We start from the raw sequence: 72,089 nt of genomic DNA on the forward strand, positions 1-72,089 counted from the left end.
AGCTGCCGTATTTTATTCTTTTTTAAAATATCAATATCAATGCACAGTCAAGCGATTCTCCTGTAATCAATCGCTTTGCGTATGGTTATTTAGTTCTATTATTTTAGTCACAATTCGTGAAAATGTAGTCCAGCAATATCATTGGCTGAGCAGCTTCTACAATAGATATTGAAAATTTGTGGACAGCTAGGTGCATGCGCGTACTGTATGTCTCATTGGAAACTTGTTGAAACGCATATGCGTGTCATCACATTTAGGCGCATGCGTGTATGTGAACAAGAGACGACCCCCGAGAAAATTAGAACATTTAGAAAACACTGACATTTTTATAAAAGGTTGCACAATGAAACAATGAAGCTATTTAAATAATATTCAACTTTGTTGTATTTTTTATTTTTCATCAGAAAATAAACTTTGTCATCAGGTGGATAACGGCAAATGGAGGGATTTCGATGGATAATTGTTACGATTGTGCTCGCCACGAACTGGGGCTGGACCGCGGGGCTGAGGTGGGGTTATGAAATCAGCGACCTTAGACCGCGCAGATTGGTCCAGAGTGCGAAGTTCGTAGTCAAACAGGCCGGGTTCAGGACGGGAGAGAACAGCGTAGTCGTAGGATGAGCCAGAGCCGGGAGAGGAGATATCCGGGTAGTCGTAGTCCAAGCAGGGAGTCGGCAACAGGAAATCAAGCAGTTCCTTCTGCTTCAGCGTAATCGCTTCATGTCGGGAACAGGGTTTGCGCGAGTGGCGTCCACGGCCCATGGAGCAGGTCTAGGAGAGGGAAAACTGACCAGAGTGGGCACACCGTCAGGCAACACTGGTAAACCAGGGCTTCAGCGCAGGAGTCCAAGTTGGCGTCTGCGAAGGAGAAAGAGCAGCAGTCCATGGGGTGAAGACAGCAACCTCTGCAAGAGGTGCATGCAGCAGGATGCAGGGACCAGTGCTGGCAAACCAATGCTTCAGCACAGGAGTCCGGGACAGGTCTCTGCGTGTAGTGTAGCAGCAGACCTCTGGAACACAGGAAGTCAGGCCTCTGCGTGGAGATAAATTGCAAACAAGAGCCGGGCGCTTACCTTAAGTGTTGTGTCAGGGTGGGGGGTGCAGTACGATGCTTAAATACAAACCAATGGAGGTGGTCTCTCACAATGGAGTCTGTTAGGGATCCCTGTGCTCAACCCCAGAAAGGAGTTTCCAAAACCCTTGTTGGATATAAAGAGAGAGAGAATAGGGGGAGCAAAAGGGTTAGAGCATAATAACCAGCAATAACAATCTTATGATAATACAGGTCACTATCTCTGGAGTGTCAATAAACAGATGATGATAAATCAATACTCACACGGCCCTGTGTGAGCAAAGTTGCGTAAGGGTGTCTTGTTTTTAGGGGTCTGGTCTATCCACGTGGTGAGTGGGATTAAGGGTATGGAAAAGTGAAGCAATAACCATAAACACTTACACGGCCATGTGTAAGCACAGTTGTTGAAAGGTATCTGTGGTATACACCTAGATTGCCCGTCCAAGATAATCCCAGGGGTGCTGTGCACGCTGCTGCTGGCAGGCAGGGGGTTAAATGCGGGTCTCCCTCACGGTCCTCCCGTTCTGGGGTTCTTTCCCTCCCCGTTTCAGCAAGGGGAGTGGGTGAGGCAAAATTACAGTGTGGGATCAGCAATGATCTTAAAAAAGTAAACGTTTATTAAACATTAAATTAGATCCACAACAAATGCACTCACATAAAATAACACTGTCCCGGCGTGCTCCTGTGGCTGTGGTTCGCAGTTGTTCCCGGCCGCACTTTCCTCCGCGTCCGGAGTCGGAATGGACGGCAGTTCCTGGCGCGGCTGTGTCTGCAACTGCTTCCACCAGCTACGGAAGCCCCAATAGTTCAAAAGTCTTCACCGAAATAGAGCTACGCGTTTCGCCGTGTAAAACGGCTTCCTCAGGCTCAAAATGTGTGTTGACGAGGGTCATTATGGTTTATATAGACCCATGTTCATAGATACTGTTAATAGTTTAATGATTATTAAATTTATATTTATCATTTGTCAATATAGTTTCCTTTCAATGCTACTAATGCCCAATTGATAAACCGAGGGGCTACTATTTCTAAAGCACAAATATTCATTAATTAATAAGTTAAATCAATACCATTGTGTCAATGTTTGATCTCTAATTATTCATTTAAAACTCCTGGTTAAGAGGCTGTAATAGAAGGTTTACAGAAGCAGTTCCCTCTGCAGTGTTTCCTTCATGATCTAAAGTGCAAAATATATTCTCATCTATTAGCATATCATTTTCCAAAATTTAATACATTACAATTCATCAAAAATACATTATGGTCATAACATAAAAGCTTAATACATTACAAAAACACATTTTAATCACTGATATAGTTAAAACCTAGTTTCCCTAAATCTACTTCATATAAAATACAATGTAACACTCAATCTAAAAATGGATAAATTCTTACTTCTGAGCATAGAACCAGATTAAATTAAAAATTAAGATCTTTTTGCAATTGACAGTTTTCCTTATATCTAGAAAAAAGATAAAAAAGATAAAAAGGATAAAAAGGAGTCAGAAACAATAATAATAAAAACATAGTTAAATACTAATCCCAAAATCACTTATATGTTAGGGGCAGGTTTTTTCAATCAAAGGAGAAAGCCCAAGGGGGATATATACAGAAATGAGGTACTACTCTGTTTTACACAAACGCTGCAATATCTAAATCAACATTCAGGCCTTTGGGAGCTAGGGTTTTTAGTTGGTATATCCAAAACGTCTCCCTTTGTCGGAGACGCCGGAGTCTGTCCCCCCCCCTCCAGTTCTCTAAAACCAGTTCTATTCCCCTGTAAGTTAGTCCGGAGGGATCACCTCCATGTACTTGGCCAAAATGCAAGGGGACGCTGTGGGTTGTTGCTCCTCTTCTAATATAGAGAACTGGAGGGGGGGGACAGACTCCGGCGTCTCCGACAAAGGGAGACGTTTTGAATATACCAACTAAAAGCCCTAGCTCCCAAAGGCCGTCCTGTTGGGAGTACGGATCCGCTGACTGCCGATCTGCATGGGTTCTAAAGCGACAGGAACAGGCTGAAAAGCTTGAGGAGGCCTTGGATAAGGAGGGTCAGAAGGCACGAACCTGGGACGTTGGCGTTCGTGACGTCGCTCCTGGAGGCGTATCCACACGTATGCACTGTACGATCAAATATTCCAATGCTTGGGGTCGGGACTGGACTGCAAGTTCATCCTTTACAGATTCGGACAAACCTTGCCAAAATACAGCAGTAAGTGCTTCTTCGTTCCAACGAGTCTCTGCTGCGACGGTCCGGAATTCCAGTGCATATTTGGCTACGGACCTACTGTACGACCCTGAGACAAATGGACTAGAGAAGAGGCAGCAGTATTTTGCGAGCAGGAATATCAAATATCTGCTGGAATTCTTGGCGGAAGAGCTGGTAATCCGAGGTGCACTCCAGACGCAGTTCCCAGATGGGAGAAGCCCAGGCCAAGGCATCCCCTGTTAAGAGAGAGTAAACATAGGCTACCTTGGTGTGTCCGTTAGGAAAGAGGCTTGGAGATATTTCAAACTGAATTTCACACTGGTTCAAAAACCCTCGACAGGCCAGAGGGTAACCTGCATATGCTTTAGGCGTAGGGATTCTGAGTTCCGAAGGCCGGGCGCTTCCAGGTGCGGTTGCAGCTGGTGGCGGAGTGGGCTGTAGTGAGAGAGTGGATAGCTGTTCTATCAAAGCGGAAATATGCGTTCCCAAAGCTTGGATGCATTGCGCAAGGGATTTAAGTAGATCCCCCATCTCAGCCAGGTTTGCATTTGGGCTCTGCATAATGTCACGCTGTGCAGCCCGCAGACCAGACCAGTCCCCTGTACTGAGGTGGGATGTAGAGTGTACGCACCGACAGCAGAGGGGGCGTGTCCGGGATGTGGCGTAGTAGGGTAGCCAGGCCTGGATATAGATAAAGAATGGTCAAGTACTTGCCGAGTCTGAGGATATAGAAAGTTCCGTAGCCAAAATCCGTAGCAGAGTCCGAGGGTCTTAGAGGTTAGAGTGGTCTGTAGAAAAGCCGAGTTCAGGAGCCAGAGGGGGTGTTCAGACGAGCCGGGTCAGTAGCTGTAGGGAATAAACACAAAGAGATCACGACACAGGTTTCAGGCAACACAGGTAGCAAGGAGCTATGCAGAGCAAGGAAGTGAAAGCAAAGCAGGATATTTAAAGTGGCAGTGACCAATCCGGGCAAGGGGCCTGGCGGGGGTGTGTCGAGGTGCTGCTTGTGAGTTGCTGAGAGACCATGAAGTAGTAGCGCACAGCTGCGAGAGCTGGAGATGTGGTGAAGACTCCCACGCCAAGCGGGGGGCAGAGTCAGGCATAATGCGCGCGCTATAAATCCTGGAAGGAAGCGCACGCTCTGTGACACCAGCACCAGAATCCAAGATGGCGGCCACGGCGGAGTTCAAGGTATGTGCTGGGCGGCGGCATGGGTAGCGATGGGGGGCGGGGGCAGCAGAAACTGCAGTACTGGTAGTGGGTAAGGAGGGGTCACGCCACAAGGGACGTGGCCCCCGATTCCTTACATTAAGAACTTCTGGCCTCGTTGTACCAGCAGCCACCGTGAGCTATCATGCCCACGGTAAGGCCAGAAATGTCAAGCGGACACCAACAGTCACTACCGCGTAAGTAAAGTATTTTCAATATGTTTTCTTTACCGTACAGTACTGTAATAGCACTTTTACTGGTTAAATGGCTTAGGGCCTCATGCAGTAAGCGTTGATAAGGGAATTATCACCATTTTATAGCCAAAATTGGGTTTGAGATTCAGTAAGCGCCGATAAGTGCTTGATTTCGCCAGGTTTCGGAGCCGATTATTTTGTTATGGCCAGTCGGCTGCCGATAAGCCTGTTTTCGCCACTGATCGCCACTTTTTTAAATCGGCTGGATTCAACAAAAAAAATCAGCTTATCGGGGCTGATCGGCACTACGAAATTGAGATGTTATGGCCGATTTCTCCCGCCAACTAAAGTTGGCAGTTTGGACGGGAGAACGATCGCTAAGGCTGCCGGAACGGCACTTAGAAAAAAAAAATCTTCTGTACATCAATGGAGTCAATGGAGCGGGGACGTATAACAGTATAGTACTGTTTACGTTTCATTGCTCACAATACAAAGGGGATTTGCATTACAGTGTGGGGGGCATTCCCTGCATTGTGTCACAGCTGACGTGGATTATTTGCATAACATTATACTTTTACATGTTGTCAGCATTTGCGGGTCACATGACTCATCATGTGATGATGTGGCAAGGGAAAATACTATACTCAACTCTTAAAGGAGAACCTCACATCATATCACACATTTTACTGAACTGAGCGACAATTATTTACATGATGTTACACATGTCACACATGTCACACATACACCGTATATTCATGTTCCTTTACATTACACAATGCTTGTAATGTGTGACGCATCTTTAAACGTTCATGTACACTGGCGACACACTTTATTCGAGCTTGGCTAGTCCCACGAATTCGGGTATACCCGGGTGTATTGAGGTTTGTGACTGTTTTCTGCCCAAGTGCATTGAGTTATTTTCCAAGCAGGGATTGAAGCATTTTATTCCCGCTGGCTGCAATACTGCACAGTATATATATATAAACTGCATTACAATTCATGAATTTATGCCATCTGGTAGACACTCGAAGCATTGCAGCCTATTAAATCCTAATCATTATCATTTAACAGATCAGCCGCCCATCAGCCAGGCATGAACCCAGGCTGGGAAGGCAAATGCAACGGGGCTTGTCAGAGGTTAGGAGCGGCACATTCCAGGTATCTGCCAGGTACATACTGGGTATTTGCTCGAATAAAGTGTGTCGGTGCAGTACATCTTTATTCTCATGTTTACATCTAGGTTTGGTCCTCCCTATTTTCATGACGTCACTTATTGGACGCGCAATCACAATGCATGTTTACATTAGAACCATTGCATTACAAGCACTTCAACCGAACTTATACACACATGTACAGTCATTCATCATTGGGACACCTTGTAAACTCAATCTAGAGCAACTATCCTCATTACAGAAATGCATGCAGATGCACACGACTATTCATTGTTGGCAACATGTGACAATAACATGGCTAATTACACATGTTACACAAAACTTTTCCCACGTCAATCTCAGCCTTTTTGTCTCATTACATGACTGACTCTTGCGTTCACAAGTGTTACATGCATTGCACATGCAACTATTTATTTGCAAGCAATGTTTGTACAAAGCTTCACCTCACATCATTGGCAAATATCATCATTCCCTGCACAATACACACAACAACTGCACACAGCTTGCCACACAAGTACTTTATTATGTTCATGTAACACCTTGCATTTTACTATGTCACCTGACATCATCACATACCTATTTAAAGGACGCCCATTACCTGCTCATTCACAGCTACTCATTTCAAAATGTTGAGATTGTTTAGGAGACGGAGGAACATTCTTTTCTATGACATGCTTGATGATCAAGAGAATGACTTAGGGCAAGGGAGGGACACACCGAGGGACAGTGACAGGGACAGTGACGCGGATACGACAGGGACAGGGAGAGGGACAGGAGATCAGAGGAGAAGACAGAGGAGACAAGTTGTGCCTCGTCCGCGTCTGTACAGGGAGAGAACCCTGTTAGATGGGATGAGTGAGGAGGAGATAGTAAGTCGCTATCGTTTGAGTTCAGCAGCAATCTTATCTCTTTATCAGGAGATAAGGGGAGATTTAGATTTTTTCACAGCCAGAGGTCGTGCAGTCCCTGGGCTTGTTAAAATGCTGTGCTCATTACATTATCTTGCTTCCGCGTCATACCAGACAACTGTGGGCATAGTGGGCGGGGTCTCGCAATCTACATTCTCGCGGGCCTTGACTCAGTTTCTCTATGCACTCAATAGACGCGCTAGGAATTATATTCATTTTCCTACAGAGGCGACAGAGTGGCTGGAAGTCAGGACTGGCTTTTATAATATAGCAGGGATACCATGTGTGCTGGGTGCAATCGATTGCACACATGTTGCTTTGATTGCACCTAGTCAGAGTGAGCATGTGTACCGCAATCGTAAGCACTACCATTCACTCAATGTACAGGTGGTATGTGATGCCACGATGAGGATAATGCATGTGGTACCCAAATTCCCTGGTTCCAGTCACGATTCCTCTATCCTGAGGAACTCTTCAGTCTTCCATGCGTTCGAAGAGGGACATTTTGAACATGGTTGGCTGCTGGGTGAGTACACATTTACATGTTATAACACAAAACACATTTTTATTTAGGAATGTTGGCATTGTACCATTTGATCACTAATGGCAGCTTATGTGTGCTCCATTCATTATAGGTGACTCAGGATACGGAATTAGGCCGTGGCTCTTGACTCCGGTGCTAAACCCTCAAACTGAAGCAGAGGAGAGGTACAATGCAGCCCATATATCTACAAGATCTGTTATAGAGAGGACATTTGGTCTACTCAAGACCAGATTTAGGTGCCTGGACAGAACTGGTGGGGCTCTTCTATACAAGCCTCAAAAAGTGTCTGATATTATCCTTGCCTGTTGCATTTTGCACAATGTTGCACTCAGGCACAATGTACAATCAGACCTAGCTGAGCCTTTGGTAGACGAGCATCCCACCCATGTAGCTGCTGAAAATGAACAAACAGCCAGTGGTGGCCAGACACGCCTGAATCTCATCAATTCATTTTTTTCTTGTAAGTAAAAACAGATATGTTCCAAGTTCTACTTTTATACTTACATTATGTTATCTTAACAATAATGTTTTTTTATATAACCTTCTGTTAGGACACAGATGAATATGGGTTGCACACCTTTCTTCTCTCTGCTGTGTGCACAAAGGGATGTGGCACCGGTATGTTATTGTTGCACAGGTTATATAATCCCTCTTCAATTGTACTTTAGTTGTGTGTATGTGAATACAACTGGGGTAACAAAGCACTAATATTTTAGCATTCTGTTGTTCCTTATGCTAACACAATACACATATTATGCCCACACTCATTCATGCTTCTAGTATGCTTACATACAATGTTATTGGTGCAGTGTAACATGTACATCCATATGATGTGTACACCAGGCACATTTACATTTTGAATGTCATTAAATATACATGGTGTTGCACATTTAACACCAAATACACACTTTGCTGTGTTGTTTACGGTACTGAAGATGGCATGTCAATGTTTGCAATTTATATGTTGTTCCTTTGCATTATAGGTATATCTCCAGTATGACTGATCATGGTATGTATATTTGCTGACATCTCTCATAAGATGTGCCTACCTCAATCTTCCTATAATTATTTCAAGTAAAAACACAACATATTGGTTTAAAGAGAAATGTAACATACATGTACTTTCTGTATCATGTATATGCATTTACCTACTCTTGAGCTTTCATGTGCATTGTATTAGGAAATGATTACTCCCATTTTATCACATTTTATGTATGTTTCCTTATAAATTCCATTCATGTAATATAGAGGTGTTTGGAGAAAAGGGGATAACTGTACTTATTTGTTTACTTACGGGAGCTCATTCATCACGGATGAAATTGAGTGATCATAACATTCCATGCATGAATGCCTGTAATCACAACAATGCGTACTACATCTTATATTTAGCAATGTAGGTGTTTTTTCATGCTAGGAATTAATAGTCAACATTAATTTAAATTTGTGACATGTGTATGTATAAGTCCCACGTGTGTGGATGTGTCCTACATGTACCAAGTGTAAAACTGTGAACAGAAAACACTATTTTGTTGCAAATGTTACTGTCATTTAGCATTTCTAATTTACCTATATGACAATGTTGGTAATATTTTTGCTATATAATTCACGTCACTTCATCATTATCATGATGATAATGATCAAGTATTCTCACAATTGTAACGTCAATCACGTGCACATTAGCATAGACACACTTTTTACGACAACTGTTTGTGTCTGTATCAATTTGTGTAGGATCCATGTATAACACCGACAAATGATAACAGCAGGTTTATTATGTTAGCTTATATCATCACATTGACTATACGATGTATTTTTAGAACGTTTAATAAACACAGTAAACTATAGTTAGTTAGGTTAATGAAATATACACAGAAATGTACTTCATTACATGATGTTCATGTCATATTCAGAACATCATGCATTGTAGGGGACCACAACATCTGGCCAATAACATTAATTGCTACAGTCCCAAACCATTTGATCAACATACCCATGCAACAAGAGATTTTTAACAATAAAGGGCTAGTTGGTTGTAAGTGTCCTTTACATTGGGAGAAGGAGTGGCTCAGTGAGTAAAGACACACACTGGCACAGAGAGTTTGAAGCAGGGGAGTCTGGTTCAATTCCCGGTGTCGGCTCCTTGTGATCTTGCCCAAATCACTTTATCTCCCTGTGCCTCAGGCGGACAAAAATAAATTGTAATTTCCACGGGCCAGGGACCTGAGGCTGAAAAATGTGTCTGTAAAGCGCTGTGTACAACTACCAGCGCTATACATGAACATGCTCATATTATAATGATTATTATTATTCTTATTATTATTGTTACATAGTTTCGACAGTCATACGTTCCATTACACAATAGAATACACAAATGTGTTAGCAGAGTGGGAATGGTTGTTATATATAAAACACACCATGCCATAAAATGATAGTAGTCATTAAAGAACACTCAATAAAAATTCATGAGGCACTATTTTGCAACATCATTATGTTAATTAAGTGCTTATGCAATATAGGCATAAGTGTATCACATTTTTAATTGTTTGTTAATAAGCGCTACCAGCAATATAAAATTAGTTCCATATGTAGTATAGTAGTCGGTGGCTCCTCCTCACAATCATCTCATATAAAGGTAGACTCTTCAGAAATCATACATTGATCTGATTGTATCTTCCCCGACATCTCTGAAATACAGCAAACACATGATGGTCAAACATGGCACCTTACTATATATGTATCCGTGACAACGCGTTACACAGCTCTATATGATTTTGTACATACACACGTCACTCACTTATATGTTAGAAGTACAAGTGTACATCAGTATGTAATGTTTCTTAACATTTGTAGCAGGCATAACTATGTATATGATGTGAACGTTGCCTGTATACTGGAAAATGTGCGCGCACATCTTAGTGTGCGCACGCACTTCACGCTTGGCTGCACTAACTGTTTGCGCATGCGCAAAACAAAGCGTACGTTGTGCGTTCAATACATGTTGAAAATATCATTAAACATAAAATCTTTATTTCAAATACAATGAATACGAAACTACATTCGTTCTAAACGAGTACATCTGTATTCTTTTTAAACAGACGTGTTTGGACAGAAAGGACGGGCAATAACACAATGCGCAAATGCAATACGTGTGACGTCATGTTAAACCAGCGTGAAACGCACGCTAACACTCCTCCCACTCAATTCACATTCGGCTAACGCCCAGTGTACGCCCCCACTGTATGACACACTGCAGTTACCGTTACTATAACAAAACATGACAGCCAATAGGCTTTGAGGCGCGCACGTCGCTTGGGGGCGGGACTTACATCCGTAATCCTTTTTAAGGACGCCTTGGGCCATGACAAGGGTCCCACGTCATACGTGGTGGACCCGCTTTGAAATGTTGTAGATGTAGCATGATAACAAAACAGGTATGTGTTACAGTTATGGTAAAATGTTGCTAATATGTTTAAAGTCATAGGAAAGTACGTATATTTATTCCGTCAGCAATGAGTACTACTCTTTCAGGTTCTACTATATTGTATTCGTTAACAATTTGTTTGTGATCGCTACATGTTATGCAGTCTGCTATGTTACGGTGTATCCATGCATTGAAAGGGAAAATGGTGGTTAGAAAAAAAAAAAAAAATTAAACGCAGAGTCAACTCATAACGGTTGTTATATTTACCATTCTTCTAGAATTAACTCTTCGTCTGGCTGCAACTGGTCGCTCCAGAAATGCAAGGCTTTTTCATCCACGCTTGACCCACCCGCTGAATCCAGTATGACACACATCTCCTCCATGAAGCGCTCATAGGAATCGCCACTGCTTTCTTCAAACAATTGGTCGGGAGGTATGTTCATTTCTTCGGGTACCCATTCCAATGCATTTTCAGCTGAAAGGCTTGGTACAGAATCATAGTAGTTATGTTCTTGTACAATGTGGGTTTCAGGAATGGAGGGTGCAGATATTGCAGCAGGTATCGATTCACACGGAACAGTAGTAGCGGATCCATTGCTATTGGCATTAGGAATAAATATGCCTTTAACCACAATATATGTGCCTTCTTTCACGCTGAAATGTTTTTCTTTGGCAATCTTCCAGAAACCATAGTTGTGTTCTATCTTATCCTGCACACGTTCAAAAAAGTCATTTGTTGATAAAGTGAATCTTATTGATGAATTAAAATTGCGCGCATGCCGACGGTTTTGGTAATAAGGATATTTTGCTCGAATGAAATCATAGATTTGGCGTGTGCTTGCTTGATATCCGCAAGTTGATAAAATAGCTTCTGATATCATGTATTTATAACCTAAATTCGGATTCATAATTGTCACCAATTCATCAGCCATTGCAGAGTAGCACAAAAGATGTGTGCAGGTATCTGTTCTTTGCTCAACAAAATGAAACTGCTCAGTGGCTAACAAATTGCTGTGTTTCCTTTTCAAGGTCAACAAAAGTATAAACTGTAACTCCTTATTTCAAACGCCAATTGGATTTCTAGTTATAATTGCTTGAACATTTGTGGTTTGTTATAGCCGCATGTGGGACAAACATGTATCCTTTTTTTATCTCGTTTTTGAAAACATTAGTACACTTTTCATTCAGTAACATTGAGTTTTCTTGCAAAATAACAAAGAGCACTGTGTGAAAATAGTGCTTAGACAGCCATATCAGTAAATACACACACCTGCAAAATGAAATGTTTTTTTCCCACATACATTTCTGTGTGTATTTGAAAGTCTGGTTAAGTCCCTGTCTGCATGAGTTTAAATACGTGTGTATCTATATATATATAAATATATCTATCTCATAAATATATATATATATATCAAGTGTATATTGTACTATATGTATACTGTGTGTATGTGTATGTGTATGTGTATGTGTGTATATGTATATATATATATATATATATATATATATATATATATATATATATATTATATATAAAAAAAACAAAAAAATTTTTTTAATTTTTTTTATATATATATATATATATATTATATATATATATATATAAAAAACACATTATTTCTTTATTTTTTTAAATATTGCTGGAGTACACACAACATATTGATGGCAGTAAGTAGGCCTTGTATGAAACCTATTTAAATGGTGATAAACATGAGTGAATTAAGTAATAAACATTTGTTTGCGCCCAATAATGTTAGAGGCTCACACTTAGGGGCCTATGCAGAGAGGAACGGCAAAATAAATTGCCATTGTTGTAAAAGTTCAACATTGTGGCGTATTTATTGAGCCTGATTCAGAAAGGACAAATCGTCAATCAAGTCTCAAAGTGTATGATTGGCGAGTGTTAATCGCGCCATTTCAGACTGAGCTACTTACATCTGGCTATATTTTCAGTCACTGCGGGTGAAAGTCGCGCTCGTGAGTCTCGCAAGACTTCAATTCAAGTGGGCGGGAAATTTCTAAAGTAAACACCACATTCCTGGCACAGCGTCTTAGTGACGGCTTCTGCATAGTTACATACCAGAGAAACAGCACGCGTCTCTCTGTTAAAGTGGTAGAAGCACTGTGAAGCTGCAGATACTGAAAAAAAAAACCTTCTCTTTACACTTTTACAATTTTTATTAGCTACAGTCATAGACATTCAGTGACAGACAGTGTACATACTGATAGACAGACACACAGGAATATACACTGATACTCAGACAGACACACAATACTGTATATACACACATTTACAGACACTGATACACAAAGGCACAGTTGAGACATAGGCATACTGATATATACTGATCTGTACATGCATACTCACACAGATACACATAGCCACACACATGCTTATATATTGTTATATACTGTATACTGCTTATACTGTAATGCTCAGAGTTTTTGCTGACATGGCAATGTTATGTGTATAGAGGCATATTCACCCTATTGCTTTGTCAATGCCCTGTGTGCATCAGAGATTTGGGAGCCACATATAGTGACAGCAGTTGGCATGGATCTGGACAGGTTTGTGACAGCGTGATGCCCTCCCCCCAAGCCCAGCAGCTGATCGCAATGTGAAGCCCTGCACTCGGCAGCACTACTGACCCTCCCTCCCCCCAAACACAGCAGCTGATCGCGATCTGAAGCCCCGCACTCGGCAGCAGTACACATACACACACATGCATACATGCATACACACACATGCACACATGCATACATGCATACACACACATGCACACATACACACACATGCATACACACACACATGCATGCATACACATACACAATGCAAACACACACACAAGGCACACAATGCAGACACAAGGCACACACAAGGCACACACACACACACACACACACACACACACACACACACACACACACACACACACACACACACACACACACACACACACACACACACACACACACACGAGACAGGGACCGGAGCAGAAGGGGGGCAGGGACCAGGGCAGAAGGGAGACAGCGATCGGGGCATCACACACACACACACACACCACCTTCTGTCTGGCAATGACGGCTCTGTAGGGAACCGGCTGCAGACCCATTGGATGGGAGCGGTCACGTGACCGCTCCTCCGCTTCCCCTTACTAACTGACAGCACTTTCCAGTGAACTGGACGGCTACTGCCGTTTTTTTCTGGCGCGCACAATTGGCGACTTCAGCGCTGAGAATTCAAGCACACATGCCGAATACCACACTTTGCCCTTTCCTGCATATGCCGAACCTAGAAACATGGCGAAATGTAAAAAAAACACGCTTCTCGCCAACACATTGGCGGGATGCTGCCGCCTAGCAAATCTCCTGGCGAAAATTTCAAATTTCGCCACTCAAGGAAGCCTCTGTGCATACGGGAAGCAAATTCTGCCGAATACATGCCGAATGGCATGTATTCGGACGACTCTGCATAGGCCCCTTAGTATAGTTCTCAAACATTAGGCCTGTATTATTGAAATACTGTGTTTTCACAAGGAAGCATGAAGTGTATGTTTTTTGTAAATACATCTATACCAGTTTAGATAGTACTATATATATATATACACACACACACACAGTGTGTGTCTGTGTGTGTGTGTGCATATATCAATACATACTACATATATATTAGTATCAATTCAGAGATGTTCTTGAAACAAGAACACATAAATGATTAAAGGACAACATTACAATGGCCACCAAAGGTAAGTAATATTTTACACAAAAACCTGCTGTACACGTACAAGAAAGATGTTTGCAGTTAAATAGGTACTTTTATAATTGCATGAAAATAATATGCACATGCAATGATTAAATCAATTAACACACCCAAATGCAATGTTTTGCTGCAAAGTCAATGGCAGCTTCTCTAAACTTAGCAACTGGCTCCTGGTGGACCATTACTGAACAGACGATTAAAACATCAATATTTATAACACTATTCATTAATTAGGAGTGTTAACATTTCCAATACTTCATGTGTACAAGAACATACTTGAAAGTTTGGAAACAACACAGTCTTCAGCATACATACAATAGTAATTAGATAATCTGAAGTCAACAAAACAAGGCCAAAGACATATTTTGTGAATTATAAAATTTATTTATTTTTTTCCTTTTGCGAGCGAGTAACAGGCCTGCTTGTTGTCTCTTGAATTTTCCTTTTTTTTTTGCCACCAACTTTAGCCACAACAGAGCCACTTTGAGTGGCCTCTGGCACTTCACGGGCAGGGCTTGTGGCCAGTGACTCACCTACAGGGCTTTTGGGCAGTGATTCACCTACAGGGCTTTTGGGCAGTGACTCACCTACAGGGCTTTTGGGTAGTGACTGTTCACCTACAGGGCTTGTGGCCAGTGACTCACCTACAGGGCTTTTGGGCAGTGACTGTTCGCCTACGGGGCTTGTGGCCAGTGACTCACCTACAGGGCTTTTGGGTAGTGAGTGTTCACGGACAGGGCTTGTGCCCACTGACACATGTGAGCAAGTTGGTAGACACTGCACAAGTGATGGTTGGTCTGTTTCATGTGTGTCTTTTGTTGGTTTTGACCAAAAACTGGTCAGTAGTAACTGCTTGTATTTTGTTTTTGTGGGCTCCTTTGTAGGTGTCAGCTGCTGATTTTGTACAGATGGCAGTGGTAGTATGTCGTCAGGAACCTGCACAGCAATCTCTGCTACTTGACCGGTAACATTTGGACGTGGTGAATGAATATCAGATGAATGTGGTGAAAACTGACCTGCATGAACAGATCCTGCCTGGGAGGTGTTGAATTGTGGTACATTAGTCATTCTCCAGTAATTTGCTTGGGTTTGCTGAACAACTAATGCTTCGAATGAGGTGTTGATTTTTTGTAACTGTTTAGGCACTTCAATGAAGACTCTGTGGAGATGTGCCAATTGTGATACTGTTTCTTCCTGCAGTGCAATCATCCTTTCCAGCACTGTCATGAGGTCAGAATGGCGACGATTTTCTGCTTCCACAATTTTTCCCTCAGAAGATACAATTGCATCGTATGTCGTATTTGCTGGACGATTTGCCGGTAAAACAGTTTCAATTGGAACGTCTTCATGGTCACTTGCTTCTATTTGTGTGTCTATGGCGGTGGCGTCATCATCATCATCATCATCATCATAATCCTCTTCATCATGTTCTACAAATAAATGTACACATTATTAAATGGCATGTTAATCTCTGCTGTGTTACTATGTAATTGTACTGTGTCATAAGTAACAACTAACATGTTTCCATACGTTTTATAAGCTCACATTAAAAACTACCTTGACTTAAGAATAATGTTTGGACTCAGTATGAAATATGAGTGAATGAAAACTTGCTGTAAACTCACAACTCCTACATGATAGTTAACATCACTAACACAATACAAGTTGCCTTACACTTCATTTTCACATACACTAAGTAATCCTATTTAAAGAAGATGTGCAAACCAAATAATGAACATGACAACATAACATATAGAAGAGCACATATTATATGGCCACCAACTGATACACTCACCTTCTAGGTGTGTTGAGCTGGCTGACCCAGGTGAAGACACTTGTTCAGTCTCAGGTGACACATGTCCTTCAGGGGCAACTATATATAACAATAACATAAGTTTTACATTTACATGTGTAAATATTGAACAAACAGTTATTGTATGTTCTGTATTTATGAGTACCTAACAGCATCATTTCCTTAACCCAAAATGTGTGTGTGAAAGTGAACATAAATAGTTGTAATAACAATGTACATGCCTGTGTACTTAGAACTTTTGAGTTCCCTAACATAAAACATACTATGTTCCTGCAGTAATGCGTGAGGATAAATAGATTAAATTTGTACATAAAAATCATATGTTGTGTAGTGATATCAGTATCATAATGTACATAACTATCATGAGATGACCATTCACAATGGTTATCATGAAGGTGGTCATATTGCAAAAAGTGTTGTTTTTGGTAGAGGATATGTGTGGTACATTAATATAAGATGTGGCACACATGAATGTGGCTGTGACTAAACAAGACAACACATGCAGTGTGTCATAATGTGTCGTTGATAGTAGTAGTTCAACTATAGATATGAGTGAACTAATGTGTGACGTACGGTTTGATAAGTAATGAGTTGTTGGGGCATTTAGTAGCTAAAGTGAAGCTTTCAAATGAGTGTGATTAACTTCAGTTGTGCTAGTCAGGTTGTAAGAACGGTATTCCCTTCCCCAAAAAGCCTAATCAGCCACACCTTTCAATTACTTGAAACAGGTGAAAATGGTGTGAACTAAGTTGAGCCTAAAATGAGGCTGTAATTAGTGTGTGTGCTGAACCCCACCCCCTCTGTTGAAGTGTATGCTGTGATGAGATATTAATTGCAGCTGCTTTAACACAATGGTAGATGAGCTAAATAGTCGTGTGCAGTTTTTAAGTTATGAAAACAATGACATAAAATATGATACGTGTGCCTCATTATGCTGTCTGTATATGACTTAAATCAAAAATGGACCTTTTCATTCACAACTATAGATGTGTTAGTGCAAGTGATGTTTGTAGGCCGTTGCATGCAATATATTTGATGCATGCTTAAAATAGGCAGTAATGTCGTGTGTGTTGGAGTAAAATAAATAAAATACACAATAATATTCTACATATTTCTGTTCTGTACCTGTAGCTAGTACTAATTTCTCATTAACATGTGTTACACATGTGTACTACCCTGTTGTTCCCCATGTTCGCCCACCATCAATTGCTTCCACTGCAGCAATGCATTTTGGGAATTCACATGTAAATGAGCACGCAATGGCACGTGCTATATTAGTTACTGCTTTTAGTAGGACTACAACATATATGTCTATTTTGAGATATATATATATACAGAATCAGACATATACATATATAGATGCAGGTATGCTTATATTGTGAAGACAGTATAAAAAGCAGTGTAACTATGCAAAATAACTGTAAGCAACGACACGCCTAGTACAGTAATATTTCTCACCTGGTGGAAATTGTGAGGGGTAAATTCCTATATCACGGTCACCAGGTAAGCCTTCCACGACGACGGGAAGTAATTTTGCCCGAAGCAGCTCCTCCAATGGACTTAATATGAGACGTTGTGGTGTGGGCCCACCTCCAGTCCCAGTAGCATGCACGCGTTGGTGTTGTATTTTCTTTTTCAATTTGGACCTAATATCATCAAATCTCTTGTGACAATTCCGCTTGTCCCTCACATGATTCCCACACGCATTGACACCAATGACTATTGTGTCCCACATTTCTTTTCTGCTTGCTGAACTTGTCCGCCCTTGAAAAACATATAAAATATATGAGGTAAATTAATAATAATATAAGCACCAGTTTCCTACACTGCTAGCTGTTCCAAGAGATAGCAAACATGCTGTTTTAGGTGTAATATGTGAAGCACATGAGCATTCACTACTAAACCTAGACATGTAAGCAAGCTTGCATTCATATTGTATGCAGTTATGGCAAATTGACCGCCTGTGTTTAGTTGTCCTTGTAAGGCATGATAAAAAGCTGTGTTTCCAGACTAATTAACATAGAAAGATATTGTGAACCCATATTTGCATATGAACAAAACTCAGATGACCTAGGATCACATGTATTTGAATAATAAATGTAAAGGTACACTTACCTAGTAAATGTCCATATATACTGTCATTGTGCTCCAGAATCCCAGTGACAAGAGCTCTATTTTCCTGGTCATTGAAGCGAGGATTACGTGGCTTCTCCACACGTTTCTTCCGAGCAGGTTTAGGGTCAGAGCTTGGCTGCTGCTGACTGGACTCTCCTTCTTCCAATGGAAGAGCCTCCAAAAGCTGGCCACCAGCAAGCACGCCACCACCATCCACCCCATCAGCAACTGCGCCACCAGCAGCACTCCCAGCACCAGCACTCCCACTCCTAGCACCAGCACTCCCACTCCTAGCACCAGCACTCCCACTCCTAGCACCAGCACTCCCACTCCTAGCACCAGCACTCACACTCCTAGCAGCAGCACTCACACTCCTAGCAGCAGCACTCCCAGCAACAGCACTCCCACTCCCAGCAACAGCACTCCCACTCCCAGCAACACCACTCCCACTCCCAGCAACAGCACTCCCACTCCCAGCAACAGCACTCCCACTCCCAGCAACACCACTCGCAGCACCAGCACTCCCACTCCCTGCAACACCACTCTCACTCTCAGCAACATCAGTCCCCTGAACAGTACGTTCACTCCGACGCGTACTCGCACGAGTAGCACTACCACTCCCACCAGCATCACTCTTCCCACGCTTTGCGGGCATACTTCCAGCACTCACAAAAAACAGACAAGAAATGTACAGGCAATCACACGAAACACTTCCACATATAAAACAAGACAAAGATGTAAACAAAACAACAATGGACAAAGCTCACCCAATACACAACAAGTCTCTCAGTCAATATGCAAATGTTCAAACAGCCAGCTCTGTGCGTCTCTCTCTCTCTCACTCCCAACAACACAGAGAATGATTAGCTGTACACGTTGCCTTTAAATATGGCGCGCAATCCAAAACATGCTTGTTTCGCCTGATTCAGCAAGATTTGTGATTGGGCAACCTAACAGCACCGCGCCACGCACGCCGATACACCTGTGTGTGATCGGCTAATCATCGTGAGAGTGGGCGGATTTGTTTTCGGCTTGATTTTGAATGTATTCGGCACTTACTGCATACGGAGAGGAAAAAACGCCAATAACATGACTAATCGGTAAGTTTGCCGATTTCACATAATCGACGCTTACTGCATGAGGCCCTTAGTGTTTTTAACAGAACCTTTTTCCTAGCAATTATTTGAGATAAAATATTTTGTATGTTGCACCTCTTTCCTTAATTATCACTCACTTCATTATTACTCATTATGACTCACACACTCACAACCCCCAATGCAGTACACAGTATAGTGTTACTGTAAACAGTATGACACAACCACATAAAGTACCAGTAATATTATATTATAATGTTACAGTAAATACTGTATATATCTATTATAATTTATATCGCTGTATATTTATATGACAATATTTTATATATATATATATACATATATATATATATATATATATATACACACAGTATATATCTATTATAATTTATAAAGCTGTATATTTATATAACTACCCTATTTCCTCGATTCTAAGACGCACCTTTTTTCCGATTTTCACATGTCTGAAATCGGGGTGCGTCTTAGAATCGATGTATGTTAAAAATGTAAAGAAAAAAAAGTGCCTGCAGTACTAACCACCTCTTTCAATTACCATGTTTCAGGAGAGGTCCCATGTCAGTGGAGGATGAAGCAGGCAGCGGCAGAAGATGTCCCACGCCTGCAGATGGTTGAAGATTGACAGCTGGCGGTTGTGCGGCGGGAGTGCGGTGACGGCAGGACAGGTGCCAAGTCTGCAGGTGAATGAAGATAAGACAGCGCGCGTGCGGTGGCTGCAGCGGCAGGATTTATAATAGCAGGAGAGCTGAACAGAGCGGCATAGGGGAACGGCTGGGGAGGTGCACACTGTAACACCGGAAGTTGACCGGTGTGTGTCTGACTTCCGGTTAGAGTGTGCTCTTCCCCAGTCGTTCCCGTATGCCGCTCTGCTCCTGCTTGGCTCTCCTGCTATTATGATATTCTGCTACCACATGCCCGCTGTCTTCTTATCTTCATTCACCTGCAGACATGGGAACTCTCCAGCCGCCACTTGCCGCTTCATCCTCCGCTGACATGGGACCTCTCTTGAAACATGGTAAATGAAAAAGTAATTTTCCTCGATTTTAAGGGCCAAATCGATGGTGCGTCTTACAATTGATGGCGTCTTACAATCGAGGAAATACGGTATATTATACAACATATACAGTATCTCTATTATAAATTATATATTGCTGTATATACATTTGTATGTTGCACCTATTTCCTCAAGTATCATAATTACATTCTTACATTCTTATAAACCTTAGCAGGAGAGATCTAGCAGACAAACAAGGGGGATGTGCCTGTACTGTGGGCTCAAAGGTCATCGTGTCCAAGACTATCCAAAATCAGGAAAAACCTAATGCCCAGTGAAGATTGAGGAATATTCTCTGGACATTCTTCTTCTATTATTCCTTAACCACAACCTTCATGGCTCCTCCTGACAGTTTCACTCTCCTGGAGACCAGCCTCCATCTTCACTCAGGCTTTTGTGGATTTGGAGGCACAGGAAATTTCATTGACCGTGTATGTGCAGAAATCAACTCGATTCCTCTCCGCACTAAGGAGATTCTACTAGCAGTAGTGGCCATTGACGTCAGACCCCAGATACCTGGGACCATCACCCACAAGACTAATCCATTGCTGGTCTCGGCTGGGGTGCTTCACAAAGAAACACTTACTTTTTATGTCATTTGCTCTCCCTCAACTTCTGTGGTCCTAGGCCTTCCCTGGTTGTGGCACCATAACCCCAAAATCGATTGGACAGGCAGTTAAGTGACTCCTGACGAATCTACATGCCCAGTGAAACACGTAGAGTCGTCCGCGTGACGTAGCCAGAGGACACCTGACCGCCCCTCCTTTGAAGCTGTGCTGGCTACAAGGACCCTCTTCTCATTAGGACAACAGTCCAGGTCCCGGTGCACGCTCCAACCCGGAAGTGACGTATCATGATTGAGAGATCTGAGACGGAGGTAGCGGGAGTAACCGAGCTGGTGATACATCACGCTTATACGCGTCTGATATTCTTATGACACTGTGTAGATGTGGATTTTTATTGTGCTTATAAAATTGTTTTATTTTACTGGATTACGCTATGGTTGTCTATCTCTCTCTATCCTGACACTGATGACATCACATTGTATCAAATTGTTCCTTCTGGGGCTCTACTTCTTTTTACCAGAGTCAAGCAAAATGCCACTGATCTCTGAAACACCTTTCTTTGATTTGAAACCCTGTGAGTCTTCACTTGAAAGAATTTCTCCGAACACACTTTTATTCTAAAAAACTTTATTTGCACTATGTTACATTTCTATTTGTTTTTCATTGCCTATTCACATCTGCGCTCCCCTATCCCCTGAGAAACAAGTCAAGTGACAGTCTGCAGACAACATTGCCATGAATCTTGTCTTCCAGTGTCTCGCACCATCTCTGAGGTTCGGCTACCTACAGAGACTTTCTCGTCATGCCTTTCAGTTTTCAGTTAGGACTTTACCAATGTATCCAACGAAAATCAGGCAGAGGAGTTACTACCACACTGACCTTATGATTGTGCCATCGATTAGCTCCAATGGGCCATCCCTCCTCGAGGTTGCACTCCCCCCTTTTCAGAGCCACAAACCAGGGCAATGTGGGAATACATTTCGGAGAACCTCCAGTGAGGGTTTATTTGCAAATCAAGTTCCCCAGCTGGTATGGGTTTCTTCTTCGTTTCAAAAAAGGACGCTTCTCTCAGGCCATGTATTGATTATAGTGGCCTAAATAAAATCACTGTAAAAAAATCGGTATTCCTACCCCTCATCCCTGACCTTTTCAACTGCTTATGCAAGGCTAGGATCTTTACCAAACTGGATCTTCGAGGCGCTTACAATTTTATTAGAATCAGAGAAGGTGATGAGTGGAAGACGGCCTTTCATATCATGATGGCCATTACGAATTCTTGCCTTTCGGGCTATGCAACGCACTGGCCGTATTTCAATATGTCATCAATGAGATTTTCCAGGATCCACTTGATCGATTTTTCGTGGTATATCTGAACAATAACCTTATTTTTTCCACTTCTTTATCTGAACATCGGGCACAGGTTAGACTGGTTCTCCAAAGACTTCGGGATCACTCCTTTTTTGCCAAGCTCGAGAAGTGTCAGTTTGAACACAAGATTTTAATACTCCGATACTTCATCTCCTCTCTTGGATTTGAGATTGATCGTGCGAAAGTATCGACAGTGCTGGATTGACCCCTACCTATAGGCCTCAAACCAACTCAACGATTTATTTAGTTTTCCAACTTCTACTAAATTCATCAGGAACTTCTCCAAGGTAGTTGTACCTATTACGGCTCTTATTAAGAAAGGGGCAAATCCTAAGATATGGCCCTGTGAGGCTCTTCTGGCTTTCGTGAAACTAAAGTCCGTCTTTTCTTCCACACCTGTATACATCCATCCAGATCCTAAGAAATCCTTCGTACTTGAAGTGGACGCATCTGATTTGGCAGTCGGAGCTATTCTTTCTCAAAGGAAGGATTTTCATGAAAAACTCTACCCGTGCCTTATTTTCTAAAAATAAATTCTGCCGCAGAAAGGAATTATGATGTTGGAAATTGGGAACTATTGGCTATAAAAACGGCTCTAGAAGAATGGAGACATTTACTTGAGGGGACAACTTCTCCCATTACAATCCTTGTAGACCACAAGAACCTTGATATATTGAAGGAGCAAAGAGACTCTGGACGCGTCAGGCAAGGTGGACTTTCTTCTTCACTCGGTTCAACTTTGTGATCTCTTATCGTCCAGGATCTAAGAATGTCAAAGCAGATGCACTGTCCAGGCAATTCTCTCCAGACGACTCCAAGGAGGTTGAGCAGGGGCCCATCATTTCATCTGCTCAGATCATCTCTGCAGTTTCATCTTCACTTCTCTAACAGATTTTACAGGCTCGGGCAGAGGATCATAGGCCAACACCCACTCGTTCGTACAAACTATTTGTCCCTCCCCAATTTTGAAGTGAGATGTTGCAATGGGGTCATAACTCCAAGATGGCAAGTCACCTGGGAGTTAGGAAGACGTGATTTCCTTGAATGGATCATTTGGTGGCCAGAGATCTGCAAAGACATGAAGGAGTATTTGCTAGCCTGCTTTGTATGCGCCCAGACTAAGGTGCTCTGTGGGTTGCTACAGCCTTTGCCAGTCCCCACCCGCCCATGGAACCACCTATCCATGGATTTTATTGTGGAGCTGCCTCCCTCCTGGGGTATGACTACCATATTGGTAGTAGTTGATCGATTCACAAGACAAGACCATTTTTTTCCTCTCAAGAAGCTATCCACAACCTCTCAACTATTAGAGATCTTTATTAAGGACATATGCTGCCTCCGTGGAGTCCCGACAGATATAGTCTCTGATCCCAATTCATCTCCAGATTTTGGAAGGCCTTTGTGACGCTAGGGGGTAGCCAACCTTCATAAATAAAGGTGAAAGCCTGGCTGGCTGTCATTAAAACCGTATGTCAAGGTCTGAAGTGTTGGCTCTTTTGTCTAGCCATATATCTTGATATGTTTCCCTGTACATCTGTTCCTATTTTACTGTCCCCTGTAGGCTCATACACTAGACTTGCCATTTGTGTTTATGTCCCCTAGTAGGAGATATCTGCAGAAAAGAGACTTTGGGAACAGGAGTTCAAGGGTAGATATTGGGTGTCAACTAGACTTAAAATCTATGTAAAATGTTGGTGACCAGTGTTACCGATATTACTGATATTTTACCCGCAAATCGTGTATGATTTGCTCTTCCCATGCTCTGATTGGTCGCTCCTCCTACTTGTTTGTATGTACATTATTAAATCACAGTATATAGCAGTTCTGTGCTATGTTTTCATTTTTTTCCTTACATATCACTGCTGAGTAGTTTCAACAACATTTTTGTACTGTTGGATAAAGGGTTAACTATCCATTGGGATTCACTCAGTTTGTATAGGTTCATATGTTGGTAGTGGTGTGTTTCCTTATCACTGCCAGTCACCAGTTAAATAGTTTTGGTGTACTAATTATATGTCCTTAGTGCAGGGGGGCGCAAACTTTTTTCCCTGCGCCCCCCTGCTGGCTGTCCCCTCACTCCCGCGGCCCCCCCCAACCCCAACTTACCCGCGCTCCGGCGTAATGACGTCACGTTGCCATAGCAACGGGACGTCACATGACCTCGCAGCGTCATTTTGACGCCGCGTTGCCATGGCGACGCAGGGAGGAAGCCGCCGGAGCCACGGTAAGTTAGGTTTACAGAGGCCCTGCAGCTCCCCCGGCACTTAATTTAAGTGCCTTCGGGAAGCGCGCGGGGCCTCTGTAAACCCCGCGCCCCCCGTCGGCAGTCTCGTGCCCCCCCTGGGGGTCGCGCTCCACAGTTTGCGCACCGCTGCCTTAGTGAACTGCACAGATGTGTTTTTTTGTCCTTATATTACTAGTATACCTCATATTGTTCTCTTCACTTCACTTACTTTTTTTTCATGAACTGCATTGTGCAAGAGTGACAAGTACCAGCGCTAAGGAAGACTCTATTTTGCAAAGCCTCCTACTTTCATGTTGAAGAGCAGGGGAGGGTATGTAAGGAGACTGCTAAGGCCTTGGACATGGTGCCTCCAGCCGTGCTCTTCCGCACTGCTGCTCTGGCCTGCCTGCTCAAGCAGGACGTTTTAGGTGTCCTGGCAGGCGAGGCAGCGAGCGCGCTTGTGAGGTGGGTGGGAATTGGAGAAAGAGGTGGGGTGGGAGTCGGGGCCGACGTGACGGGTGCCATTGGCTGTTTGCCATCAAGTGACCGGCCCACCGCTCCCCTCAATGCGCACATTTTAAATGGAGCTGTTTCCTGCAGTTCTGCACGCCTCCGCATGCCTACGGAAGCATGCAGAAGCGCCTGCTAATGCCGCATTCGTGTCTGATGCAGGGGGTAAGTGTGCTGGCTCAGCGTGGCTCAGCGCGGGTCAGCGCTGTCTTTTTTTACCATGGACCCGGCCTTAGGCAGTGAACCAGACCATCCTGTGACTTGAGTCGGTGAAGCAAGGGCGGGCTTTTCAAAGTTGCTTTGTTATGAATAGCAGAGCAGCCTGCTTCATTTCTGAAGCTAGGAAAGCCTGCCCAGCAGAGACTAAATCAGACGTGAAGTCCTAGTTCTGAGAATAGAACGTAGCGGTTTTTAGCCAAAAAGAGCACCAGGAAGCCCGGAAGGATTGCCCGGTCATGATAAGTCTTCTGAAGTAGGCGCCTTGCACCTATTTGAGGCTAGTTTTCACCCTCAGATCCCCAGTAAGTGTACATTCAGTTTGTATTATGTATTTCACTGTGTGTACGCGGGTTTACCCGAATAAACCTAATTTTATTCCACTACCTTGTTTTGCCTAGCGAATGATCCCTGTTAAAAGGTGTTAAAAGGTGTTAAAAGTCCTGGTATTCCGTGACAGCCTTCTGCCAAAGAATGGGTATCTCCCTGCACTTCTCTTCCTCCTATCATTCCCAGTCCAATGTACTCACAGAAAGGGCCAACCAGTCTTTAGAACAATTCCTCCGTTGTTTTGTTTTCAAGCTACAGGACGACTGGGTTGACCTGGGCAGAGTTTTCACACAATTCCATGAAACATGATTCAACACTGGAATTGCAGTTCTTATGTGCCTACAGGTACCATCCTGCTGCCCCTACCCTTTCCATTTCTCTCTCTAGAGTTACTGCAGGGGACGACAAAATCCAAGAACTCCAATTACTCTGGGAGAAGATCCACTCCAATCTTGTCAGAGCCGCCCAGCAGCAAAAGATCCAGGCGGATAAACGCTGACGACTACCTCCCCCATTTCAAGTGGGAAATCGGAATACCAAGGTGGGTCCGGTACACTGGTATGGCTGCTAATCAGTATACCTAACATATTTTAAAACCCAGCTGATACACTAGATTCCCCCAACAGCTGCAATCCTTATTAGCCAGGCTATACAAAGTGATCGAGAGAGGCTGAACATGGTAGCCGACTCCGTTTTGCCAGTCCACTAGCGTATAAATACCAGGGACTGCATGGAATGTGAATGGGTTCTAAAAAGAGCCATTATTATATACTCCGTGACCATACATGGCCATCATCGTTTTGAATAAACTGTAGAAGGAGGCGTATTATGCCCATATACAGTACGTGTACTCTATGCGACATGAAGAATTTTTTTTAGGCTATATACACGCTATGTACAGTTTTATTGCAGAATTTAATTTATTCACACCTTTCTTTAACATCTGCTTCTATCAGAGAGGTTTTGTGCTCTAAGTCTGATTTTCTATTATCACCTTAGTGGTATTGAGATAAATTGTATGTGGAGGACTTAGACCACTTAAAAATAGGTACTAGCAACCAATATAGTGCCAGATCTACCCACTAAATCAGAGTATATCACTGTAAGACCCCACTATATAGTACATTGAAATGGTTGTTATTAACTTTCTGCTTTATGTTCATATTTTATACATGTTTGTACGTATGTATGCTTTGTCTGTGGATTGGCCACAGATTTGTTAATACAAATCCCTAATTATTTTTATCAATTACTTATTAAAGTGTTTAAATCACTGATACTAATAACATCACCCAAGTACTGAGTGCATTCTAAAGCGAATCTGTTCTTTTTGTTTATTATTGGGGATACTTGCAAGAAATAGTAAAATACTGGGGAGCAGGGATCAGAGTGCTCTCCTCTTGACAAAATACTAACATTTTAGGAAATACTCATTAATAGTTATCTTACAGAAAAAAAATGGTTTAAAGGTGCAGTCCCAGGTTTTTTGGCAATTAAGCATGTTATTTTTCTTTTGGGGCCACTAAATGGGGATGTGTTTGTCTGTCAAGTGTTTACCTTTATCCTACCCTGCCCTCATCAGAAAGTAAACACACAGATACCCAACAATCTCTGAGAAAGACAATTAAGTTAAGAAGAGGGGTAGTGAAAGTGGCGTTGTTTGTGCAAACTCTCTTGCTGAACATACACACTGGTATTAGATACAATAAAGCAGCCAAATTAAATCAAAACCCTTCCCAAGTCTAAGCTCACCATGTTTACTTAATACATTTTAAAAAGGATTTAAAAATACTTTACACTGTAGATTTTGTATTTTAATTACCAAGGCATTATTAACTCTGAAGTAACACCTTAAACATGTTACTGCCAAGACCCAAATACCATGAATTCTTGGCCCTTCCGTGTTCCTCTTCACCCCAATAAACACAGACACTTTAAATTGGGTTCAAATGGCCACAGCCTTTTATTAAACATTAACTAACACTACTGGACCTGGTAAGCAACCAGCAACCCTGTTTATGCTCAGTGCTGCAACATGACCTACTGAGCACTCTTGCTTCATAACACCTGGATCCCTTTTAGTACACCCCTAAGCCCGCTGCACCTGGCTGTGACCCAAGACCACCTCATTTTAACCTTTTACTTTCCACATTAACCATCTGGGAAAAACTGACCAGTCAGAACCCCTCCAGCAGTGACAAAAGAAACACCAATAACCACCACATTTTGACCATACCTTCTTTCTCATATACAGTATATATATATATTTCATTTTACCCACTGTTGAGTCTTACAGGCGGTGGGTTGCTTCTTACAGGCGGTGGGTTGCTGCTGCGTGGTGCAGCATCTTCCAGCCTTCTCCTGCGTCTTTCCCTCAAACTCTAGTGCCTCCCCCGCCAATGCAAGTGAAAATGACTGCGTGGTGTCAAAAAATGCTGTGTTACCATAACGGGACACTGCATCATGTCGGAGAGGGAGGGGGTTACAATAAGACAAATTATTTTTGGGGGGGTTGTGCAATGGATTTTTTTTGTGTGTGTGATATATATACATACAGTACACTAAACTAAACAAAGAAGGTGCAGGGAATGCAAGACGTTAGAGAAATAATTCACATTTATTAAACATGTTACTGCCTAGCTAGAGCAGTGCTCCATGTGACTTATCTTTGGGGGGGAGGGGGTTCAGATGCCAAACTTAGTCACCCAGCTTGTATACACTGGCGACACACTTTATTCGAGCTCGGCTAGTCCCACGAATTCGGGTATACCCGGGTGTATTGAGGTTTGTGACTGTTTTCTGCCCGAGTGCATTGAGGTATTTTCCGGCAGGGATTGAAGCATTTTATTCCCGCTGGCTGCAATACTGCACAGTACATATATATATACTGCATTACAATTCATGAATTTATGCCATCTGGTAGACACGCGAAGCATTGCAGCCTATTAAATCCTAATCATTATCATTTAACAGATCAGCCGCCCGTCAGCCAGGCATGAACCCAGGCTGGGAAGGCAAATGCAACGGGGCTTGTCAGAGGTGAGGAGCGGCGCATTCCAGGTATCTGCCAGGTACATACTGGGTATTTGCTCGAATAAAGTGTGTCGGTGCAGTATATATATACATATATCATATATGTGTGCGTGCGTGCGTGCGTATATATATATATATATATATATATATATATATATATATATATATATATATATGCAGTAGCTCTCGCGAGACAATCAGTTGTTGCCCAAAAAGAACACTCCGGGTCTTCTTCCGCGAGACAACCGTGTGGTGATTCGGTTCGAGTAGAGGGGATCTGTGAATCTCTCTGTGTTGGTGATGTGAGGGTATTATACTGTCCAAGTGGTTGAACTTAATTGTACGTATTTAAAGTTATTGCATGTTTAATAAATGTGAATTATTTCTCTAACGTATTGCCTTCCCAGCGCTCCTATCTTTGTTTTTTGTCTGATATATCCCGGGTTTATCGCCGGAGAGTTTTGGAGCTGCGGGAGGAAGAGAATCGGGCAAGACTGAAGATTACTGACAAGCGTGGTCTGAACTTTCCGTGGAATTTTTAAATATACATACATACCTACATACGTGACATTTTACTAACAGAATTCAAAATACAATATGCCACATGCTACAATAATCCGCTAATCCTTTCCCCAAAATGAGTGGGCGGGTGGAGACGTTTTCGGGAGGAATTAAATAGCCTACCTTCCCTCCTGCTCTGCCCCTACTTACTTAGACCTCTCCCTTTAGGGCCCCTCATGCCGAGGGTCCTGTCATCCCTCCCCCCTTGGTCAGGGTTTTCTTTAGTACATTAGGATCCTAACATTATATACATAAATACACTTTTATACATTGTCATATTTGGATTAATTGTAATAGTTATATACATGTTACAGTAGATACATGATGGATTGTATTTAAGTTTGTTAAAAGCATTGGAAATACACTTATGTATCAGATCTTACTAAAACAATGAACTGGATTTACATGATCCATTTTGAGTACAGAAAATATTCTTATATGGTTGTTCTTAGAGAGTCAAAATCTCAGTTGGTTTATGGATTGAACAGGGGATTTTGTATATACCGTATAACCCTAAATAAAATGTTGACCAACTAACTACAGTACTATTTTCTGAACAAGGAGCTACACCAGATTCTAGTGTATGACTAACAAGAAGAGCACTTAATGGTCCAGGCTGACCAAAATGTTATCAGTGTTTAAAACAACTATATAATGCCTATGCAAACATACTACATTGTATACTAGCATTGCATAGGATGCCATCCATAAAACTGTGGCCAATTTACTTGTATGTAAAAAAACTTTCTCAGTATAAATTACGATGTAAAAACTCTTTTGTGCCAGAGAAAGTGTTAGGGTGCGGCCAGGGTGAGGAGACGCGCGCCCGTGCTCACAAGGCATGATGTCAGCGTTTGCCCGAGCAGGAGCAATTGGCCATCCTGCTCACTGTGTGCTTGAGCGGTGGGGTGAGGCATACCACAGACGTGTGGGTAGCATGTCAGACTGGAGTGGGGGTGACATCCTCAGCTCCATCTGATTAGTTGTTGTGACTGCTGTGCTCTTATTGGTTGTTAGCCAGTCGTGTGACCGCAATAGCGCTCAAAAAACAAATTTGCTGTCTCCCCGAGCACAGCTCCGGTAAAAGCACACATGCACGAAACAGGACTTTGGACGTGTGCATCAGGTACAGTAACATGTATTTAAAGTAACTGAGCGTCTCCTGACTCTGGCATGGCATTAAGCTGGGGCTATGGTGCCTTCGCCAGCGCGGAGGCGGGTGGTGGCTGGGAATTGACCCATGTGAAGTGGGTGCTTTCCCTGGCCATGGTTGACAGGCCATGAGGGGTGTTCCTAGGGGCGTGCCTTGAGGCTTCACGGAGCTGGTTCGCCCTCATTGGGAGAACCACTCATGTGACCGGCCTGTCGCACCAATAAATCAGTTTCAACTGATTTCTTACGCAACACACCCCCCTTCCTGCTTCCGCGCGCACGCTCCCGCATGCCGCATGGGTGTGATCACTGCCTTAAGGCTGAGTCCCCGCTGGCGCTGAGCTCGCTGAGAGGGCGGTGCTTGGCGAGGTGACTTGCATATATATATATATATGCAAGTCCCTTCTCACTCGATGCGCCTGTGCGTATGCGCGTGCGCACACTCTCGCCGGCACTCGGCGCTTAGGTAAATCATTTTTTTTTAACTTTCCCGCTCGCTCAACTATTCGGCAATGCCCCCTTCCCCCGCCCCCTCCCCTCGCGGGAGCGCGAGCAGGCGCAGGACACCCGGAGTGCCAGCGCGCTCAGCGCCAGCGGGGACTCAGCCTAAGGCAGTCTGATTACTCAGCGTGCGTATGCCTCCGCACGGTCTGTGGCACCATGGCCCCAGCCTTAGAGAAGCAGTTCCTCCTGCCTATTTATTTATATTACCAGTTCTTCCACCTACTGGAGATTAGGGGGTCTGTTTCTTCTTCTCTAGATTTTTCTTAACGCTTTTTAAACTGAACATAATCTGGCAGCTACTTTGTGACATACAGTAATTCTCTTGTGATGAGACTGCTTCTCTGAGCAAGCGAGAATAAGCAGGAGGAGTTGCCATGGGGACACTAGTGAAGGCATTGGACAAAAATGTAAGCAAAATCAAAAGCAGATAGGATAAACAATGAGGAATAAAGTTGGTTATGTGCTTTAAAGAGCATCATATGAAGCTTATTTTTGGAGGGCACTACACCCCTTTAGCGTGGAATGAAGGACAGCTGGTAGGGGCGGGGAATATTTCCAAACCCGCTCATTTCTGGGGTCAGGTCTAATTCTGCCACATCCACTGGGGATCTGAGGGTGAAGTTCTGCAGTATTGTAGTTAGGAAGAGGAAGAGCTCCATCCGAGCCAGACCCTCTCCAATGCAGATCCGCTTCCCTGGGGAGAGGGAGAAAGAGGTGGAGAGGAGGGAGGGGGAAGTATAACAATCACTGCATGTCTAGTACAGCTCTAAAAATAAAGAGAGACATACTGTATACTGTACGGATGAGTAGTCACATTAAATGTCTCTATACGCAAGAAAGAATATGTTGATCACAATTAGCTTTATAAGGTTTTGTAATTTAGAAAGTGCTCAAAAGGGAGTCAAAATTCCAACCCAGAGGTGGCTGATTATAATTTCAAAGTGATATAGAATTATAGAACACAATATTATACATTATTCCAGCCTAGAGCTGCATTAATATCTCTGAAATTTATAGTGCGTAGTGATGGAGCCTTTTAAATGAATAAAATGCTGCCTACAGTATATATAAAATATTATAGAATATTAAATGTAAGATTTTTTTGATAATGGGGACTTCACAGAGAAATACATGCTTTCTGATGGTAGAATGGGAAATGTTTAAGATTTTAACAGATGTTGCTCAGGTGAATATTTTAAGCATGAGCAGGTACCTGAAGAGAAAGGCATGAACCCTTCATTCTTGTAAAATTTTCCATTCTCATCCAGGAAGTGGCCGGGATTGAACTGGTTCGGATGTTTAAAGTGCATTGTGTCCCGCAGAACTGAGCTGAGCATGGGGTATACTGTGGTACCCTGAAAAAGAAATCGGCACACAGATCAGAGTGACAGAGACAGATCAGAGTGGCAGTGATACAGGGAAGTGACATTGACAGATCATAATGATAAAGACAGATCAAAGTGAAACTGACACATACAGTAGTGACAATGACATATCAGAATAACATTGAAAGATTATCATGAAAGTGCAAGACTATTGTGACAGTGACACAACATAGTGGCAATGACAGATAAAAGTGAGCGGCAGATTTCCAGTAGGTTTCTTTCTTTTGCTTCTTGACATAACAATAACAAATAACAATAATACAAGTAAACAAGTAATAACAAATATTCAAGTCCTGGAACATTTGGGTAACAGTGATCATAACATGGTCTCATTTGAAATAAATTATCAAAAAATAGATTTCTTGGGTTCAACAAAGACCTTAAACTTTAGAAAGGCAGATTTTAATAAACTGAGGTCTAATCTAGTAGTAATACAATGGGATGATGTTTTTGCAGGGAAAAATGTAGAAGATAAATGGACAGTCTATAAAACATTGTTAGAAAAGCACACTTATCAGTGTATACCCTTGGGAAATAAGTATAAAAGAAATAAGTCAAAACCAATGTGGCTAAATAAACAGGTAGGGGAGGAAATGGACAAGAAGAGGAAGGCGTTTAGATTCTTTAAGTCAGAAGGGACGGAGATATCGTATCAGAATTATAAGGAATGTAACAAAAATTGCAAAAGGGCAATCAAATTAGCAAAAATGGATAATGAAAAAAGGATTGCAATAGAAAGTAAGGTCAACCCTAAAAAGTTCTTTAAGTACCTTAATAACAAAAAAATGAGAAAAGAAAATATAGGACCCTTTCTGTGTGAGATGGTAGGCAGATTATTGGAGATAAGGAAAAAGCTGAGGTATTAAACAAATTCTTTGCCTATGTGTTTACCAGGGAAGAATCAAGTTCAATAGTAGTGCCGCAGGAGGAAGCCACAACCTCCGTATTAATGAACAATTGGTTAACTGAGGAAGAAGTTCATAAGCGAATTGAAAAAATCAAAGTAAATAAGGCACCTGGCCCCGATGGCATACATCCAAGAGTTCTCAAGGAGATAAGCTCATTAATAGCCAAACCATTATATTTAATATTCAAGAACTCCATTTCCACATGCTCAGTACCACAAGATTGGCGTAAAGCAGATGTGGTGCCTATATTTAAAAAGGGAGCTAGATCACAACCGGGAAATTACAGACCTGTAAGCCTGACTTCAATAGTAGGGAAACTACTTAAAGGTTTAATACGGGATAATATTCAAGAATACCCAATGGGAAACAAAATTATTAGTAATAGTCAGCATGGATTTATGAAGGATAGATCTTTCCAAACTAACTTTATTTGTTTCTTTGAGGAGGTAAGTAGGAATTTAGACCAGGGTAATGCAGTTTATGTGGTCTACTTAGATTTTGCGAAGGCTTTTGATACAGTTTCACACAAGAGGTTGGTGTACAAAATAAAGAAAATTGGACTCAGTAATAATATATGCACCTGGATTGAAAACTGGTTAAAGGACAGACAACTGAGGGTTGTCATAAATGGAACTTTTTCAGGTTGGGCTAAAGTCGTGAGTGGAGTACCTCAGGGATCGGTACTGGGACCCCTGCTTTTTAACTTGTTTATTAATGACCTTGAGGTTGGGATCGAGAGCAAAGTCTCCATCTTTGCTGATGATACTAAATTGTGTAAGGTAATAGAATCAGAGCAGGATGTAATTTCTCTTCAGAAGGACTTGGAGAGACTGGAAACGTGGGCAGGTAAATGGCAAATGAGGTTTAATAGATAAATGTAAGGTTATGCATTTGGGATGCAAGAATAAAAAGGTGACTTACAAATTAAATGGAGATATATTGGGGGAATCCTTGATGGAGAAGGATTTAGGAGTGCTTGTAGACAGCAGGCTTAGCAATAGTGCCCAATGTCATGCAGTAGCTGCAAAGGCAAACAAGATCTTATCTTGCATCAAACGGGCAATGGATGGAAGGGAAGTAAACATAATTGTGCCCCTTTACAAAGCACTAGTAAGACCACACCTTGAATATGGAGTACAATTTTGGGCACCAATCCTAAGAAAAAACATTATGGAACTAGAGAGAGTGCAGAGAAGAGCCACCAAATTAATAAAGGGGATAGATAATCTAACATGAGGAGAGGCTAGCTAAATTAGATTTATTTACATTAGAAAAGAGGCGTCTAAGAGGGGATATGATAACTATATACAAATATATTCAGGGACAATACAAGGAGCTTTCAAAAGAACTATTCATTCCATGGGTAGTACAAAGGACTCGGGGCATCCCTTAAGTTTGGAGGAAAGGACATTTCATCAACAACAAAGGAAAGCGTTCTTTACAGTAAGGCTAGTTAAAATGTGGAATTGATTACCCATGGAGACTCTGATGGCAGATACACTAGATTTGTTCAAAAAAAGGTTGGACATCTTTTTAAATGGGAAAGGTATACAGGGATATACCAAATAAGTATACATGGGGAGGATGTTGATCCAGGGATTAATCCGATTGCCAATTCTTGGAGTCAGGAAGGAATTTATTTTTCCCCTTAATGGGGTTTTTTGTTTGCCTTCCTCTGGATCAATAAGTAAGTATAGATATAGGAAAAAGTATCTGTTGTCTAAATTTAGCATAGGTTGAACTTGATGGACCTATGTCTTTTTTCAACCTCATCTACTATGTAACTATGTAACATGTGCTTAAAAATTCCTATGGATGATGGAACAATAGATGATGGTAACATAGTGTAGCCCCTGACCCTTTGGGCTACAGTGACCCCCTTACCTCTGCACTCACCTCTGTGGTGGTCGGAAGAGTTGTGGCTGATTGAGGGGGTGAGTGCGCATGCACGCGGTTTGCCTGATGTCTCGGGGGTGCGCGGGGTTCATGGCCGGTGCCGGTGTGGTGTCGGGGTGGCGAGTGAGTCGCCAAGGGTGTCTAGAGGATCTTTGCGCAGGGCGCCGCCATTTTTAGTTGGGTCATGCATGCGCAGTGAGTTAAGAGATGCGGAGGCCCTCAGTGAGTTCACGCATGTGCAGAAACAAGCGCGCAAAGGCTGGACAATCAGGGAAGGCTATTGGAAGGGACTACAAGTCCCATGAGCCTTAGGAGCACCCACCTGATACCAGGGAGCCAATAGGGCTGGAGAGATCCCTGGAAACAGGATAAGGATATGAGTCACAGAGAGCAAACAGTCAGTATATGCCAGGCAGGGATAGGGGACAGAGGGTCCGTGCAGAGAGGCAAGTAGCCTATGCACTAGGCCCGCATACCCCCTAGGCCCCATATAGGCCCCAAGTCATTCCATGAGTTTGTGGTTGCTCCAGGGACAGGCACTAGTATAGGGAACGGATCCCTTAGCAATGCAGGATAGTTAGGGACACAGCGGGTGCTGCAATCCCTGAGGAGAGGTCTGGAACCAGGCCTCTTTAAAGACAGAGAGAGAGTCATCATCTGGGTGGGACCACCCCTGACGATGTCGTAGAGGAGTGTGGATCGACGGATACTAAAGACTACTGTTTCAGAAAATGTACCCTTCATAGATGCCCCCTCTGGCAGTAAAAAAAAGTTAAAAATGATCTTTTCCTTTTTGTGTAAATCTATAATGAGGTGCAGGGATCTAGCCCCATTATTAAATAGTTAGGTACAGTAAAGGGGGAACGGCCATTACCTTTGGGATGACAAAGTCCCTGAAGTGAACGTCACGCATCGCTGCATGTGGAAGTCCCATGGGGAGGATATCTATGAATCTCTGGATCTCGTGAATCACTGCATCTGTGTATGGCATGCGGGACCGATCCTCTACACACGGGGCGCGGTTTCGACCAATGGCCTGGTCAATCTCTTTCTGGACGTGTTCTGTATGAGCGGAGAGGCAATGAGGAGAATGGGAAATAAAGATGCCTCTGATTTAAAGTCTAGGACTTTGAGTCAATCGTGGAGTGACCAAAGTGACCGAAAGAAAATGACCTGTTTAATGGTTATAGCGTCAGTCCATGTAGGACACAAATAATCGAATGACAGTGCTGTGTTTAATAGATGAGAGTGTCAGTCCCACATACCATCTGATGACATTTACATGTTTTAAAAGTGAAAACCAGACTGACATCTTTATAAAAAAAAAAACGAATCTGTGTGTCATCATTACAATAACAGATGTGCTTTAGGGCTGGATTATGATGCACTGAGAGGCATGTGACATTTCTGTACTGTTAGCCAAGATTAACGTGCGGTGACAGAGCTGTGTGTGGAGGGGGGGGGGGACATACTGGAATAGCAGGTGTACTGACTGGAATGAGATGCAGTTACATCTGTGTGGGTATTGATTAGCCGTTGAAAACATAAAGCGAGTGGGAACTACAGTATGTATCTACATAAATAAGTGTGTTTAGAGGCTGCAGTCTGTTAGACATACAGATGCAGCGGCCGTTATTCGAACAAATGTTGAAATGGAATTTCAAGATATGCCCGTGATCCTCATGAGCTGTGCCAGGGCAGACTAATGGCCCACCGGAGTAACACAGCAGGTGTCCCTGCTGTGTGAATCCTACCGGGGTCTGCCGTTATGTAATAGACACCCAGTAAGAGGCTGAATCAGTAACTCTAACTGCGCTCCTCTCGCAGGCGATCGCTGGGGTTTTATTATTATTCTAACATTTCAGTAATGTAGCAGGGGGTCTCCGGAGCTGAGCCACATTGGTTTCAGGTCCGGGGACCCCTACTTCCCGAGATACAGGCCCCCTTATGGGGTGCCGGTATCCCCATGTTAAAATCCTGTGGGTCACGTGACCGTAGGATCTAAACAAGGCAGAGGGATACCGGCACCCCATACCGGGGCCTGTATCTCGGGAAGTAGGGGTTCCCTGAGGCTGAAATCAACTTTGTTCAGATCAGGAGAACCCCTGCTCCCTCACACTAGTATCAAATACAACCCCCCCAAATAAAAAATCATTACCTTAGCGGATAGCTGCTAAGGTAATGAAGCTGCTTACATTTGAATTTTATTCAAAGTGTGCGTGAGCAGGGGGTCTCCTGAGCTGAACAAAGTTGATTTCAGCCTCCGGGACCCCCTACTGCCCGAGTTACAGGCTCCGGTATGGGGTGCCGGTATCTCCACAATGTTAAAATCCACGTGGGATGTAAACAAAGCCAAGGTATACGGCACCCCATTCCGGGGCCTGTATCTTGGGAAGCAGGGGGTCCCCGGACCTGAAACCAATGCGGTTCTGGTCCGGAGACCCTCTGCTCATCTACACTAGGAATACAATTTAAATGTAAAAATATTTACTGTAATAAGCACCAATACCCCACCCACCCCCTGTGTCCTCCATAAAACCATGATTTATTATTTTACACACAGGATGGGGGTCCCCGGTGGTCCCGACGGGTGTCCGCAGGCCCCACAGTGCACCCCGTGGGGTACCACGGGTGTGTGGTGGTCTCCGCTAGGTTTCGTGGGCCCCCACGGGCCCCCGTGGGCCCCAATGGAATCCATGGGTGGTCCCGTGGGTTTCTGGGGGTCCCCGGGTCATCCCCACAGGTGTCTGGGGCCCATCGGGTGGTTCCCACGGGGTCTGGGGCCCTCGGGTGGTCCCTGTGGGTCTGTAAGGCCCCCGGTTCTTCCCCGCAGGTGTTCCACGTGGGTCAGCAGGTGGTACCCGTGGGCATCCGGGTGTCCTCGCGAGTTCCCACGGGGTTTGGGGGCCCTTGGATGATTCCCATAGGTTCTCCTGAGCTGAACAAAGTTGATTTCAGCCTCGGGGACCACCTACTTCCCGAGATATAGGCCCCGTTATGGGGTGCCAGTATCCCTCTGCCTTGTTTAAATCCCACGGTCATGTGACCCACAGGATTTTAACATGGGGATACCGGCACCCCATAACGGGGCCTGTATCTTGGGAAGTAGGGTGTCCCCGGACCTGAAACCAATGCGGTTCAGCTCCGGAGACCCCCTGCTACATTACTGTAATGTTAGAATTTTAATAAAAACCACGTGATGGCCTGTGAGAGGCGTGCAGTTAGAGTGACTGATTCAGCCTCTTACTGCGCGTCTATTACAGAAAGGCAGACCCCGGTAGGACTCACACAGCAGGGACCCCTGCCGTGTTACTCCAGCGGGCAATTATGTCTGCAACTGACCATCTCGGATCCACCACGCGGCGCAACACGGGATGTACCAAGGTAAATGTTCGAATAATGGCCGCTGCATCTGTAGGTCACTTCAGATGTGGAGGATATTGTTTGGCAAATAAAAGATAGAGTGGTGTAGAAAAACACAGACTGTGATATATTATTATAATCTGTGTGCCAACTACTCTAACTTCTCCCCATGGAGCAAACTATGGCAGACGGGACTAAATTGGATCAAAAAGCTTTGATACATAGATGCATTGTGAAAATGCCCCAGTTTTGCTCCACAATTGCCTTGATACATATATATAGCCGAGATAGTAGTTGGTACTTCAACTTAATTGTATAGCTTTCACAATGCTATAATTCAGTTCTAGAAGTTGTAGATATGCCTGCAGACAGTTTAACATGTTCTACACCTGGCTCCATGTACCTTCCACATCAGGGTGCTTCAGAAGGATCATCAGACCATATCGCAGGGTCGTGCTCACAGTCTCTGTCCCAGCACCAAACAAATCAAAGGTGGTGTTAATTGCGCCCTCCATGTGAAACTCACTCTGTGGCATGTCCTTTTCCTGAGGCAACAGATGGAAAGAGAAGACAGAATCCTATGAATCAGAGACAGATAAGGCCTAGTCTGCCCATTTTCTTTATGCCTTCAAAATGATTCCAACATATTTAAGATTCTAGACTTCCTGTCTATGTACAAGCAGAATCATTTTTTAAGTTCCCCTGGTGTCTCCAACAATCATTTGCTGTATTAACCCCCCGCCTCTACCAGTAGGCAATTCCATGCACTCTTTCAGTGAAGGACTGTGACGGTAGGGCGTAGCCGGCCTATATTAATAAAGGTGGGGCCCGGCTGGCTGCCCCTGAAACCATATGGCAAGGGCTGAGAGTGTCAGCTCCTGGGTCTAATATTATACCTTACTGTGTTGCCCTGTAATTTTGTTCCCCTTATACTGTCCCCCATAGGGTTATAAGCTAGGAACTGTGTGTGTGGGGTTAACTGTGTAAGCCCAGTGGGCTAGTTAATGCATTATCTGTGTATTCCCTTTGACCGTGCAAGCTTATAAGTGGATTGCCTTGTATGGGTGGCTTCTTATGAGAAATAGCAGCATGGCAGAGACTTCTGGAACATGAGGGAAAAGGGGGGATATTTTAACCTGTATTGCCTGCCAGCAAGGTATTAGAGCTGGTGTCTTAGAAAAGGTTTTAGAACCCCCACATTATAGGTGCAAATGGTGGAGTGCAAGCTCTTGTGTCTAAATGTTAGTTTTGCTGTGTTTTAAAACTACAATGCATTTTGTGTTTGTCCTGTGGGAAAAAAATAGTTTGGTGACAAAAGACAGCAACATGGTAATTAGCATGTCAAAGCAAAAGGCTCAAGTTATTGTATTCCTTGTGCAAAACCAGGTAGGTTTGTGCATATGGCCAAGGGGAGGGGAACCATTTGGTTTACAGGATATCTGTCTTTGTTCCCTCCAGACTGGTAGGAGCTTTGACAGCAGGAAGTATGGGACTAGCTAAAAACATCCCTGTACTGTATGTCAAAACTCATAAGATTTCCATTGGCGAAGTTTTTAATCTTTTCCTCCTATGAGTGCGTACACAATCTCAATCCCTGCTGTAAGTGGCTATCAGGTCCCTCAGTGTCTTAGGTAGGCAAGCCAGCCTATATAAGAGCGTGCAGTAAAGCAGCTCTCTCTTTCGCCTGCCTATATTCATGATGTGAAGACACGCTGCTGATGGGCCTCTCACCTATGCTTCTGAGTGAAAGAGCTATTCACACAGAGAAGCATTGGGGTGGAAAGGCCTAGCCAGGAGGCTGGATTCCGGTCCAGGAGTCCAGAACCAGGGTCCTATCAAGGTAAGTAAGCCTTTGCTGAAGCAGGTGCCTTGCAACTAGGAAAGGGCTAGATCTCCTTCCCAGACCACAGTATGTGTATATTCTCTGTTTTTTGTATTGCTGTGTGTTTCTGAGGTCTTATCTGAATAAACCACAATTTATTTTATTGCCTGTTTTGCCTTGTGACTGATCCCCGAAATATAAAGATGTATTTGGCCTGGTCTCCCGTGACAAGGACTTCCTTACATTTCTCCTGAGCCTTCAATGAAGGACCTCTTGTTCTATACTTCTCTTTTAGTTAATCTTCAAAATATAAATGGCAGACTTGTGCTTTTCCAGATGAAACAGAAATCCATGTCATAAATGCAAAATTAAATATGGCTTCCTCCAAACCTCCAATAAGAAAATATAGATATTTTTAGAAAAACGTATTGTATTCTAGAGAGAAAAAACATACAAACAGTCTGAAAGAGGATTTAAACTTGCTTGATTAAATAGGAGAAAATCTGTGTTTTGGCAATTTGTTATGGATCTTTATCTTTTCTTTATCTTCTAAAGGTCCACAGCGAGGGGGAAAAAATTGCATATTTTACTCCTAAGCAACCCCTTTTTGTAGTCTCCATAAAGTGCCAGTATAATGTGGTCATGCGCTAAGCCAGGGGTGCACAAACTTTCCCCCCTGCGAACCCCTGTCTGTACTCCCCCCTGCTCGCACCCCCTCCTTACCATGTGTCTGGTGTCAAATGACGCCCCAGGGTCCTTTGATGCCACGTTGCCACAGCGACACGTCGCCAGAGACAAGGTAAGTGAAGTTGCTGAGGCCTCACGTGATCCCCCAGAATTTCATTTAAATGCCTTGGAGAATAGTGCGGGGCCTCTACAACCGCTACGCCCCCCACTAAAAAATCTCACGTCCCCAGTTTGCGCACCATTACTCTAAGCATACCCAGTCTTGATATGAAGGCTAAAGGACCTGCAATGTACAGCTTGTAGGAAAGATGGGAGATATGATAGAAACGTACTAATATATCAAGGGTTCAGCAAATTGCAGGAGGGATACATATTACAGAGAAGTGCTAGAATAAGAGGTCATGCTCTGAAGCTGGAGGGTGGCAGACTTGGGGAAAATGTGAGCGAGTTCTTCTTCACTACAAAGCTGGTGGATTTATGGAATAGGCTCCCAACAGAGGTGGTAGGGGCAAATATGGTAAGGGAATTTAAAAACAATGCTTGAGATAGACACAAGGCTATCCTAAATATAAAAGAAAGCCATGGATCAAATAGGTTCTGAGGATTTACCAAATAAAGTATTGAAAAAGGGAGACTGGTTGGGTCCAATGGTTAGCTGCGGTCAAATTCTATGATTTTTGTGCACCCATAGAATTCATAATTTCTTATACAAGAGCTTTTAATTGGCATATTACTTAAAGATTTTTTTTTTAACATTTTGAGCTCTTATTTTTAAAATGGTTGTGCAAATAATACTGACAGAGGGGAGCACCTTATTTTAAACTAAATGTACAAAGCAGTTCAAATAACTCCTGTGGGTTCAATGAGTCCACAGTCACGCCTGAGGTTACAGCATAAGCATCAAGGCAAAAGTGCAGAGCATAGCCCATTTTAAATATGTGTGTACATGATGTAGGCTGTACTTACCTGTTCCATTTTGATGAGGAAACAGTCGATAAAGTCCCTGGGGGAGCTTAGATCTAGTGTCTCCTTATGCATTTTGATTTTCTCAGCAACAAACGCCTGAATGCCATCGACGGCATTGAAGAGCTTGTTATGGGGTCCTGGTAACAGCGCCATGACTTTCGGAAAGGTGTTATAAATCTGTGAAAAATGGAAACCGCTTGATCATGTAACACTGGCATTTTTTTTTGTTATGGTATGTCTCACACAATACCAAACTGACATGATTGTAATGAGCCATAACACAACCGCAAATACTGGAGGTCCGGTAGCACTCTGGTGCTGCTGTACCTCTGGCACTGTAACGGTTAATTTTTTGTATATGTGTCTGAGTTTTTATATCTCTTTAAGTTGAGATGTTGTATGTGTGTAAATGTTTATTTACATAGCTCCAGCAATGAATGCAGCACCTTACAGAATAAAAATACAAAGAGTATAGCAAAATAATATACAATGTTTCACAAGTTTTAAAGTTTAAGTCCCTGATAGGCCCAAAGTGACCTAATGACAACAACGTCTTTTAAGAAGAGAGGAGGCAGCACAGTAGATATCTTGTAAGTGGGAGTTAGAGAAGGTAATAAGGCAGGAGGAGAGGTGGATATCGAGGTCAGATGGAGTTGGCATTTATGGATATAGGGATGAGGGCTGAGATGTACAGTAAGAGAGGGCAGCATCATTGAGAGCGTTGTAAGTAACTAGGGTTTTAAATGTAATACTAGAGGATCTGGGAAGCCAGTGTAGGGATTTGCATAGTGGAGCAGCAGAAGTGGACCAGTGAGTGAGGTAGATTAGTCTGGCAGCAGCATTTTGGATGTATAGGCGAATGAGGGGAATACCAATTAGAAGGTTGCAGTACTCAAGACGGGACAAGATGTCAGTGAATTAAGATTTCAGTTGCATCATGAGTGAGAAAAGGTTGCATCTTAACAATATTACGGAGGTCGAGCTGACACAACTTCGTGAGGGCTTGAATGTGAGGAATGAAGGAGAGGGCAGAGTCAAGTATCACCCCTAGGAATGGGGTTTGGTGTATTGATGAGATTTTAGTAATATTGACAGTGAGGGAGAGTTTGGGTGTTGGGGTGACAGTAGAGAGGGGAAAGATTTTTGGATATGTTAAGTTTCAGGTAAAGGTGGGACATCCAGGAGGAGATTGCAACGAGACAATTTGTGACATGGGAGAAGAAAGAGGGTAGAGGTCAAGGGAGGATAAGTAGATTTGGGTTTCATGAGCTTAGAGACGATATCAAAAGTCAAAAGATTGTATTAGTTCACAAGGTGAAGAGGTATTAGGTGAGAAGAGCAGAGGACCAATGACAGAGCCTTGTGGAACCCCAACAGAAAGAGGGAGTAAAGTGGAGACACTGGAGAAGGAAACACTAAAAGAGCGGCTGTATAGATAGGACTTGAACCAGGAGAGAGCTGCGTCACACAGAAACCTATGGAGACTAGGCTGTGCTGGAGAAGGGAGCGCTCAACAGTGTTTAAGGCAGCAGAGAGATTCAGGAGCTTTAGTAAGGTTAAATTACCCTTCAATTTGGCTATGAGTGGGTCATAGGCCACTTTTGTTAGGGCTGTTTCGTGGAGTGTAGAGAATGGATACCAAAATGTAAAGACTCAAGCATGGAGTTGGAGGAGAGAAAGTGTATCAATCGGTTGTATACAAGCTTCTCAAGTAACTTGGAGACAAAGGGGAGAAGAGAGATAGGGCTGTAGTTAGACGGGGAGGCTTGATCAAGAGAGGTCTTCATTAAAATGGGTGTGATTAGTGCATATTTGAAGCAAGATGGGAATACCCCAGACATGATGTTAAAAAGGTGTTACGGTGTGGCTCAGTGGGCCAGAGAGGGAGTAGAGAAGATGTGAGGGTGATGGTGAGATGATGAGTACGGAGACCTCCTCTTCAGTCACAAGAGAAAATGAGCTGAGGGGGTGATTTAGGTCTGCGAAGGGAAGTAGGTGTTTCTTGTGGAGCATGACATGAAGATATGTTATGTCTGACAGACTCTATCTTATCTGTGAATTAAGTAGCAAGGTCTGGGACCATGAGGGTGAAAGGGGGCGAAGGTGCAGTTGGGCAGAAAAGGAAGTGTAAGGTGGCAAATATGCATTGAGGGTTAGAAGACGGAGAATGAGAAGCCACCAAGTAGGTTTGCTTGGCAAGGAAAAGGCAGTGTTCTAGGTGGAAAATAGCAATTTATAGTGGAGGAAATCAGCTTTGGAGTGTGATTACCTTCAGTAACGTTGAGCCGGAAGCAGTCACAGTAGAGCTTACACTATGTGCCATGGTAGTGACGTAAGTTGTCAGAAGCAATGTGTGGTAGATGGAGCTGTCTTGTCTAAGGCTAAGGCCCCGCTCCCAGAGTCAGCGCACCTGCGCTGCTGACAGGCGGTGCGCTGAGATACACAGACCGCGATCTGCGGTCTGTAGGGAGCGGGAGCCGGAGCTGGAGGTGGGCGGGAGGTGGGAGGTTTGATCGGGAGGTGGGCGGGAGGTGGGAGGTTTGATCGGGAGGTGGGCGGGAGGTGGGAGGTTTGACAGGGAGGGGGGGCGTGGCTTGAGCGGAGGGACCCGCTACTCTCCCCCCCCCCTCCCTCCACGGACTCGGGCTGGAGCTGGAAGGTAAGTTTAAACACACACACGCAGGCACTCATTCATACACGCGCACACACACACACAGGCAGGCACTCACACACTCATACACACACACACACGCGCGCACACACAGGCAGGCACTCACGCACTCATACACACACACACACACACACAGACAGAGGCAGGCACTCGGGCACACACACACACAGACAGGCACGCACGCACTCAGACACACACACAGACAGGCACGCACGCACTCAGACACACACACAGAGAAAGGCACTCACCTGCTTTCACTCCACACTCCTCCCCGCTCCCCGAAGCCTCTCCTCCTCCCGAAGCCTCCCCTCCCCATTGGCTCACAGCCACACACGTCACGCGTCAAAGCTAGAAAACACCATTCTCTGGTGTCTCCAGCGGCTGACGCGCTACAGCGTGTAGTCAGCTGTGCAGCCAGTGGGGACCGGGACCGGCTCGCGAGGATTCCCCTGCTGGTGGGGAACTCGCGACCCGCCGCCCGCGCCAACGAGCGCAGCGGGACCGAGGCCTAAGGCTGATGAAAGTGTACTGTAGTATAAAGTGGTTGCAAGGTCTGGGCAGGAAAGGTTGCAGATGGGAGAGATGAGTGGTTGCAAAGATGTTGAAAATTGGAGTGGGCTAGAGCAGGGGTGAGCAAACTTTATGCCGAGCCCCCCTTTTCATCCCTCTGCCTGATGTAATCAAAATCACATGGAAAAAAAAACCTTTATTAAACGGTATACAATGTAAATACAAATATGTCTAAATACTTATTTCAACAGCTCGTGCTTGCAAAATTAGGCTGTGTCCACGCTGCCGCTGAGAGCGGTGAAATCCCAACTCTCCACGCATGAGCGCAGGGTGTCCTGCATAATTTTGCAAGCACGAGCAGGGGGGGAGGGGGAGGGCGTGGATCGGGGCTATTTTTTGTGTGTGTTTGTGTGGCTGTGTGTGTGCATTGACTGCTGCTGAGCACATTTCAAAGTCAATTTTGTTTGTCTCCCCAAGCGCCAAGCTTTGGAAAGTGCACGCCCCCAGTTTGTGCACCGCTGCATTCAATCACAACACACACATCACACACTAATATCACAACACACACAATCACAACCAACACAGACACAACACCCACACTCAATCACAACACCCACACACACTCGCTCACAACACACACAGACACAAAACACACACACTCAACCAACACAGACACAACACACACCCACAATCACAACCAACACAGACACAACACACACATTCAATCACAACACACACACTACACCCTCATATCACAACACACACAGACAACACACACTCAATCACAAAAGACACACAGTCACAACTCACAATCATAAGTCACACACTTTCACCTGGGGGAGGAAGTACTACTGTAGGTATACATGCTGCTGAAAACTGGGACGAGTAACAGAGGAGGAGGAGGTGATGTCTGTGTGCAGGGATGGCCCCGCCCCCGCAGCAAGGCCCCGCCCCTGCAGCTAGCCACAGCACAGAGAAGCAGCAGCATGGAGCTTTTGACCGCCCGTGCACAGCTCTGCCCGCCCCCAGGTTTCACTGCACGCTGACTGCGCCCCCCCTAAATAATCTTGTGCCCCCCCCAAGGGGGTGCGCGCCCCAGTTTGCGCACCGCTGGGCTAGAGCATATACAGTAGGTTTCTGTATATGCATGTGGAAGTTGGTGTGGTGGAGGGTTCAGAGGTTAGAGAAGGAGAGGTTGTCCACTGGGAGAGATCAATATTAAATATTTGATGGGCAACTGAAGTGGCTCTGGCTTTGTCAATATTTTAAAGTCTCCAAGTATGATAGTAGTATGCCAGAAGAGAGTGAGAGAGGAAGTCAGGTGGGAATGTTGTCAAGAAATTGTGATGTAGGTTCAGTGGGACAAAAGATGATAGCATGATGGTGGGAAAGGGGGGAGGGAAGAGATGAATTGCGTGGACTTGAAGGATGAGATGGAGGAAAAGGGGGGTATGACATGAAATGTGTAGCATAGGGAAAGTAGTTTGCCAACTGCTTCACCCTGTCTATTTCCTGGTATGAGGGTGTGGCTAAGGGAGAGACCACCATAGGAGAGTACAGCAGTAGAGGTGGTGTCTGAGGGGGTGAGCCAGCCATTACCAAGGTGACCTAGTAAATAGTGAAATGTTTATTGGGTTATGTAGTAATATCCCCTTAAAGTAGATCCCTCTTTTTACCTGTCCCCAAATGGAACTGATCCCTCGGAAAGTTTCATTGAAGAGATATAGAAGTTTGAGGAAGTCCTTGTCTTCATACTCAAACCGGTCTCCAAATACCACCGAGCAGATGACATTTGCGACAGCCTTTCCAATATAGAAAGTGGGATTTAGGGTTTGGCCTGGGGGTAAAAGAGATGCCACATAGATAAAATAGACATTTTTTGATAGAGGGTTGAGCAAAGCAATGACTGCTTAATATTTCTGCTTTCGTTTTACAAGTAACAATTTCTTAGCATCGAAACTGCACAGATAACATGTTTCCACCCTAATGTAGTTTAAGAAGAACTGAATATGCAGTTGATAATTTCACTCTCTATATATGTACAGTATGTGTTCTGTATTCTTCTCTTCAAGCATACCATTCAGGTCAGGGGTGGCCAACTCCAGTCCTAAAGGGCCACCAACAGGTGAGGTTTTCAGAATATCCCTGCTGCAGCACATGTTGTTAAATGAGTTGAGCCACCTGTGATGAAGAAGGGATATCCCAAAAACCTGACCTGCTGGTGCCCCTTGACCACTGGAGTTTGCCAACCCTGATTTAGTTGATATATTTATTGATAATTTTGTATATATATGTAAAAGCCACTATAGGTGTATATTTAGCCTAAGGAGTGTGTAACAGGGGACTTACAGTATCCCTGTTCACAAATGTGCCTCTAATCCAGCAGTGTGGTGGTTAACTTCTGGTAGCAAATTAACAAACACCACCTGCCTGATTACAGGTGGTAGAAAAAGCCTGCCTTTGAGACAGGAAGTGACTCCTTAGCTCATACGTGTGAGCTGACCTTTGGAGACAGAGCAGAGGTTCTTGAGTCTCCCAGGAGAGACTGACCAAGAGAACACAGATCTCTGGAGCTGACAAATAAGACTTCTAAGCCTGGATGCTGACATTTTCTGTGCACACATGGGTGCGGTTCCAGGAGAGCAGAGAAGCTTACTCTACAGCAGCTAACAGATAAGACTTTCATTCTTAAGAGACTTCTTATATATGCTTTTTCATGCTATGTGTTTGGGGGCTGGAAGACATGCTTAACTTAGGGAGTTGTGAATTAATTGCATAGTATTTCACTAGAAATACTCCCAAGTGAATAGAAGCTTTGTCCCCCCTCCCCCCCCCCATTCTGTTTGGATGTTTTCCTGATGAAAAGGAAAAGGCACAATAAAGCCTTGTTATAATTTCACCTTACAAAAGTCTCCAATTGTGTACCTCTGTGAACGTCTGTCTACAGATTGATACTTATTTTGTCTGTTTGTATGCATTAATATATATATTTAGCAACATGGGGGGATTTGGGGCACACACTAATCAGGTAAAATCAAAGTGCTGGAATGGGTGCTGCTGTCTAAGTACAACGCAAGTACTGTATATAAAAAGATAAAGATAGGCACACCAAAAAATTATACAAAAGTGTGTACATCTAAGCTACCCTCTGGAGCCTTTCTCAAGAGGGTAGCCAAAAGATTAAGGCATTAAAACATTTATTATAATATTCTTTTTAGGTGTGCCTGATATATATGTATATATATATATATATATATGTGTGTACACGCACATACACACGTGTGCACACACACACACACACACACACACACACACACACACACACACACACACATATATATATATATATATATATAAATATATACATACACACACGTACATACTCAAGCACATACGTGTACATGCACATACACACGTGTGCGTGCACACACATATACAGTATATACACATACGCACGTACATAGGCAAGCACACATGTACGCACACACATAGTGTATGTACGTGTGTGTACACACTGTGATACCATCAGGTATCTCTAGCTGCTGGAACAGTGCAGTAAGTTTGCTTCCAGCTCACATAGAGTTAATCCTCCCTGGAATGGCTGTTGCAGCTGCTGACTAAATAATCAGGATGTACACCCTCAGTGAATAAGTAAGTGTTTAAGGCAAACACAGAGTGATGCCATGTGAGAGAGATTGCTGCCAGAGAGACTGTTTTCCCCAGAGAATGGGGGATATAGATGTGCTCCCCAACTGCGGAATCTGGTATAGAGGACCTACAGAGGAGAGTTTCTCTGAGCTCAGCTGGGGCCGAGTTCCCCTAAGAAGGAAAGAACGCAAGACCGTGCTGAAGCAGGGACGTCTTCTCCATATGGACTAAGATAAACAAAACCCTTATTACTGTATGCAGAGACTGGGTTACATTGTTACATATGCCAGGGCATGTTTTGGCTTGGGAACCAGTTTAACTGGCCATGCAGTTAGTGCGGGAGAAAGCTATTGCGTAGTTAGCTTTCCTTAAGGGAATAGGAGTTATGTGTATGTGTTATTTTGATTTGAAGGGACGGTGGGTCTATTAGCATATGATTAAATGCCTGTAAACCCCATGTAAGAGAAGTACAGTGTTTCCTGCCTTTACCTGGGACTAAAAGATGCTACAACGTGGTGTGGTCATCACAACACGTATGTACACACACACACACACGCACACTTTTACACACAACCATGCACACATATTCTATATTTCTTTTACAAATAAATAGGATATCCATTAAAACCTTTCGCTGGCAATCTTCTCTGGCAGCAAAACGGTTAAGTGGGTAATTGTGATGGATGTGTTCTGTGTGAATAGTGCCCGCTGTCTTCTCAAATCAGTGTGATTCTTGCCTGCAAGGATGAAGATGCTTTCTCTTAGAGTGACATTGCTTAAAGGTATTTTTTTGTATAGATTGTGTCTAGGGAGGCTTGCACTGTTGCTGTCTAGTACAGTATGTGTTCTCTTGCTACACATTTTCTAGGTGAGTTATAGAGAAATATCTGAAGTGGACCCACTATTTGTCTTTCTGAACTCTTCTGTAAGAAAGCGTGCCTCCTCCTGAATCCTCTCCTCAATGCTCCTCTTCCCCATCCCGAAATTCCTCAGGGTCATTAGGGAGAAGCGTCGCATCTGCTTCCAGCGCTCCCCATTACTGGAAACAATCCCTGATAGACAAAGAAATGGTGGTGACTTAGTGACCGCAGGGCAACACACAGACAAAAGGAACATTACTTTGTACCTCCCACTGCAGATTTGACAGTGACATATTGGACCTATGATATTAATTTGTCCCTTCCATCTAGTGGTGCCAAACAGAAGGCACCTACAGTATTTGTCTGTCCTTCGGATTGCAGGGTGACAGTGACACAGACATGAGGGACATATTAGTCTGTCCTCCTGACTGGAGGGTAACAAAATGTGACAGAAACAGAATGGACCTATTTGTTTCTCAGTACCATTAAAGGGTGACACAGTAACACATGAAGAGAGGAGTAATCCAGGCACACGGTCTTCTCTTTTAGAAATGTATTCAGCCTTTGCTGAATAAATTTATAAAAGAGAAGACCGTGTGCCTGGATTACTCCTCTCTTCATGTGAATCTATTTGGGACATTTTCAGGACCATTTCTCCTATTCGTGAGCACTGGCAGTTGACACTTTTTTACATACAGATGAGACATGTGCCAGATAGATAGCTGCTCTACATGACACAGCAACACAGATGGAAAGGACCTGTTAGTCTGTCCTTCCCACTGCAGGTTGATATAGTTACACAGATAAAGGGACATACAGTATGTCTCTCCCTCCCAATACATGGGACACAGTAATACAGACAGTTTCCCATTAGTCTTTCCATCACACTGAAGGGTGATGCAGGGATACCAAAAAAGGGGATGTATTATCCTGCCCCTCCCACCACAGGGTGATACAATGACACAGACAGAACTGTCCTATTAGTCTGGCCCTCTCACCTCATATTTACAGTCATGTACAGTACTCGTGCTCGATGTAAGGAGAGGTTTCTTGCCCTGTTCTATGCTATACCCAGCATCATTCTGTGCTAGCCACTGCATGAGACATAATGAACCAATTGGTCAGACTTGGCATGTTACTTGGCATATGTCCTCTCTCCCAATCGGTTTATAACAGAGGGCAGCTTTTGTAAAACACAAATCACATTGAATCTCACCATGGCCTTTGCTTATTTTATCCAGCAACGGCATATGTCCCCGGGCGCTGAAATCCTCACCATGGTCAATCAGAGCCTCTTTCACTGCGTCACAGCTACACAACACTACGACAGGCTCTGGACCCAGGTGAATGGTGTACACTGGGCCGTACTTCTCACTTAGCTTTAGATACAGAGAGGAAAAGTAAAGGGTCTTATTAATATTTGGTCCTCGGTTGTGCTGATTCTTTAAACCATTAAACATGTCAATCTCATGAGATCTCATTTGTCCTACATAGGACTGACTCTTTAACCTATTAAAAATAGGGCAGTCATTAGGTCACATTGTTCCTATGTGGGAGTGACCCATTCAAACGTGTGAAGCTTTGTTTATTAGCTCCTGGAACTGTTTGTTTTATAATTCCTTAAAGTGCTGCGTACACTGGTGGCTCTATATAAATAGGCATTACCATACGTTCAAAGCAAAGAGATACAAAAACTCCCATATGTAAACAAAGTGTTCCTTTATAGTCATGTGATAGCTCCGCTTCTATTTCAGTCGGTCAGACTGCTTCATTTGAATTGTCTACACGATCATGCCCTAGAGAACTGGCACTTTTGCCATGACGAACCTACAGTAGTTTCAATCGGCCACTTTGGCGGATATACTGTAGAACAGCTCCTTATTTATTGTAAGCATTAGATATACAAAAATAAACACATCCCCTGAAAGGGCATGGAGATCTTTTAAAAAAATATAAAAAATAGGGCAGACAAAAGTGATCAGCACAGAAAGCTGCTTTAATGGATCACGATAGATGAAATTAGTGTGCAAATCCTTTCAAAGCTTTCAGTTAAGTCTATAAATGGCTTTAAGCAACATGGATAGAAACACAATCTGTCAGCAGATATGGGGCACTTGGCCAGCCTGTCTGCCCATTTTCCTACTTGCCGTGAAGCTTTGCTGGGTGGCTGTTCCACACTATCCTTTCAGTGAAGAAGGATTTCTTAATGTTTCCCCTGTTCCCCCTACCCTCCAGCTTCAGAACAGGACCTCCTATTCTAGTACTCCACCTTCTATGGGAAATACTTCCAACTTGCCCCTTAATGATACCCTTCAGGTATGTAAAAGTCCCCCCTTTCAACCAGACTGTGGAACACCAAACACATGCTTACTGTACCTTAATAAGTGATGTAAACATCTCTTTGCCATTCAGCTGCAGAATGTTGCCCAGGATGGGCAGGGGTGTGGGACCTGGGGGCAACTTGCCCATACGTCTTTTAACCTGTCCCATGCTAAGAAGCAGGCAGATCACACATGCAACTATCAGCAATGCAGTAGCTCCAAATAACTCCATGATCAGACAGCTCTCTTATTTACCAGTGTATTGCATGTCCTTCTGTGGAAACCAGGTACTTATATAGAGAGTCCTAAAGAAAGGGCTGAATTTGGCATGCATCCATAGCTAGTTACTCAAAAACCAGGTGCCTGCCTACCTTACTGGCAGGTTAAGATAATTTACACCACGATCAGTTGGCAGCTAATCCACAATACAATCTAGATATAAAACCGTGAGTTTAACCTTTCTAACCCCAGAAACCACACAGTGTCCTTTTCTTGTAGTGTGAGCACACTAAGAAGAATTCTCATGCATAGGGAATTAAGGGCTCAAGCTGTGCTCATTCACCTGTAACTAATCAGTTTCATTTAAGTGGGACACCAACTGTACACTCCCACGTGTATAAACATATAAAGGAAAATGAGTTGCTGTTTTTGTTAATACTGTAGGTATTTACAGTAACTCTGCCTTTGTTAACCTCTCTGGCGCTGATTTACACTTATGGGCACGACTATTCTTCTGGGTAAACTGAGATCCTGACACTTTTTTTTTTCTTTAGGGATCAACAAAAAACTTAAAATAAGCATCGTGAAATTCTTTAGAATGATGCTGGGGAAATGCTTTTTATAATCTTTTTTAGACTAAATATAAATAATTTTCTTCCTTAGTGTTCCGCCATGCTTTAACTACAAAAACACTTGTTGCATTTGCAGATGGATAATAAATAATTCCCTTTATGGTACAAATCGACACCTGTTTTAGGTGGTCAAACAGCAGGGTCAAGATGACATCACAGTTGATGATTGGGTGGTCATTTTAGCTAAGGGCATTTACAAAAAATTATTTTCTAAGTAACCGAGGGGGTTATGTCTCAGGGACCTTTTAGTTCTAGTATGATTTTGCTTCTTTAAAGAAATATGTTACCACCGCATCAGTAGACCTTCAACATCAAAATTACTTAATTCTAAGAGAATATAAAGGTACAGTAACACTAGCACACCTACTGTTGTCGGTTTTGATTCGGTCGCTGTATCTGTAATAGCTGTAAGGCTGAAATAATATATTGGATAATATTTTTTTTCAGATCCTTTTAGACAGAAAAGTTTTATATAGTTATCAATCCTGACCTGTCAACTTTTACTGATTTTCTGGAAGTGTCAATAATTTGAAGTCTGTCTCATTGATTTTTAGTATTCACGGCTCACAGATTTCACTAGAGACTCGCTGATAAAAAAAAAAGTCAGGCCTTTTCTCTTAAGAGGCATGTTTTTGGTCCAGAAACCCTGGCGTTTCACTGATTTTTGCTTCTTGGCCGTTTCCATCTATGGAAATGCGTGGTTATACAGATTGTAGGCTTTACCACTATCTTCCTATGTACTCCTTTCTCCTAACACACTTGGCTTTTCTGCCCTAATAATCGGATTACATGGGCAGCTCCTTGGCTTGAGTTGATGCCAGTAAACCGTAAACTTTGTACAGCATGTTCTTAGTTTAGCTGATGGCTGTCACAACACACCTTCTTGAAGTGCTAAACAACCACAGAGTCATAGTTTAGTTGTGAGATATTAGAATCTGAAGTCGGTTCCCATACTTGCCAACTCAACCTCCTATGACTAAAGTGTACTAATGGCAGTCACATGTTTAAGGGGTCAGTTCCTCCTAGCACCAAAGTGTACTTATTTTAGTGATATATTTAATGGGTTACAACTGCATGATTGATGTATTTTGCTTTACAAAAAATTGACACCTTCTGTATACTGTAAGTATGTTTTTAGTAATGGTATAAAGTTTTTATATAAACTTTGTGTAATTTTAGACTTGGGAGGTGGTTGATTTCCTCTGGCTGCTCCAGTGACATCACTTTGTTCTGAACAGGCATCTGCACAGGAAAAGCCCTGCTATCTTTTCCTTCCTTAACTATCTAGAGACAGGGTGGGCTAGAAGTTGAGTAACCACTTGATTGACTACCTCATTCAGATACCACAATTTAAAATAAAGTTCTTAAATTACAAAGCAAGCAACACAGACAAGTCTTTGGGTTGTCTGTTTCCATTGGTTTAAGGGACATTTTGTTAAGTTTCATATATTGTATTTTTTTTTAAACCAAGAGTAATTCAATATTGTCCTAAGCAGTTGTTTGGGATCTTTTTGGTCGCACATTCGAAGAGGGATTGCACCTACAGTACGGTACCTGTTGAAGTCTAGCTATTTCTATTGCAAATATTTCTGCCAGAGTGTGAGAAGAAAGACCCCACATTCTCTCCATTGCTCCTCTTGTTTGAAGTAAACAAAGATGCCCCAATGCAGATCCAATGTGACAATTATTTAATAATGAATGTTTATTCTTCTTAGAAGTGAGTCATTTATTGTAGGTCAATCTTTTGGCCAACTCAAGTCTGCATGATTGAGAAGAATAAATATATAAATGAATGAGAAAATGTGGGACATGGATGTGCATTGGGGCTGCTTTGTTTACCGTTGTACATTTGAGGTTACTTTCCCAGTTGCACTCCAGTTGGTACTATTAAGCATATCAACATATAATACTGTGGTTTGAGTTCTGAGCTCTGGGGATTTTATTCTGTTTATTTTGTGTGTTCCATTACTATATATAATTACTCACACTTTTCGCTTCTGAAAAGATTAATACAATGTTATTGTTTTCATTAAGATGATATGGTATGCCCTTAATCACCCTTATTTTGGGTTCAATTTAATATACCGCAGATAAGGTTAAACTTTTTTGGGGATATTTGTATTTCTATACTTACATTTTCCGCTTTAATTTTGACTATGAGTGCAATTTAACGGGACTGCTGTGGTCTCTGCCCACTATCTATGCTTCTCTATATGAGTTTTGAGCTCGCCAAGATTGTGCATTTCTAATGGTTGAAGTAAATTTGAATAGCTGGGAGACAAGACATGCTACATACTGTCTTGAACAAAAAACACTGACATCTGATTAATGTTTTCATCGATTAGGGAAATGTCAACAAACTAAGACATAAGGTGAGACTTGGTTTTCTGTACAAAAATACAATGGCATTTTAATAGAACAGTGCTGATTATTATTAGTCAGGCGCCATTAAAGTCATAAGACGCTCATACTAAAAATCAGTGAGACACTAAAAAAGAAGTGTGTTCAATAATAAGAGAGGTCACATGTGAGTAAAAGGGAGTCTTGTCATTCATTACCTCTATAGAAGCAGACAAATAGAGACAAGGTACCGGAAAGTGACAGAAACATGTCAGTCAGAAGGATCCTCATTCTCACAGTCTCCCAGTTTAAAGTCAGGTGGGATAAACAATCACCTGATTGACTGATTCTATCATCACTTATTTTCTGCCATTATCCTGCACACTGCCATCTTCCAACTTAAACTCCATTATACTCATACTGTATTATAGAGATGGGCAAAATTCTGTGCGATGGATCGTGAATCACGTGAAAGTTTGCAGATATTTTTTCGGGAGACTCTATAGAACTGTGAAAATGTTTCACAATCGGTCACACACCGGGGTCAAATTTGGTAATATTTTATGCCACAAAAATTTGGTAAGCAATTTTGGAAACTAGAATTTAGAGTTAATTTGACAGGCTCCATTTGTTTTTCAAAGGTTGACGACTGGAATTTGTTTAAGAGTAACAAGAGTCCAATATTCACCTTTTTGACGAACTTGTGTGAAAGCTTTTCCTGTACTACAGTTAAATAGACATGCAGGGTCATCGGAGTTTTAGTCTTATCATTTTTGGAAGGACAACATTCTGAGGCAGTGCCCAGGGATTTAGGCTGTGGTTTTATCGTTGGACTTGAGTGCACATTTATGGGGGTTCAGTTCAGCTATCAGTTACCTGTACACTGTGTGATTCTGAGTCTCTGTTTCACCTTGTGCACTTATAGTGAGTGAGACTATCCTCCAATTCAGTGTGATACTCTTCCCAGTATGTAAAACTACCTTCAAATGGACGAGACTGGTTCGATACTGACTTCCAGTGAATGCATTGCATATTTAGGTGGGGGGTGTTTTGGGAAGATATGGCAGTTTAAGTGGGTGCCAAAATAATTATAATAAGTATTAATTGATATATTATCACATGAACTGTGGGATATCTTGGACATAAGAGCCTACTTTCACAGAGAAAAGGGTTAGTGGAGGTTATTCCCTGCTAATTATTTGTCAGAAATGGTCAGACAACATATTTTGCTTGCATTCAGTATTCTACTTATCATATTATTTATTTTTTCAAAAGGAAAACTTTTAACTTGCGCTGTTTGAGTCAGAGCCAAAATTTGTCGATAAGCTTTTAATTTGGAGTGTTGGGGAGGAGGTTTGGGAGCGGTTATATGTAGCAATAGGAGGTAGGGAGTAGTTATAGGGAGCAATTATATGGAATAATTGGATTAGTTATAGGGAACAGTTCTATGGAGCAGTAGGAGGAGTCTTAGGGAGCAGTTATATTGATAAAGGCTCATCTTTGCCTGCATCTTTTATGTCCTTGTGTTCTGTACTAGTAGCTGACACATAATGTGTGTTTGTATTTAGATGCCAGAATGTACAGTATGTTCTTTTTATCAATTTTAGTACCAAGGTTACATAAGTATCTCTTCTAATCATTACACACTAAACTCCAATGCCTCTGTGCCCAGTGGAAAACTTTAGATCATTCCTTGTTGAACTCTAATGCCTCTTGTATTTTCCACCTTTGCTTTGTATTAGTACATTGTGTATTATGCAACACAGTAATGTAATCTACCATCTTCCAAACACTAATGAAATCTCAGCAGAGGGGTTTAATGCAGTTGGAGTGCTCTGTAAATGACGGCTCCTGCAAGGATGTTTATGTTTATAGTTACTGATGCTGGAAGTGTGTAGAGGTGCTCAGTCAGTACTATTTTGTACACAACACATTTCCATACACATTTCATACCTCCAAACATTACTTATCATTGATGTTCCATAAATTTGCTGGAGTGCACAGCATCTCATATGAGTGCAGTCTAACTAATTGCATTGCAGTCTTACTCATTGGAAAGAACTCCTTCAATTGTTCGCATATTCTGATCTGTGTGATTGAATTACTGTTTGATTTCAAGGGCTTTTTGTTTTAAGTGTGGAGTTAAAACCAGAAGGGAAGTGCCATGTTGTGTATACTAGTAGGGGTGGCTGAACTTGTGGAGTGTACAGTGGTTTCAATTATTTTTAATTGTGTGAGAAAAGAAAGTCTGTAACTAACTTTTTTTTCTCTTCCATCTGGTTGAGCCTGCAGTGGGTGTGGTTAGTTGATTGCTTACCTAAAACACCTGGTTGTCATGTAGGTCCCTCTTCAAAACAGAGGTTTGTACTGTATCCTGAGCTTGTCTGTCCTGATCTGTGTGATTGAATTACTGTTTGATTTCAGGTGCTGTTTGTATTAAGTGTGGAGTTAAAACCAGGAGTTGAAACAAGGTATAGTATATTGAAGTACAGTAAATTGTTGGCACGTACAACTCCACAGTTGCAACAATGAGCAGGATTGAAATTGCCACTCAATGTAGATCTTGCCACATGTACTGTATGTATGTGCACTTGGAGCAGCTGTTCCAAGGAGCATACCGCTGTGGAAAGTGGGAGCAGGTGGTCCCTTTGGAGTCTCGGATTGCTGATCTGAAGAGGAAACTTGCAATATTGAAGGACATTGACACTCTTGAAAGGAATTTAGTTCTCATGAGCAGGCCCTGTCTCTTTCTGAAGTTCCCAATACAAGATCTCTTACATTTAAGGAACATTGTTGTATACAAGATCTCACTAATTTAGGTATTGATAATGCTTATTTGACTAATATTTCTTCTATTTCAGGCAGACATGCTTCTGGCTTTAGGGGTAAATCTGTTTTCTACCCCACACATATGAACGGAACTGTTTAACAACGTTTGAACAACTTATTGAACGAGATTTATCTCTGCTGTATAAGGGGTACACATTCCAACTTACGCCCCGTAAACATAACAATCATTCTAATCTTACAAAAATGGAAAGAATTGCTTTGAATTCCCTAAAAGCCAATAGCTCTGTGATTGTGAAAGGAGCGGATAAGGCAGGAGCCATCGTGGTACTTGATAGAATCGACTATAAGAATGAGGCTTTACGCCAATTACTTGACCAATCATCTTATATCAAATTACGTGGCGACCCAACTTCCGTATTCTTAAAAGAGTTAAGAACCCTTCTTGAAGAGGGGTCTATATTAGGTGTTTTAGACCCAAAGGAACTTGATTTCCTTTTCGTCCTTATCCAGTTGTCTCGATTTTTCACCATCTCCCGAAGATCCATAAGACTTTGGTCTCCCCTCCTGGGAGACCAATAGTCTCTAGCATTGGATCTATGGGAGATGGTGTGTCGAGATACGTGGACCACTTCTTACATGGAATAGTACCATCACTGCCATCATATATTAAGGACAGTGGCGATCTCATGGCTCAACTTGGTACCATCGATTGGGAAAATAATTTTATTTGGCTAACAATGGATATTACATCATTGTACACAGCTATTGTACACGAACAAGGGATGGCAGCTGTCAGATTTTTTTTACAACACTCTAATTTCTCACCATCACAGAGCACTTTTATTTTGAATGCTATACACTTTCTAATAACTCACAATTATTTTATGTTTGATGATGTTTTTTTATCTCCAAACACGTGGTACTGCTATGGGTACTAGTTTTGCCCCCTCCTACGCAAACCTTTTTTTGGGTTGGTGGGAGTCAGTCCACGTGTTTGGAGATAATAACCCTTTTAGACACTTTATCACTTTTTACAAAAGGTATATCGACGACCTCATTTTCATTTGGAATGGGGACGTACACACTTTTCTTTTATTCACTGATTATCTTAATAATAATGATTTAAATTTGCACTTCACTTATCACTATGATTTTCACCATATAAATTATTTGGATTTACATTTGTTTATTAATATGTTTATGAAAATTAACACGGACATTTATCGTAAAAGTAATTCACGCAATACTTTCATACGTGCTGACAGCTGCCACCCCAAGTCCCTATTAAAAGGAATACCAAAAGGCCAACTGATCCGTTTAAAAAGAATTTGTACCAACTCAGAGGATTTTCTGAACCAATCGATGGATCTTATGAACCGCTTTGAGGCCAGGGGTTGTTCACGCTTGGATCTGAATAATACGTTTAAGGAGGTTAATAAAATGGATAAGTCAACATTACTACAGAGTAAAAAAAGAAATAACTCTTTTTCACAATCCCCAATGTTTATTATGCAATACACTAAACAAGCAAACCAGATTAAAAGTATTGTAAAAAAACATTGGGCTGTACTAGCTGCCGATCCTGTTTTACAACATGTTTTCAATGAGGGTCCAAAATTTGTGTTCAAAAGAGCAAGAACAATTTCAAACTATGTTTCACCCAGTTTGTTTACCACCAAGAAATTGGTCTCTAATCTGCCAAAAGGATGTTTTAAATGTTTAAAATGTAAATCTTGCAAGTATATGCTAACAAAATCTGAATTTTCCTCCACCAGTACAGGGAATAGTTATAAAATCACATCTTTTATAAACTGCAATACTACATATGTAATTTATTTACTTAAATGCGGTTGTGGTAAACAATATATAGGCCGAACAATTAGAGCTCTGAAAGTTCGTATACTCGAACACCTACGCCTAATTATAAAAAAAGATGTCAACCACCCTGTCTCACTGCACTTTACCAATTGCAGTATGGGTAATGTAAATAACTTTTCATATACAGGTATAGAGCACATACTATGTCCCACTAGAGGTGGGGATAGAAATGGCATTTTAGACAGGAGAGAGCTATTTTAGATTTTTACCTTGAAGACACGCATCCCAAATGGTCTCAATTCTGATTGGGACCTTGGGCCCCTCTTGCTCTAAATTAATTACTTTTTCTCATTTTTTGTCTTTTCTTTTTTCCTAGACCTTATGGGAAATGTGTTTGTCTCATTACATATAGCTTTTTTTATCTGAGCATACCTATATATTTAGCTTATTCCTTGCTAAATATATATAGTGATTATGAATGAGTAATGTATTTATGTTTAATTAAACTGAATTTCGAATATTATGTTCTAATGAATTATCAATGAATTTATATCAGATGGGATTGTCCTTCATTTCGCTAAAAACCATTACTATTTATTTATTAAGGAGATGTTATTATTCCTTCATTTTGTTATGAATATCTTAAATGGTTGAGGATGGTATTTGTCTTAAATTGGAAATTATTCATTATATTGTGAGTGGCAATTTATTGTTCATATTGAGTGAGTGAGGCATATTTTTATGTTAGAATTTTCACTTACTGCTCATGTCCATTGCCCCACTTTGATATCTGTACTGTATATATGTATACAGGTTTTTCCAAGTTGGCAAATGCCATTCATACTGAACTCTAAAATGTGGGTTTCTAGCAGGTATAGAGTTTGCTTAACATATGAATGAAGCATTTATTTACTTTCATTCATTAGATTAGTTCATTTTATCGTTTATATTTGCTTTTAATTACGTTTTTAAATGTTCACTTAAAGTTTTTCATTCATTTAGGGAGTGTGCATTTTTTTTCTGTTGAAATAAAGTTTGTTCTATTGTCCCGGCTCCAGCACGCTGACGTCACACGTCCCGCGTCACTCCATTCCTAAGCAGGAAGTGGCGGTGGATTGGTCACAGCAGCGCGAGGATAAGGTATTTAAAAACACTCCATTAAGCATTTTTATTCACCTTGATAAAGGGCCATAAGCCCGAAACGCATAGGTGTCCTGTTTTTTGTGCTTTTTTGATCCATTAAACTGTTTTATTGTGGGCACGCACCTCTGTGTTTATTTAAAGCTAAAAGTGGAACCAGTGCTTCGTTTTTTTCTTTCTCTTTTCCTGGCTGGTACTAGTGGTACAGAGGGTGGAGCTGTGAGTGAGGAATAGGTAGATAGCTGCACAACAGTTAGAAAGGGAAGCAGGGGAAGTGGAAGCGGTGTGGAGTAGCTTATACGCACTATGATACACCATCATGCGTGCCTTTCCTTGCTGCTTCCAGAGACGCTGTCAATACTGATGCATCCTCCAATTAGCCTCCAGCAGTGTAAAGATGATCCTCGCAGATGAACAGGAACAGGGATAGGATCAAGACAACAGCCTCTCCACCAGTATGAAAAAATGGGGAACTCACCAGCAAAAGAAAATTAAAAACAATTTATTTGAACTACATAAAAAACATGGACAAACAGTGAATGGAATCTCCTCCCACGCATTTCACGCCCCCTATGGTGCTTTTTCAAGGAATAACAACTAGGGGATGTGAGTGACCTTTATACCTCCCACCTTGAATACAAGACTGCTAATGTCAATAAGTGATAATGAAGCAAAATGTGTGATAAAGAATAGAAAAAGTAAGGAAAAACTAAACGAAGCAAAAAAGAAAAATAAAGATAAAAAAGGGAAGAAAAGGAAAAAAAGATAAAAGGAGAAAAAAGAGAAAAAAAGACCTGATTAAAGCATTAGAAAATATCAGAGACAGCTGTCTCGTATTCAAGGTGGGAGGTATAAAGGTAACTCCCCCCCCCCCCTAGTTGTTACTCCTTGAAAAAGCGCCACAGGAGGCGTGAAACGCATGGGAGGAGATTCCATTCACTGTCCATGTTTTTTTTTTGTTTTGTTTTTATAAACTTGTTCTTTATTTGCATTTTTTGTTAAGACCAGTGGGGAATGGGGTACAGAACATAAAAAGGGGGAGGATGTTACTTTTGAATTACATAACTTTTTATCGAGTTTATAACATCACTTAGTGGGGAGACAATAAAGACATCACTGTTGGGACAGCGTATAAAATAACTAGTACAAAACTTTAACTTAAAAAGACTGGGAAAGGGAAAAAGAAAAAGACAAAAAAAAAAAATAATGTCATTACTTTAGCATCAGTTTTCCACTTGTCGGTGTACCATACCAGTAATCCTAACACAACAGTAGGTAAGCACACGTACCTTTGTGGACTATTGAGTACCGAATACCCTCCAGGCCCATCTTGTCGTTTTAGATCGAATCGAGCCATATCACACCCAGGTTTCCTCAGGGACTGTGTGGTTTTTTTTCCCCTCCCCCCCATCCAATGTGTTTTTCAGATTTGGAGCGTACCCCTAGTAATATATCTATGACCTATATAAGTTCACCATGGTTCCCAGACTTCTAAGTATTTCTGTACTGTGTCGCTTTGTATCCCCGTCAGGTTTTCCATAAGACAGATCCTCCATAATCTCGCTTTTACAGCGTGTATGGCCAGTTGCTGTTCCTGTTTCCAGGCTTTGGCTATTTCACATCTGGCCGCTGTATATGTGTCAGTAGTTTGTCGTCAATTTTTTCCATTGTTTCAATTGGCCTGCATAGCAGTACCTTCCAGGGGTCTAGGTGGAAGGTATACCCAAGTATTGTCTGTGCCATATGATGTGTGGCCTTCCATAGCTTTGCAACCTTCGGACACGTCCACCACATATGTACAAATGAACCCTGCTGGCCACACACCCTTGTACACACTGGGGACATGTTTCTGAAAAATTTGGACAGTCGTAGTGGGGTGTAGTACCATTGGTGGAGCATTTTATATGCATTTTCTTTTATTAATACGCTTGTGGAGCTCTTCGCTATTCCTTCAAATATGTTATCCCACTGCTCCTGATCTAGTTGTTCTCCCAATTCCTCCTCCCATTTGGTCACCAATTTGGGTTTTATCTCCGGTTCCGTTTTACCCCCCGCAAGCAAGCTGTAAACTGTAGAGATCAGACCTTTTTTGTCCTCCCCCATGAGGCACAAATCCTCGAATGCTGTGAAGTCACTATATGGGCCTGTCCTCTGTATAAGGTCCCTCAATTGGAGATACCTAAAGAAGGCCGATTTATGAAGGCCATTTTCTCGTGTTACTGTCTCGAACTTTTTAATATCTTTGTTTGCCCATAGATCCTTAACCCTTGTGATTCCTGCCTTTCTCCAGTCCTTAAACGCTGTTGGTTCTGTGCCCGGGATAAAGCTAATATTGTCAAATAATGGTGTCATCTGAGATTTGAGGTTAGATAGCCCATGTTTGAGTTTCAATGAGTCCCACATGATTAGTGAGTGTGTAATGGATTCCAGGGGCACCCTCAAAACGGGTCTTTCTTTTTTTGTTAACCACAGTATCATTTCAAGTGATGACCTTGATATCACATCGGACTCAATTTCCACCCACTTTTTCCTATGTTTATGTGCATGCCAGTGGACCAGTTGGCTTACATGTGCCACTTGGTAATATTGCCACAAGTGTGGCAAAGCTAGCCCTCCTGACTGTTTGGGTCTATAGAGTGTGGGAAGCTTTATTCTCGCTTTTTTGTTATTCCATATGAATTTTGTGATTTGTTTCTGTAGTTCATGTATATTCCTGGCTCTGACCATCACTGGGAGTGTGTGGAAAAGGTACAAGATTCTAGGTAGTAGGTTCATTTTAATGGTGTTTATTCTGCGTATCCATGATATATGATACCTGGACCATTCTTCTAAATATTTTTTCAGTGTTTTTATTAGTGCTGGATAGTTGCTCCTGAGGGAGGTTTATATTTAGGGCTTCTGATTTTTCATTATTTATTTTGAACCCTGATAATTTCTGGAACTCAGACAGGTTACTAAATAGGTTTGGGAGGGAGGTGAATGGTTTTGAGATTGTTAACAATATGTCATCGGCGAACAATACCAGCTTGTATTCTTTTTGTTTTACCTTAATCCCCCCGATATCTGCGTTCGCCCTGATTTGGGCTGCTAGCGGTTCTATCGCCAATGCAAACAATAGGGGTGACAGGGGGCAACCTTGTCTTGTGCCGTTTCTGATGCGGATTTTCTCGGTCTGCATATTAATATAGGATACTTTAGCTGTGGGTTCTCCATATAGTGATGTAATAGCTCTCATAAAGTTGTCCTCTACTCCAAATGCCTGAAGCGTCTTGAGGTCGATTGTTCTCTGTGTATTATCCCCTGCCTGTCGACCTCGTATATCTGCGTCTACCAATTGCGGAAGATACGTATTCAGTCTAGTGGCTACTAGTTTGGAAAATATTTTGAGATCATTATTGATCAGGGATATCGGCCTGTAGTTTTTGCATTGGGTGGGGTCTTTTCCCTCTTTATGTATTAGTATTATTTTTGATTCCAGCATTGTGTGTGAAAACTGCTCTCCCTCAAGAGCTTTATTAAATATCTTTAGTAATTTGGGTACTAATATTGGAGCTAATTTTTTATAGTATATATTGGACAGACCATCCGGTCCCGGGGTCTTGGAATTTTTCAACCCCTTTATTGTTTCTAATACCTCTGTCGAGGTTATTGGTTGGGATAGTGCAGTTATATCCTGTACTGTGAGTTTGGGCAAATTCAGTTTTCTGAGAAATGCTCTCTGTTTTCCCTTGGTGGTATTCCCTTTATCTACTTTATCTCCGTTGTATAACTCTTTGTAATATGTGGTGAATTCATTAGCTATTGTCTGTGGATTTGTTGTACACACCCCATCTTTTCTTCTAATGCTATGTATTCTAGATTTCATTCTATCCTTCCTCAATCTTGTGGCCAGCAATGTGTCAGCCTTATTGGCCTTCTCGTAGAATTTTTGTTTCGTCCATGCTATGGCCTTTTCCGCTTTGTCGGTCAGTAATAGATTTAATTTCCCCCTTAGGTCCCACAATTCAGTCTCAATGGCTATACTATGGTTTGCTTTATGTGCTTCTTCTAGGGTCTTTATCATTTCTTGCAGACTTGCGGTTTATTTCTGTCTCTCCCTCTTTCTATGTGTTGCGATACTGATAAGTTTTCCTCTCAACACGGCCTTATGGGCCTCCCATTGGATATAGGGTGAGTCCACACTACCTTGTTTATTTGGAAGTAGTTGATGGCCTCATTACTGATCTCAGCTATGACCTCCGGCATCTTTAGTAGAGACTTGTTTAATCTCCATGTCCCTTTACTTGGTTTCTTATGTATGTCCTCAATGTGCACTTCTACTGGGGCATGATTTGACCACGTGATTGGGTGCATTATGGCCTTTGCTATGTTTGGGATTAGTAGAGAATCTATAAATATGTAATCTATCCTTGTATAAACTTTATGGGGTGCTGAGTAGAAAGAGAAATCTCTTTTCTGGGGATTCATCTCCTTCCAAGCATCCCTCAAATCAAATTCTTTAAGTCCCTCTCTTAGTACTTTTCTCTCCCCTTTTTGGGAGGCCAAAGTCGTGGCTAAAACAGTTTTAGATCTGTCTTGTTTTTCATTTTAAGCTATATTCAGGTCTCCAGCGAAGACTATGCGGCCCTGGTAGATTTTACCCAGCAGTCGAAATAATTTTGTAAAGAATATACTCTTGTTTTCGTTCTGGGCGTACTCACTACCTAAGGTTAACTGGGTGTCTTCTATGTCCCCTGTGAGTATTATGTATCATCCCTCTGGGTCCTTTTTTACCTTATCTACCTTAAATGGGGAGTTCCTTGCTAGGAGAATGGCCACCCCTCTTTTCTTTTCATCTTTTGCAGATGCTGTGTATACCTGGGGGTAGGATTTGTCCAAAAACGTAGGGGTGGAGCCAGCAGTGAAGTGCTTTTCTTGTAGGAATATTATGTCCCCTGATTGCTTTTATATTCTGTCATTGCTAGTTTCCTTTTTATCACATTATTCAGTCCCTTGGTGTTATGAGATATTAATGTTAGTGTCATTTGTATTTACCTGGGCGTGCGCTCTTCTTCTGTAGCGGATTCATTGTCTGGTTTCCCTTGAGTGACGGCCTGGAGGGTACTCCTGCATAGCTTATAGCAACAAAAACATTCAAACATGTAAACTTCAAAAATAAAACAACATATATATGATAATCCAGGTGACTAACATAACCTGGATTTGTTTGTTCACTGACCGTGAATGAACTTTCTCTGCGTTTACGCAGTAGCGCTAATCCCACAACCATATCCTTGAGTGTGTACAGACCAAATTGCGGTCCCAGGCGGCGGGCCCGCTCAAAAACTCAACTTTTTTTTTTTTAATAACAATTAACATTTAACGTTTCTATCCCTCCTTTTTTTTTTATTTTTGTAGAATTCCCAAACCGAATGTGTAGATCTAGGGCATTGTGATAAACTCTATATTGAACATACATAATTCAACAGCTAAAAACATACATTAACCCTTTCTTGTGTACCCCTCCCCCATGTTTTTTTTTTTTTTCTTAATTTTACTTAAATTCTTGCTCTCGGCGTACTGTCATCAGAAATTTTAACCCTCGGGCTACCCGCTCATCTATGGGGTGGAATGGTGGTGACCTCTTGTTAATCCTTATCTGGGTCTATGTAACACTTTACAAACTAACATTTTTGGTATAGTTCTTTATATCGGGTTTTTTCGTATCTTCTCTATTGTAGCAGGATTTGCATAGACCTAGGATTTCTGTGGTTCTCTTGGGGTTCCTCTATGTGGAGTGGCTCCTCTGCCTCATTCTTTCCATGTGGGTCTGACGGGAGGCGGTCTGCGTTCTTCTCTGATCATGGAATCTGGTGGTTGCAGTCCCAATCTTTCCAGGAAGTCCCCTCCCTCTTCTGGATCCCTCATGTAGGCTTGCGTACCATTTCTGGTGGCGATAAGGCAGAATGGAAACCCCCATTTGTATCGGATGTCGTTGTCTCTCAGGACTTTGGTGATATGTTTCAGGGCCATCCTCTTCATCAGCGTAGATGGAGCCAGATCATTGTACACATCTATCGTCACATCTCCCCATTTCAGCCCTCCTTTTTCCCGTGCCAGGGTAAGAACTGCTTCTTTAGTTTTAAAGTAGTGCATCCTCACCACTACATCCCTTGCTCTGTCTCCGGCTTGTGGTCTTGGTCTGAGAGCTCTATGCGCCCTGTCCAGGATCAGTGTTGCTGGGGGCATTTCCAGGAGGAGGGTATGTAAAAAATTCAGTTGTTGTTTTTTCTATGTCTGGGACCGTCTCAGGAATGTTTTTGAACCTGAGGTTATTTCTTCTTGCCCTGTTTTCTTGATCCTCCTGTTTCTCCTCCACGTCAGCCATTCTGGATCATAGGGCCATAATCTCCTTGTCCATAGTTGTCTGATTGTTAACGACTTCATCCACTTTATGTTCCAACGTGTCTGTGCGCTCTCCTATGGAGCTGACCTCTGATCTGAGATCTTTGAGTGCACTTTGCAGCTCTTGGTGGAGTAAAGTTTTTAGGCTGGCGTAAAGATTCTCAATGTCTTTTTTAGTTGAGGTTTGGTTACACACCTCGAATTCAGGCTCGGGTTCTGCGTCCGACTGTACGGGAGATGTCGCTCTGCTTTCTGAGCGGCCCGATTTGTTTCTCTCTTTTGTCTTAAAAAAGTCCTGTGAAGTCGGCTTTTTCTGAGCCATTTTGGGGGTTTCTCTTTACCACTTCTCCATACTATGCGTTTCCTGCTTCTGGTAGTTTGTTAAATGCTCTTATATGCCCGCCGCCTCATGGAGCCCGCTTCAAACGGTCATTGTGGACTGCGCCACTTGCGCTCCATTGAGGAACATTTTTGCTTTAATTGCTACAGCCTTGGGAGTTCTGGGGGGGGGCAAGACTGGGGTCTCTCCAGCAGAGGGGTGTGGGTCTCCTCTGGTATGGCAGCTCTCCCTCCTGTATGCTATATGTTTAATGGTGTAAAGTTTACTTTTCTCTTGGGGGATGTGTTTTTTCATTTTTTTTTTTTTAAAAATTAATTTATTTATTCTTTTCTCCTGTGTATTTGCTACAGTATGGTGTTTAGATTTTGAGCGGAATGTATTATTTTGTAGCAGACTTTTGCTGCAGTGATTTTTGGCAGAGGTGCCTAAGATAAGAACTGCCAGCTCCAGAACACGTGTATCTTAGAGTCCTGTGGCAGCCATTTTATAGCTGAGTTGTAGCAGCTCAATGGTCAGTTCTACCCCTGAGTTTTCCATGCACCTCCTAGTGGGCTCATGTAAAGAGGGAGGAGGGGGAGGAGGAGGGGGGGAGTCCCAATGTTATTTATCTGCCCTGCGTTGGCCCAGAATCGCCCCCTTTCTTTCCAGGGCCTCCGAGCATTTCAGGGGCAAGATGGCTGCCTGCTCCTCTGCCCGCACCGCCTCCACCACCCTGCATGCCCTCACCTCCCGAACCTCCGGCGGTTGGGATCACTGTACACCGTGCGGCTGTCCCTCGGAGCGGGCCGGCGCGGGAGCTCCCCGTATGCTGACTAGGAGGGGGGATCAAAGGCCCGACATGCACCACCACTCCTGCGCTTCACCCACCTCTCTCCGGCAGCACCAGCGGCGGGTTGATGTCTCCCGTCGGGCGGACTCTCTCTCCGTGCTCCGGAGCCCAGCAGGTTTGGCGGGCTGCAGACCTTGATCTCAGGGAGACTGTCTAGTGGGATTTGGCGCCCGGTCTATGAGGCTCCGGTCTGCTTAGCCGCCATCATAGACCCTTGGCAATGAGGAAGAGGGGGCCCAGGGGACCCGTTTTTTGTCTGTGATCTTTGGGGCTGTGTAAAATCAACCGCCACCGGAGCAGTCAGCACGTGAAAGATATATTCCCCCAGCTTTTTGGGTACTTTTTAGGGGTTTCTTAGTCCCTATTATCTTTGTTTTGGTCCCTCTTGGGACAGAGCTAAGTATGCACATGTCCTGCCTGCTCTGTGTCTTGGCCCACTGTCCATGTTTTTTATATAGTTCAAATAAATTGTTTTTAATTTTCTTTTGCTGGTGGAGCGACTGTTGTCTTAATCCTATCCCTGTTCCTGATTAATCTAGCAAACGGTGCATTAGTTCCTCCAGCACGGAGGGGACTCTGGATACTCAGAGACAAGGAAATATTGTGGTGGTAAGGGAGTCCATTATTAGGAAGGTAGATATGACAATCTGTTGCCATGAACGCATATGCCAAACAGTTTGTTGTCTCCAAGGCGCTTGGGTTCGGCACATTTCGGATCAGGTGGACAGATTATTGGGAGGGGCTGGAACTGACCCGGTGGTCTTCGTACATGTTGGCACCAATAACAAAATTAGAGTAAGATTAAGGGTCCTTAAAAAAATTATTTCAGGGATCTAAGCCGCAAGCTTAAGGCAAGGACTTCAAAGGTAGTATTTTCTGAAATACTACCAGTGCCATGCGCTAAACCAGGAAGACAGTCGGAGACTAGAGAGGTTAATGCATGGCTAAGAAAGTGGTGTAGGAAGGAGGGTTTGTTTTTTTTTAGAGCCCTGAGAATCCGTTTATGAGAGGTGCTATCTTTATGGTAGGGATGGATTGCACCTCAATGAAGATGGATCTTTTGTGCTATGGGGAAGTATGTTAAAAAGGTTGTAGGCGATTTTAAACTAGAACAGAGGGGGAGGGGCAAGGAACAGATAATGAACTAAATAGAATTGATAGTAATGGGGGAATAGCTAAGAGTTATGTAGGTAGGATTGGGGCAAGTGGGAGTTTGGCAAGCAGTGAGACATCCATTTAAATAAAGATTATACTAGAACACTTCTAAAGACTGAATCCAATTGGAGTAGAAAAGCAGGAGCAGATAAGATAAATATACAGAATGGAAAAAACCTTAAATGCATGCATGCTAATGCAAGAAGCCTGACAGATAAAATGGGGGAACTTGAATTCATAGCTACAAGGGAGCACTATGATATCATTACTGAAACATGATCGGATGAAACTCATGAATGGCACTTCATTTAGAGGGTTATACCCTTTTCGGAGGGATCAAGCAAATACAGTTGAAGAGGTGGTGGACATGTATGTGTTAAACCAGATTTAAAATCTATTATATGGGAATATATTTATGAGGGGAATGATGAAAATGTAGAAACCTTGTGGATAGAAATTAGCAGTGGAGGTAAAAGTATAAAGAAAAGGTGTGTAGGAATATTTTATAAATCACCAAATATAAGTGAGAGCGATAAAGCCAAAAAAAGGTTTGCAAATGGAGAAGGCATCAAGACTTGGTCATTTTTGCATAATGGGTGATTTTAATTATCCAGACATAGACTGTGACAATAAGATTAGCATTACAATCAAAGCAAAGAGGTTTTTGACAGTGCTCAAATACAATTACATGACCCAAATTATTGAGCAACCAACCTGGAGAGGGGCAATACTGGATTTGGTTATATAAAACAATGTAGAAGTAATAACAGATATTCAAGCTTGGGAACAAATGGGAAACAGTGATCATACCATGGTCTCATTTGAAATAAATTATCAAAAACCATATTACATGAGTTCAACAAAGACTACATTTTAGAGAGGCAGATTTTAATAAACCAAGGAATCATCTGAGTAGACCACATCAACTGCATCACCCTGGTCTAAATTCCTACCAAGATTATTGGAGATAAGGAAAAAGCAGAGGTATTAAACAAATTCCTTGCCTCTATGTTTCCCTGGGAAGAATCAATTGCAATAGTAGTGCTCCAGGAGGAAGCCACAACCTCTACATTAATGAACTTTTATTTAACTGAGGAAGAAGTACATAGATGGCTTGATAAAATGAAGTAAATAAGGCACCTGGCCCCAATGGCATACGTTCAATGGGCCTATTCTACAGTATAAACTTCGATAACTAACAAATCGAGGTTTTTGAGCACATCCCGAATGATTTGGCAAGTTTGCTATTCAGAAAGCTCTGATGACGCGCTAAACTCGTTCGGGAAGTGCATCTTCCCGAGTGGTAGCACCGCAGCCCAAACACACCGAGCAAGAGCTCAAACTCACATTTTTCTAAAATCACCCAATTCTAGTAGCTATGAGAATTTTATCGAGGCTCTCAGCTAGCAGGCAACTGGCAAATGTCATCCCGCCACCTAAGGGTGGCGGGATGGGATTTGCAAGTAGGACTTGGAAGGAAAAAATATGTTTTTTTATTGCATCAGATTGAGGCCGGTGGTCTCCGGAGCTGCCCCGCATTAATATCACCTCCGGCGACACCCAGCTTCCATCCTATGTAATAAAAATAAATTTACAGGCAACTTCATTAAATTAGTGGCTAACCGCTAAGGGGTTAAATACCAGTGCCCGGTTTATTGGGGGTAGCGGGGTTGGGTGCAGGCGGTATTTGGCCTGTGGTGGGTGTTTAGGCCTTGCGTGTGGGTAACGGGAGGGGTTAACCCCAAGCGTAGTAAACGCTAAGATAATTAAGGTGTTTACCCATCCCGCTACCCACCCGGTAGGCATAAACACCTACAATGTGCCAAATACTACCTTCACCCACCCCAACAATAAACATTAAAACCCAATACTAGCCAATTCACCCATTGATGCCAGTGTGGTTACCTATGCCATTAGTGGGAGCAAAAATAACCCCAATGGCAATGAATGGGTACCCCCTCTAACCTCCACAACCCCCTCTCAACACATACAGTAATGGTCCAAATTAATATTATCCAGATCTGGATAATAGCTCGGTTGCCCATTAAAAATAAAACATTATCCAGCTAGCATAAAGTAAATTAAAGTTGCACTTATCCCTGCGAGGATTAAGGTCGTCCTCGTTTTCCTCCCATCCTCCATGGCAGCACCATAACAATAAAAAACAAACTAATAGTCACTAACCACTTAATCACCTTAGCCGTTAGTAACCACTATAGTAATTCAGGAGTTATCCCCCCTTCCTCGCTACCCACCCAGGATGCCTAACCACCTTCCCCGGTGCAGCTACCCCCATCCTCTACCCATTGATTTGCACAGTGGTACACCATGCCTATATAAATAACCATTATATTTAATATTCAA

The 72,089-nt window shown here is 42.5% G+C and overlaps 2 protein-coding genes across 2 annotated transcripts; both read right to left on the reverse strand.

The window, feature by feature from the left end:
* Positions 1 to 14,864: 14,864 nt before the first annotated feature.
* Positions 14,865 to 18,159, reverse strand: LOC142499910 (uncharacterized). The gene is made up of 3 exons (XM_075609965.1): positions 17,755 to 18,159; positions 16,279 to 16,356; positions 14,865 to 15,913 (listed from the first exon to the last, which is right to left on the reverse strand). The coding sequence occupies exons 1-3, from the start codon at positions 18,029 to 18,031 to the stop codon at positions 14,865 to 14,867; spliced, it is 1,404 nt and encodes a 467-aa protein (XP_075466080.1). The 5' UTR covers positions 18,032 to 18,159.
* Positions 18,160 to 27,730: 9,571 nt separating this feature from the next.
* LOC142498731 (cytochrome P450 2C16-like) lies at positions 27,731 to 52,355 on the reverse strand. Its single transcript, XM_075607066.1, has 9 exons — positions 52,134 to 52,355; positions 50,974 to 51,136; positions 49,800 to 49,949; positions 46,926 to 47,086; positions 42,069 to 42,245; positions 38,997 to 39,138; positions 36,105 to 36,292; positions 32,255 to 32,396; positions 27,731 to 31,735 (listed from the first exon to the last, which is right to left on the reverse strand). The coding sequence occupies exons 1-9, from the start codon at positions 52,308 to 52,310 to the stop codon at positions 31,554 to 31,556; spliced, it is 1,482 nt and encodes a 493-aa protein (XP_075463181.1). The 5' UTR covers positions 52,311 to 52,355; the 3' UTR covers positions 27,731 to 31,553.
* Positions 52,356 to 72,089: the final 19,734 nt, after the last annotated feature.

Source organism: Ascaphus truei, chromosome 7, assembly GCF_040206685.1.
Source record: "Ascaphus truei isolate aAscTru1 chromosome 7, aAscTru1.hap1, whole genome shotgun sequence".
Classification (NCBI taxonomy): Eukaryota; Metazoa; Chordata; class Amphibia; order Anura; family Ascaphidae; genus Ascaphus; species Ascaphus truei.

Bases quoted from the DNA above. Each gene is read 5' to 3' on its own strand.
- LOC142499910 (XM_075609965.1), bottom strand. From the start codon at position 18,031: ATGTGGGACACAATAGTCATTGGTGTCAATGCGTGTGGGAATCATGTG. The intron at 16,357-17,754 runs GTGAGAAATATT...TGTTATATATAG, and splicing joins CCCCTCACAATTTCCACCAG to TTGCCCCTGAAGGACATGTG. The intron at 15,914-16,278 runs GTGAGTGTATCA...ATTTATTTGTAG, and splicing joins CAGCTCAACACACCTAGAAG to AACATGATGAAGAGGATTAT.
- LOC142498731 (XM_075607066.1), bottom strand. From the start codon at position 52,310: ATGGAGTTATTTGGAGCTACTGCATTGCTGATAGTTGCATGTGTGATC. The intron at 51,137-52,133 runs GTACAGTAAGCA...CTGTATCTAAAG, and splicing joins TGTTTACATCACTTATTAAG to CTAAGTGAGAAGTACGGCCC. The intron at 49,950-50,973 runs GTGAGATTCAAT...TTTGTCTATCAG, and splicing joins TAAAATAAGCAAAGGCCATG to GGATTGTTTCCAGTAATGGG.